The following is a 72089-nucleotide window of genomic DNA, read 5'->3' as shown; positions in this document are numbered from 1 at the left end:
TTACCAGCTATAAACACAAGAATCGATGTGTTAAAAAAAACACTGGGGGAAACGCCGATTCCCTTATCTCTCTGTTCCAAAAACAAACCAACAATTACAAAATGCTGAAAAACGCATAAACCCGTTAGTTTCTGTTCCAATCCAAACCAAAATAGCACTTGTCTTTCTTTCAAATCATTACAACTCCTTCGTTTGCTTTACTACACAAAGGCTGCATCTACCTCCTGTATGTTAGCCCACTGACCCCTCCTTTCTCCCTTTCAATGCAAAGACCACGGCAGTGGGGGATTGTTAACACACACTGACCCCCCTTCTCCTCCACAGAACAAAGACAGCAGCTGCGTCTGTGTGGGCTCCGTTTCCTCTCCCTTTCTGCTGGGCACATGACCCCCCTTCTTCCTTGCTTCCTGCTCTCTTCTGTTCTCAGTGAAAGAATGTAGGCTGCGTAATTCGATCTCCGCTCTGTCTCTGTCTCAAGCAGCCGGTGGGCAATGGCCAACACACACTGACCCCCCTTAATGCTGCCCTCTCAGCTAAAGAATGTTGCTGCGTGAGCGAGTGACCCCCACCTTTTTCTTGCTTTCCTCTTAGTGGAGAAATGCAGGGACGTAGAATTGCAGTCTGTCCCTGCTCAAGTAGCCAGTGGGGGACTGACCCCCCTCCTTTTTGTGTAAGAGACTGCAGGCACGCTGGGCTTCTCTCCACCATCTCTATAGCTAGCAACAGACAATTAACTCTTTGGAAACTAAGTTAGAGCAAAGAATTTACACTTTTACTATGAAGCCAAAACCTCCGTTCACAACTAGCAATAAAAAAAAACAAAACGGTCAGATCGTATGACCCACGGACCCTATGACGCTATGGGGTCTGGGTCCGTCCCTTTGTTCTTAAACTACCGGCGAAAGATTCAGGCCCGCTAAGGGTCAATAGCGTCAACCCCTTCCTCAGTTCAGAGATCATACCTCTCGCCACAGATCGCCGAAATCACAGGTAGTACTCATATACATTATATATGACACTTACCTGCGATTTTGAGTGATCAGCTCCTGTTTTGGCGGCCTGTGGGTACTAGGAAATGATCCCCTGGATCCGAGATAGAAGTTCGGCCAATCTTTCTTACGGTGGATCTCAGCAGTGCCTCCAAGTGTTAAGGATGGGATACAAGTGATCCCTTTCGATCTGACCGTTGTTCCCAATTAAAATGTCGTTTGTGCACAGCGAAAAAGAATAATAATTAATTGGAATCAATTATGACTCTTCCTCTCACGACAGGAGCTGAGGCAAAACTGAAATCTTTATTCTTGGACAGCTAGACCACGAAGTAAAAGGGGTGTAAACAAAAGTTTTAGTCCAATCAAGTATCGCAGGGCAGGGCTTCATGATGTAGAGAGATCTACACATCCTCCTTGAATTGGTCAGTCCAGGCTCCAGGAATTTCTTTTGAATATCACCTCGGGTGTAGACAGGAAATGGCAGCCATCTTCAAGCTGTATACATATATATATATATATATGTATATATATATATATATATATGTATATGTGTATATATATATATATACATATATATATATATACATACACACACACCAGTATATACTGCGTCTTTGTTAGGGCCAGATGGATGGGCAGACCCGGGAGGTGGATCCACTGGACCGAACTCCCCGATGAGGAAAAGGAGTCCGGTAGCCGGAGCACTTTAGGTAGCAGGACAGTCCGTGCACTAGAGAACAATGGAGAAGTCCCTGGGACCACGGGGTCACTGATGGTGGTCCGGGTGACGGAGCTCAGGTTCGGAAGCCGGGATGAAGTCAGGCGGGGTCCGGAACCGTTGGAGCGAGATGACGGGTCACCGCAGGGAACAGAGATGGTACGGACTGTCAGGATGGCAGATAGGCAGCGTTCGGGGTTCGAGATACAGCAGGACCGGATGGCAATGCAGGATCGGCTCTAGAAGAGAGAGAGGTAAGTATCTCACAGGAACACAAGGAGACCTGACTCCTAGCTTGGGAAACACGAAGAACAGGCCCCGCCCCCTTGGACATTAAACCCCTTTATACCCTGTACCTGTGTGCATCATTTCCTGTCAGTGGACACTGGCCCTTTAAGAATGGGTCAGTGACCGCGCGCGCGCCCTAATGCGCATGCGCGCGGCCCGGGTGCCAGAAGCCAGGGCAGGAAGCTGAGAGGAGGAAGCAGCAGAGCCGGGCAGGGGCTGGGAAGCCGACGGGCGCCGGGAGCGGGGACCAGGAGGCCTGGGAAGCGCGCGCAACGGAGGCTGGAGAGCGGGGAGCGTGGCAGGTGAGCCGGGGAGCGGAGCAGAGGACCCGGGGAGCGTGACAGTCTTAAGGAAAAATCACTGAATATGCAATATACATATATACATGTTAGAAACAAAAGCATTCACAAATATGTGTGTTAGTTCACATCTACTGAACTATATAACTGAGTCTATGAAATGGCTGAATTAAGTATTTTTGCATACTCAATTCTTTATCCTCAACATGGGTATATAGCATGATCATGTGAGTATATGAGCAGGATGATGGGGGTATATGAGCAGGATGATGGGGGTATGTAGCAGGATGATGGGGTATATGAGCAGGATAATGAGGGTATATGAGCAGGATGATGGGGGTATATGAGCAGGATAATGGGGGTATATGAGCAGGATAATGGGGGTATATGAGCAGGATAATGGGGGTATGTGAGCAGGATAATGGGGGTATATGAGCAGGATGATGGGGGTATATGAGCAGGATGATAGCGTATATGAGCAGGCTGATGGCGTATATAGTAGGATGATGGCGTATATAGCAGGATGGGAGCACATACCAGGATGGCAGTATATAGCAAGATGGGGCTATACCAGGATAAGGAACATATATATATACACAAGGCAGGAGGATCATTACCAGGATGAGATACCTTAGAAGAGAATTTGGGGACATTACCCCCATAATAGTGTCAACAGCAGATACTCGCCCCATAACAACATGTCAAGACCACATTTTTTGCTTAAAATTTTATTTTCCTATTTTCCTTCTCTAAAACCAGGGTGTGTCTTATAGTCCCGAAAAATACGGTATATAAAAAAAAAAAATATGTAAAAAAATGCAAAGTGAGGTGTGAGGAAAGTTGTGTGTAAAAGACTACATAGAAAAATAGATGAATAAATACATATAAAATTCATATAATATAAAATATAACAATATGGAATGAAGATCATCTCAAGTTTGACATCCAGAGATCCTCGTCCAGGATTACCCGACAATATCAAGATAGCAAAAACGGCCACAACTATACTCCTTGGTTGCCACCGTGTAATTTTATGTATTCTAATGTCCAAAAAAATTTTGTTCAATAAATTTATTATATTTTTGGCCCTATACTTAGCTGAACAATAAATTTGTCATCACTTTTATGGCAATGGCGGAAAAAAAATGTTCTTGAATTGCTGTTTTTTTATGCTTCTGCCTGACAAAAAGTGGATTAAAAAGCGATAATAAAATATTATGTGGCCCAAAATGGTACTAAAAACTGCATCTCATCCTGCAAAAAACAAGCCCTCACATGACTCTTTCGGCAGAAAAATATAAAATCTATAGTCTTAAAAATTCAGTGATGCAAAAAACCTTTTTTTTGTGAAAAAGTCTTGACAGGAGTCAAACCTAAAAAACGAAATAAACCTGGTATCGCTGTAATCATACTAACCAGAGGAAGAAAGCTTCCTAATCATTTATACTGCATGGTAAACAGTGTCAAAATATACGGTATGGCATGGCTCATATTCATCCTGCTCTCTACGTTGAGCACTTATACAAGCGATTACGTGTAAAACTCTGATATTTTCACAAACAAATGCACAAGATATCCTCTTAATTTTAGCACTATCATGAAGTACAATATGTCATGAAAAAACAATGTCAGAATCATCAGGATCCGTTGAAGCGTTCCAGAGTTATAACCTGTCAAAGTGACACTGGTCTTTATTCAAAAGTACAACTCTGCCCCCCAAAAATAAACCCTCATATGGCTATGTTGATTGAAAAATAAAAAAGTTTTGGTTCTTGGAGGAAGGGGAGGAAAAAAATGGAAAATCATGTGGTGTTGAAGGGGTTAAGGACCTAGCCACTTTGTACATTAATGACCAAGGGTAATTTTTAAAATCTGACCAGTGTCACTTTATGAGTTAATTGGATTCGGATGAAGAAATCGGGTTTCTCGCCGCGCTATCACCAAACTAGTCGATGTAGATAAATTATTCCATGTCTTTATTCACTAGACCTGTGCAAATTGAATAAAGACATGGAATAATTTATCGACATCGACTGGTTCGGTGATAGTGCGGCAATACACCTGGTTTCTTCTTCTGAATCCATTTAGCTTCCTCAGGGCTGCAGCTGTTCACCTGTGTACTACGCTATTATAGGAGTTGTGACTTTCACAACCCCTCTAGGTGAGTTCTCTACGTCTCACTTGCCTGTTGTTTGCCTGGTAAGACCCTCTTGCGCTATTCTCCACAGCTCTATTCTCCTTGGACCTTAAGAGATAATAACTCTGGAACGCTTCAACCTATCCCAGTGATTCTTTTTTTTTATAACTGATTATTTTATTACATTTTTCAAAGCAAACATAGAATAATATGTAGACATGTCCCACAAGCATGTGAGCAGTAACTTTAAACCATTAATCAGGGCACATATCTTATTTTCCACTGATAGATTAGAAACAGGGGATGTGACAAGACAAACAATACAATACTAGACGGGGAAACATAGGGAGGGAACAGAGTAGGGAGGGTGAGTATATCAGACTTCCATCCAAGCCATGCCGAGCTATTGTTCATTATTGGCCCAATGAGTGTCCCAGAGTGACCAAACACCCTCAAAGTGATCCACCGTGTTATTTGACATGGCTGACAAATACTCCATCCTCCTCACATCTTGGATTCGCGAATTGAGATCATTAAGTGAGGGCGGATGGGCTAACCTCCAATTACGAGCAATTAGACACCTGGCTGCTGTGGTTATATGTAGCAGTAACTGCTTCACTCTCCTCCCCAACTGGACAGGTGGGACATTTAATAAATAGAACTTGGGATCCAGGGGTATCTGGAGATCAGTTACTCTGTAAATAAGAGATTGCACCAACTTCCAGAAGCTCTGGATATTGGGGCACACCCAGAATATGTGCGGTATGTCCCCTCCCGCAGCCCCACATCTCCAACAATTATCGGGTAAGGCTGGATTTAGCTTATGTAGTAGTGATGGGGTGTGATACCAATACATGAGTAATTTGTACTGATTTTCCTTATAAACATAACATGAGGAAGTTTTTGAGGCCGTATCCCAGATGCGTCTCCACACACATAGGGGAATGGTCTCACCAAGAAAGTCTTCCCATTTGCTAATATATGTATGAATCGGCTTGTCTTCTGGGTAGGGGGTAGTTAAGATGCGATATATGTCCGAGATAAGGCCCTTGGTAGAGACCCCAGCTCTGCATAATCTTTCAAAAAGTGTAGGAGAAGAGACTTCCAGGGAGGAAAAGAGGGAGTGCATCAGGTGTCGAACTTGTAGGTACCGATACTGGGATCTGCCAGGGAGGTTAAATCTAGCAGATATGGTGGCGTAGGGAAGAAGGGTCCTGGAGTGCGCGTCCACTATGTCCGCGAAACAAAAGAGCTTCCTGTCAAACCATGTCTTAGTCGCTGTACCCTGCATACCGTCTGGCATCCTGGGGTTAAAAAGAAAGGAAGTCAATGGAGAGTGTTCAGATTTAAGTGGAAACTTTTTTATACAGCAATCCCAGATCCTCTTGGTGAAAGCTATGGGGCCTAAAGTATGTGGATCAGGCTTGTTAGATGAGGTACCCCATAGGTAAGAGTTGGGGTGTATTGGGGCTAGCCATAACTTCTCTATTTCCATCCATCTAGAGAAGGCACTGCGGTTAGACCATGCAGGGATGTGACGTAGATGTACTGCCCAGTAGTACTTAGTAATATCAGGGACCCCCAAACCTCCTCTCAGTTTACTGTCTAGCAAAGTCATTTTTTTAATTCTATGTCTCTTATGGGCCCAAACGAATTGAAGTATAATGGACTGTATATTGCGTAACTCTCTGTATGGTACACACACCGGAAGGGTCTCAAATAAATAAAGTAGCTTTGGCAAAACAGACATTTTGACCGCAGAGATTCTTCCGAATAAAGACAGTGGGAGCTTGTTCCAATTGAGTAGGAGTCTTTTTAGTTCAGTGAATAAGCTAGGATAGTTATGTTGATATAAGAGCTTATACTGAGATGTTAATTTTATCCCCAGATATGTCAAGGATATATTTTTCCATTTATAATTGTAGTTTTCTTGTAAGGAGGAAACCCGCCCCTGTGGAATATTAAGAGGCAAAGCCTCCGTTTTGCTCTGGTTGACCTTATACCCTGATAACCTTCCAAATTGCAGTAATAGGGTATGCAAGTTCGAGAGAGTGATATGTGGCTGGGACACTATCAATAAGACATCGTCCGCATATAAAGATAGCTTAAACTCTTTGTCTCGCACCATTACTCCATGTATATTAGGGTCAATACGAATAGCAGCAGCCAACGGCTCAATGCACATAACAAAGAGAAGGGGGGACAAAGGGCATCCCTGACGAGTGCCATTATGTATCTGAAAAGGTTGAGATGTGGCATAAGGAAGTTTGACCGAGGCTGAGGGGCATGAATATAGACTTTTCAGGGCAGTAATAAATGCACCCGAAATTCCAAAATGACGTAACGTCTCAAACATGAATGGCCACCCCAGGCGGTCAAACGCCTTCTCCGCATCCAAACTAAGGAGGATTGCCTCCTTCTCCGTCTTATTGACAACCTCCACTAAGTCAATAATCTTCCTGGTATTGTCCCCCCCCTGTCTACATGGAACAAAACCCACCTGATCTTTGTGTATAAGGTGAGGGAGTAGGACCGAGAGGCGTAGAGCCAATAACTTAGTAAAAAATTTTAAGTCAGCATTAAGGAGTGCTATAGGCCTGTAATTGGCACAATCCATTGCATCCTTCCCTGGTTTGGGTATAAGCGTAATATATGAATGTAACATACTCGTAGGTATAGGGGAGCCCGTGAGGAAGCCATTAAATAATTTGACCAGATAGGGATTGAGTTGATCTGCGAATGTCTTGTAATAGAAATATGTCAGCCCGTCTGGACCCGGTGACTTCCCATTAGGAAGTAATTTAAGCACCTCTCCAATCTCTTCGCCTGTGATTTCTTTGTTTAGAGTATTTACAGCACTCTTAGTAAGAGTGGGCAGCTTACATTGCTCAAGAAAAGAGTGAATCAGTTCCCTCTGTTTTCCTGGGTCTGTGGGAAGAGAGCTAGGTAAGGAATACAATCTTGACAGATAATCCTGAAAGATCTTTGCAACTTTAGTAGGGTCATAGAAGATACTCCCCCCTGCATCTTTCAAGGCATAAACAGATGAGTTCCCCCTATCCTCTCTAAGTTGGCCAGCTAATAGAGAATGGGATTTATTTCCTTTGTCATAGTATTTATGCCTGCTATAAAGCAGTAATTTTTCTGTTGTATTAACCGCTAGGTCCTTCAGTTGGGTACGGGTCTTTACTATTTCTCTGAGGGTACGTATTAATGGGTTAAGGGCCATCTTTTTTTTCTAAGTCTCTGAGACTTCGGAGGAGCTGATCCCTCTGATATTGTCTGTCTTTTTTAATGCGGGAACTTAATGCTATACATTGCCCTCTAAAGACGGCCTTATGGGCTTCCCAAATAGTAGAAAAATTAGACACTGACCCCTCGTTATTCTCGAAGTATTCTATCAGCCCCGCTTCCAATTTATCTCTGTAGGGTGCTCTCTTGAGGAGGGACTCATTGAGCCTCCAGTGGCAGACTCTTGTATGCAAAGTTGTCTGATCCAGGGTGAGAGTCATTGGCGCGTGGTCTGACCATGTTATTGCACCAATATCCACATTGCTCGTCAATCTAAGGGCTTGAATGTTGCAAAAAAAAAAATCAATCCTGGTGTGTGTACCATGAGGGGGAGAGTAGAAAGTAAAGTTTTTTTCTAAGGGATGCTTAATACGCCACAAGTCAAATAAAGCAAACCTGCGAATCAGTTTTCGAAAGGAAGCTGTCAATTTATGTTGAGACAGGCCTGACAGTTGATTGTTGCTGGTTAGTCTGTCGAGAGAGTCAGAAAAAATGGTGTTAAAATCTCCTCCCACAATCCACGCTGAGGGGGGGAAGACGTGTTAGTTTGAGGAATACCCGATTTAAGAAGAAGATTTGGGAGGTATTAGGGGCGTAAACATTACACAGAGTGACCGGGATGTCCTTATATGTCCCTTGCAGGATGAGGTATCTACCCTGTGGGTCGGCCAGGGAGGTAGTAATTTGAATGGGGCAAGTCCTTGATATCAAAATCGCCACACCTGCTTTTTTCCTTACTTGGGAGGCTAAAAAAATTGTAGGGTATAGGTGTTTAGCAAAGTTGCAGTTACCATTGAGATTCAGGTGTGTTTCTTGCAAAAAAACCACATCAGCTCGCTGGGTCCGCATCTCAGCAAGCGCCATACGCCTCTTAATGTTTGAGTTTAAACCCTTGACATTTAACGTTAAAATTTTAACCATATTTTAAGTTGAAACAGTATAAAGCGGAAATAGCATTACATACGAAGGTTAACCCAACACCCTCCATCTCGATATTGCTCAAAGGCCCATAATCTGTCTCAGAGTTGCGCAAAGGCCCGTGATGGGTCCAAATGCTTTTCTCACCTCGGCTGGGGCAGACACATGAGGAATGAGGGAAAACAATGACGAAACATATAACATATAAAGCATAACATTTACATGTCTCAAATGGTACCGGAGAGGAGGGAGGGAGGACACCGGCGAAGACCTTCACCCCCGCCGCCCTCCTCTCCGACCAGGGTCAAAGAAGAAAAACGTTACATAATATCAAACTTTATCAATATCTTCACCCTAACCTCCTATACCGACTCTTCCGTAGGAGGAACCAGGGTAACTCTAACCCTAACAAGGGGTTGGCAGCTATAGACACTGTGTGGCCACAGCAAGGGTCGAAAACTAACTGCAAGGTAACAAAGAAAGGGGAGTAGGCAATCCCCACCGCCCTAGTAGCAAACCAATATAATTATTAAGAGGTGACATAAACCAGATATGTTAGTAACGAAAATGCGGACAGCTACGTATAGAGAAGAGGGCAAACCAGAGTCCCTGCGATAAACTGGGGAGGACACAGAATGTGCACCCCATTACCCCAAAGGGGTTTCAGCTCAAAACCAGAGTTTCAGACAGAGGGCCCTGGTGCCCAGAGGATAGATGTCTCAGGTTGAAGTCGGTCGTGCCTTAGACCGGGATGAAGGAGATCCTCCCCTGGAGTCCACTTGATGCCAGACCGGACGGGGTGGATTGGATGGTAGCTCTAAGTCCCAATCTACCAGGGAAGGAGGAGAAAGTCCCATATCGGAGCAGAAGGTCGGGAGATCCCGGGCAGAACGCAGCACAGCAGTACGTCCATCTTTTGAAGCTATGAGGGCAAATGGAAACCCCCAGCGGTACCGAATGCCCCGGTCTTTTAGGGAGGCAAGCAGGGGCTGCAGATGTCTCCTTTTCTGTAGGGTAATCCATGACAGGTCAGGGAATAATTGAATCCGAGTCCCTTGATATTCAACTTTCTCCAATGTGCGGGCTTTAGCCATAATGGATTCTTTCAATTGGAAGTCGTGGACACAGCATATGATATCACGAGGTTTATTTTGAGGTCCCCTAGGGCGTAATGCTCTATGTGCTCTGTCCAATTTTATCTTTTGAGTTGCAGGGCGTTCCAATAAAGTATTGAATATTATTTTAAGCATGGCGTGAACATCTTCATTGCCTGTGGTCTCCGGGACACCTCTCACTCGGATATTATTACGGCGTCCTCTGTTGTCTAGGTCTTCCAGATGTTTATTAGTGTCGCTTAAAGCTTGGGAATAAGAAGACACACTTTTCTGTAGTTTGATAATATATTGTCTGGTGACATCATGATCTCTTTCCACAGAGTCCACTCTATCTGCCAGCAGCTTGACATCCTGGCGAATTGAGTTAATTTCTGCCCTACAGGTTTCTTTCACCTCTGATATCAGTGATTTGAAGTCTTCTTTAGTTGGAAGAAGATCCAGATATTTTTTCAATTTTTTTTGGTTGGAGTAGTGTTCCATATCTCCTGATTCAGCCTCTGATGGGGCGTCACGTGACTCCCCCCCGTCCTCCTGTTGAGACACTAGAGCGGGTATAGAGGGTGTAGAGTCTAAAGGTCCAGTCACACTAAGCAACTTACCAGCGATGCCAACAACGATAGGGATCGCTGGTAAGTTGCTAGGAGGTTGCTGGTGAGCTGTCACACTGCGACGCTCCAGCGATCCCACCAGCAACCTGACCTGGCAGGGATCGCTGGAGCGTGGCTACACGAGTTGCTGGTGAGCTCACCAGCAACCAGTGACCAGCCCCCAGTCTCCTAGTTACAGCACACATCAGGTTAATTAACCCGATGTGTGCTGCAGCTAAATGTGCACAGAGCAGGGAGCAGCGCACACTGAGCGCTGGCTCCTTGCTCTCCTACTTACAGCACACATCAGGTTAATTGCCTGATGTGTGCTGCAGCTAAATGTGCACAGAGCAGGGAGCAGCGCACACTGCTTAGTGCTGGCTCCTTGCTCTCCTAGTTACAGCACACATCGGGTTAATTGCCTGATGTGTGCTGCAGCTACATGTGCACAGAGCAGGAGCCGGCAGCACAGTCAGTGAGAGCGGAGGAGGCTGGTATCAAAGGTAAATATCGGGTAACCAAGGACAGGGCTTCTTGGTTACCCGATGTTTACATTAGTTACCAGCCTCAGCAGAAGCTGGCTCCCTGCTCACTGCACATTAGTTGTTGCTGTCTCGCTGTCACACACAGCGATCTGTGCTTCACAGCAGGACAGCAACAACTAAAATATGGCCCAGGACATTCAGCAACAACCAACGACCTCACAGCAGGGGCCAGGTTGTTGCTGGATGTCACACACAGCAACATCGCTAGCAACGTCACAAAAGTTGTTCGTTACCAGCGATGTTGCTAGCGATGTTGCTTAGTGTGACGGGGCCTTAAGTCCATGTCCGCTGGGTCTGCCCACGCAGATTTATTTCTCGCCTGATTGCCTTTATGGGATGACTGTCTTTGTGACTTTGGTGGCATAGGGTCTCGCACAGCACAGTCCCTTTTAGTAAGAAACTTGTCCAGAGGAGTCACAAGTGGCTGTCCCTTTCTCAATCTGTATGACCAGCCTGGTCCTCTTCTCCTCCTTAGCCCAGCCAGAGCGTCACCCAGTCAGTGCGGCGTATTATGTCTCTCTCCAATATTGCTAGTTTATGCGAGACTATTAAAGTCGTAGCTGTCTACTTTATGCCACCTATATGGGCAGTAAGGTGAGCCTCTCCTCTACGCAGCCATTATACAGGGACGCATATCACCTTCACAGCTCTCTCCTGTGCACCCTTTATAGCAGGCTATTATCACAATAACCACAAGGTGGCAGCAAAGTACTATACAGAGAAAGAGGAGTTTTGTATATAATAATGGCGGGCCCTGAGTAATGCTTCAGATGCTATGCCCCGAGGTTTTCCTCCCTCTCTTCTCCACTCCCGTGGTAGGGGGAAGGGAACCGAAGCACCTCCACCTCCTGCCGCCCAAAACAATGTCTGAGCTTCTGGGCTAGACCCACATGTGACAGCGTTATCACTCCTCTTCGCATCGCTCAGGGCTGCTGCTGCTGCACTCAGGGCACTCGCTCATCCCCCTCCCCAGATGCACTGTACCAGTCTCTGCAGGAGCCCCAATCACCGCAGCCACGCTCCAGTACTGTCTCTCTGCCGCACGTGTGTACTAAGAGACCAGGCCTTCCGGGGGTGAGTGATCTCGGAGTTCTCCCTCTCTCTCCTCAGCAGTTAAAGTTCCCGTTCTGTGTCTCCTGTCAGCAGTAGGTCTTCTAGGTGTTGCTGGTTGCTGTTCTCAGGTCCAGGGATATCGCAGAGGCCACTAAACCGGCGGTATCTGCAGGAGCCGAGCCACCATGCGTCTGCTCCACTTGGCGTCCAGGCCACGCCCCTATCCCAGTGATTCTCATATTCTTTTTCGTGAGAGGGTGTACTTCATGATAGTGGTAAATACTGCTCAATATTATTTGTATATTTTTATGAAAATTTCAAACATTTGGCAAAAAATGTGAAAATCTCACAATTTTCAATCTCTGAATTTTTATGCACTTAAATACTGCACAAAACAGTTAACAAATAACATTTGCCACATGTCTACTTTACATCAGCATGATTATTGAAACATAAACTTTAAACTTCTCTCACTTGCTAACAAAAAAATGAGCAGCAAATTTTCCTTTTTCCAACAAAATTAACAAAAATAATTTCTGGAAAACTACTCTGGCTGCAATAGATAGCAGACGCCATGTTACATTTGAAGAGCCCCTGAAGTGCCTAAAGAGGAATCCCGTGCATGCCCAAAGATAACGGACAATATGAGTGGTGCACACATCCCCTGGCACATGCTGCACATGTGCGCGGGAGCAATTGGATTGTATCCAGCTCTAAGTACTCGCGCATGCGCAGGACTATTGATGCGCACATCCGGGCTGTGCAGCTTGTGGGGTCCGTACAATCCAATCGCTCCCGCGCCCATTCACAGCATGTGTCAGGGGATGTGTGCACCACTCATATTGTCCCTTATCTTTGTGCACGCCCGGAACTCTTCTTTACGGGTACACACTTCCCGGCCGTGCAGTGTTTTGTGGATGCGCTGTGGCATTAAGGCTATACTTTCGGTCGTCGCTGCTTGTGGCCTCTCCAAATTTACCCACATCTGGTATTTATTTCATTATGACTCATTGTATAGACCGCATATAAGAAACATGTTTTGCCAACTATCACACACACACACCACCTCCCCTAAGGAAGCCACTATTTTGCGTGGTGATACACGTGGGGTTTTTTTTTCCACCTCCTAGATGACTGTTTACCCAAGTTAGTCTAAAGGCCGCTTTACACGCTGCGATATCGTTACCGATATCGCTAGCATGCGTACCCGCCCCCATCGGTTGTGCGTCACAGGCAAAACGCTGCCCGCGGTGCACAACATCACTCAGACCTGTCACACTACTTACCTGCCTAGCGACGTCGCTGTGACCGGCAAACCACCTCCTTTCTAAGGGGGCTTTTCGTTCGGCATCACAGCGACGTCAATAAGCGGCCGCCCAGTAGAAGCGAAGGGGCGGAGATGAGCGTGACATAACATCCTGCCCACCTTCTTCCTTCCTCATTGCCGGTGGCCGCAGGTACGGTGAGGTTCCTCGTTCCTGCGGTGTTACACATAGCGATGTGTGCTGCCGCAGGAACGACGAACAACATCGTACCTGCAGCAGCAACGATAATTGGGAATAGGGGAACATGTCAACGAGCAACGATATGGTGAGTATTATCGCTCATTAACAGTTGCTCCTTCGTGTCACACGCAACGACGTCACTAACGAGGCCGGATGTGCGTCACGAATTCCGTGACCCCCAATGACATCTCTTTAGCGATGTCGTTGCGTGTAAAGCAAATTTTTCTACTCATTATTTGCATTTAGTTTATTTTGTTATCTGCACTCTGTGATTTATTGATTGGTCATTGTTGTTTTTTTCTCCTGTGTTTCCCATGATAGTGTATGGAATATATTTTTAGCCTATTTGTATAGGACTACTCTTGTATAGCTATCATTTTCCATCTTTTCTCTGGAGGTTAGAATTCGGGGGACTGCTTTATTGTATGCAACTCCCCTATACTTTTTACACTTGTTATAGTGTTTTTAAATGTTTTAATCTGTGTGTTTGTGTTTTGTTGTCTTTTATTAATAAATAAAATATGTTGTTCTTTGATACTTTATCGGTGATCCCAAAAAATTATTGCACGCCACTTTTCTTTTTGTTTTGTTGAAATTATGTTTCCAATCTTCCACTGTCCACTTTTCGTACATTTTTTGCAAACTTAAGTCAACGCTTCTTATGATGATATTGAATTTAAAGTTATATCACCTGTTTTTAGGCCACCACTCAAGATTTGTGTGACGTGCACCACACAGTGCCTGCATGGACGTCTGTGATCTCACTATTACAAAGCATTTGAACACTTCCACTGTCGTATTTGTCACGCCAGAACTGATAGAGCTTGTGATAAGCCAACTTGTTGACTCCGATATTTTGCCTGGACGTCCAACTCTTAGCTTTTGAACGGATGGATGGACTTTATTTCTTATTCAACCAACTGTCATAGCTCCCACATGATGCAGTTTAGTATATTTCTTGGTTGAGAGACCGCTATCGATGAGCTGGATGATGCTGTTCCTCTTTTCTTGGGAAATCTTCATGGCTGCTCCTTGATTCGAACCAGTGACTTTCGCTTGGGAATCAACCTAATACCACACTGAGCTATTAGGAAATGTGAATAACTAATCATATGCTAAATAGTAGAAGTCAAATTTATGTATGAGATAGCCAAGATGATTGTCTATAAAATGAAGGTTGTCACACGCTCAAAGTTGATGGTGAAATATTGAGGCTGAAAGTCAAAAGTTCAAAACATTATTACCCTTTTGCTCTTCACTCTATAAAAGTTCACGTTGTCATGGTTATTGGGCTCACATGCACTGGTCAATACATAAGCTAAGTATGTCTTTTTTCAAATATTCCTATAGTAGTAAAGCAAAACCAGAGTCCCTGTATTCAATGTTAACATTTTAGAGTGTAAAGGAGTGAAGTGGACCATTTTGGAAGATTGGTCCACTACCACCTATATGACGGAACATCCCGAGGACACTGTGAGAAAGACCATAACAATGTGCTGCCAGGGAGCAAAGGGCACAGGAAGTGTAAGTAACCGACCTGATGGAAGCTGTTTGGGAGTCTTATTTTAAATACACATAGTACATGCAGAAATTCCACAATGTCTTTACGCAGGGATGCGCAACAGTAATGTGAAATGAGAAGAGCAGTCTTCTTCTGCCCAGCCTGGCCATCCAATTTAAACAAGTGACCCCACTTTAAAACTAGCTTCCTGTCGGCTTCTGCAACGAAGGTATTTCTTGATGGAACCCGAGATAAGCTCTCTGGAGCCACAGTAAATATCTTGGTGGGCTCAATTATGTGTTGAGACAGCTCCTCCTGGTTGATTGACAAAAACAACCTTGAAGTGCTTGTCTGCTGGCCGAAAATGGAGTATGAAGTCAAAGTGGGCAAAGAATAGCGACCACCTAGCCTAGTGCGGATTTAATTTCTATGCATACTGTAAGTAGACCAAATTCTTATGGTCAATGACGACAGGATGGACTGCCTATTCAAGTAGATAACGCCACTCCTCCAAAGCTATTCTGGTTCCCAAATCAAGTAGCTGCGCTCTGGGACAGAGAAGGCCTTGGAAAAGATAATAATAATAATCTTTATTTCTATAGCGCCAACATATTCCGCAGCGCTTTACAATTCAGGAGGCTCATATACATAACATATACATAAACATATACAAACAAGTAACAATTATAGAAGATACAATATTTAAAGGGAAAAAGGCAACCCTGCTCGTGAGAGCTTACAATCTACAATGAGATGGGGGGAGGGGCAAGGTACAAGTGCTTATTTACAATAACAATCCAGCCATCTCAAGGAAATGGGGGGATAGATAATCGCTTCCTGGACCAATAGGCCAGAGCCTTGAGATGCATTTGGGATGCCGCAGGTTACCATTTGTTCGGTAAAAGATATCTGTGTTAGAACCGCATTGGCCCCAAAGAAAGAAACATCCACTTCCAAGAAAAACTGTTTATTGATATCAGGTCTATACAGCACCAGAGCTGATGAGAAGGCTTGCTTCTGGGAGACAAAAGTGCTCTCAGCCTCCAGGATCCACATCTTCGGATTTGCCCCCTTGTGAAACATGGCAGTAATGGGAACAGTTCGTGATGAGAAATGTTGAATAAATTGCAGTACTAATAAGTGAATCACAGAAACCACTGGATTGCCTTCACACCATCAAGACAAGGCCTCTTTATAACTGCCAACACCTTCTATGGATTGATCTTCAATGCAATGTCAAACATTATGTAACCCATGAAAGGAAGGAAGATGTGTTCTGAATAAATCCCCTTGTCAGGTTCTTTTTGAAATACTTAGACATCGCTTGGGTTTCTGCCTGTGACGGGGTAATTCAGCCTCGAGGAGGTGAAGAACCCGGTAATTGGTCTATCGGACAGTCATACTGCCTGTGTGGTGGTAACATCTCCGCCTCTTATCGTAGCCATCAGCATACGACCAATAAGCAAAAGGGAGATCCAGAAGAATTGATGGAGTTTCTGGCAGTCGGGCAGGACAGACAGGAACAAGACATGTCTCCTGGCAGGACTGACCCCATCTAAACACATCACCAGATCTGCAGCCCTAGACAGGCTCTTGAATTTGAAGCTACGGCAGACCCAGTAGCAGTGGATGTGACAGACCTGGTAGCACTTAGAAGGCGATCCTCTCTGAGTACATCGTTCCCACCTGAAGCTACATGTTACGGGGGGCTGTCTGATAATAACCTAAAGGAGTATCAGACAGTCAGGGTCCACCGTGCAAAGACTTTGCTGCAGACTATGGCAGAGTGCAATACCTCTGTTAACTCACAGAAGGATATAAGTAAGTAAAGCAATTCCTCCCTTACTTGGAGGGTGTGTGGAATGATCTCTGTTAATAATCACAGAGACAAAGGCAATGTGTGCGAAATGGCACCTACCTAGGTCCGCTCTTCTAGTGGTGCAAAAGAGACGAACAGCAGCGTAAGCCGCACAAAGCTCCTACCTGCGTTCGCTCCACTAGTGTGTGAGGACACGAACCACTAGATATGGCACCTGCCTAGGTCCGCTCTTCTAGTGGTGCAAAAGAGACGAACAGCAGCGTAAGCCGCACAAAGCTCCTACCTCTGTTTGCTCCCCTAGTGTGCGAGGATACGAACAACTGCCAGACGCAGTATAAGGAATGTTACCCTAGCGGCAACGTCCACCTACGAGTCGAATCACAAGGCCCAGCCAGACCATGTGCCTCAGGCACCTGCCTATGTCCGCTCCCCTAAGAGGTAAGGATACGGACAGCAGCCGAAGCTGTAAGGTATAAGAACGCTACCCTGCCGGTAGCGCTCACCTAGTATAGACAGAGGAATGCCTAGAGGAACGCGCACAGAGCGTCTACTCTTATGCGTGAACCAAGAGGACTGAGCGCTATGCGGCGTGTGTCAGGGTCTTATTTAGACTCTGTGCCTCATCCAAGATGGAGGACACCAGAGCTAATCCGCTGCCAGAACGACAGGAGTGACGTCATGCTGGCCTATCACCGAGCAAGGACTCACAAGCACATGACCAGCGACCAATCGGCATAGAAGGTGTCAGAGACATGTGACCTTGTGTCAGCGATGATGTCACCCGCACATGTGCAATGGCTCCAAGATAGGACTTAGTCTCCGGCGCTCGCACATGTGCAGTAGCAAGAAATCTGGACTTAGTCTCCGGCGCTCGCACATGTGCAGTAGCAAGAAATCTGGACATAGTCTCCAGTGCTCGCAGCAACCGTAACACTACATTTGCTCAGTGATGAAAAGGATGGCCTCACACAGGGCTTTTCCATTAGTGGGCAACACCACCAGGGAAGCTTGAAGTCGATGGATGGAAACCGACACTGATCACTACGGGCTGTTGCACAAAGTTACCTGCGGAACCAGAGCCCACATAGACTGACTCAGTGAATCGGGTGTTTCCACAGGATAGGGATGCTGACAGAATCAAAGGAAGAGAATAGTTGCTCTTGCCCAGAGTGGCCTCTCCAGCCCGACCCTAGGCTTGAGAGTTTCCCAGCTTCCCGGAAAACGTCGCCCTCCTGGCGATGTTCAGCCAGCTTCACTTGGTCTACTTGCATTGGTTCAGTTGGAACAGTGAAAGATGAAGACGGTAGAATAATTGGCCTCTGGAGTGACGGAGGCAGACACATCGACCTCTTCTCTCAGCTCACCTCTCTAAAATATTCCTGAAACCTGAGGTCGATTTGGATAGCCAAGGAAGCCAGGTTGCCAAGGAGGTTGTAATATTAAGCTCATCCTTAATTCTCCCGGTCAGACCCTCCCAGAAAGCTGCCACCAACGCCTCATTATTCCAAACAAGTTCTGAAGCCAGGGTGCTGAAACGAACATGCAGAAAGGAGTGGAAAAAACAGCACCTACTCAGGAGATCCAAAAAACCTTCTTTATTGCAAAAACCGTGTATATAAACACATAGTGCAATTTTAAAATGTAGACCACGTATACGCGTTTCAGGCCCCAAAAACTTGGCCCTTAATCATGACAAGATTACATTGAAAACGACAGACATTATATACAAGTAAAATACAATAGGCGGAGTCAGTGAAGAACACACATGTTCAATATCATTAACTCGAAGTTGCTCACAGGCACATCATTAAATCTTCACCACCTGCAATAAAAAAATATAAATAAATAAATAATAGGCACAGATTTCTTTACATTTAATACGTACATTTTTCTTAATATTAGTATGCCAAATCATTCTTATAGTTTAATCCAGCAGGTATGCGACAATTCATCTTAAGTATCCATTTAGCCTTAAGGCCCATTTACACACAACGATATCGCTAACGAGATATCGTCAGGGTCACGGTGTTGGTGATGCACATCCGACTTCGTTAGCGCTGTCGTTGCGTGCGACACCTTTTTGCGATCAGTAACAATCGCAAAAAGGTGTCAAATTGTTCGTCGTGTACACGTCGTTCATTTTTTAAAAATCATTCCTCATTTGGAACGCAGGTTGTTTGTCGTTCCTGCGGCAGAACACAGCGCTATGTGTGACACCGCAGGAACGATGAACAACATCGTACCTGCGGCCGCCGGCAATGAGGGAGGAAAAAGGTGGGAGGGATGTTCCGGCCGCTCATCTCTGCCCCTCCGCTTCTATTGGGTGGCCGCTTAGTGACGCCGCTGTGATGCCGAACGAACCTCCCCCTTAAGCCCGCTGTACACGCTGCAATATATCTTACAATGTGTCGGCGGGGTCACGTCGTAAGTGACGCACATCCGGCATTGTAAGTTACATTGCAGTGTGTGACAGGTATGTGCGATTGCGATTGAACGTTAAAACGTTCATCGCATGCACATCGTTCATTTCTCTAGAATTGAAGGTCAGATTGTTCAACGTTCCCGGGGTAGAGCACATCGCAGTGTGTGACACCCCGGGAACGATGAACAGATCTTACCTGCGTCCTGCGGCTCCCGACCCACAATACGGGAGGAAGGAGGTGGGCGGGATGTTTACGTCCCGCTCAGCTCCGCCCCTCCGCTTCTATTGGCCGGCTGCCGCGTGACGTCGATGTGAGGCCAAATGTCCCTCCCACTCCAGGAAGTGGACTTTCGCCGCCCACATCGAGGTCATATGGAAGGTAAGTACGTGTGACGGGGGTTAATCGTTTGTGCGGAACGTTCAACAAATTGAACGTGCTGCACATACGATGGGGGCATTGCAAATCGCATACGATATCGTATGCGAAATTGCAACGTGTAAAGCAGGCTTTAAAGGAGAGCTTTTTCGGCGGCCATAGTGACATTGGTGAACAGGTAATTGCGTGTGACGCTGGCGTAGCAATATTGTTCGCTACGGCAGCGATCACTCCGTGACGCGCCACCGACATGGGCGGGTGCTATCGTTGGCGACATCGCTAGCAATATCGCAGCATGTAAAGCTCGCTTTACATTTCCTAACCAAATACGTCCAGTCACCCCCTCACAGGGGCAAATTAACCCTCTCAATGCCATGCATAATTAGTGTCTCAACATTACCTCCGTGTACATCATGGAAATATCTAGATAAACCAGACATTGATCTTGATATTGCCTTTATTTTTGGTACCGCATCTCTAATATGTTCCGAAAAACGTACCTTTAACTTAAGGATAGTAGATCCCACATAAATTAGATCCCAAGCTATACATTTAGCAAGATACACTATGTGTGTAGAATTACAATTAATGAGGGTCTTAATCTCATACTTCCTAGATGAATTAGGGATAAAAAAAATCTAATATTCACCATATGTGTACACAAACCACATCGATGGTAGCCACATTTATAACTTCCAACTGTGGCTAGCCAAGTTGAAACATTAGTATCATTCTCTATAAAGAGACTTGGAGAAAGTATGTTACCTATACTAGTAGCTTTCCTAGTGGAGAATCGTACACCCTTAGATAAAATATCTGATACAATATGGTCTTGATGCAATACAGGTAAATGTTTCCGAACAATGTTCCGAATAGTGGGAAAATCACTTCTTAAAGTAGTAACAAAGGTAACAGAATCCTTATTCCTATCATTTCTACACTTAGATCTATTGCTATCCCCATAGACTAATTCATGTCGGTCTCTAGTAGCAACGATATCCCGAGCTCTATTAAGCAGCGCATTATTATAGCCCCGATTTTTTTAGTTTATTTGTAATGTTTACACTCTTCTGACCATAATCCATACATTGTGAGCACCCTCTTTTAGCCCTTATATATTCGCCCACTGGGATTTTTTTATTACATGTGCGGGATGTAAACTCGCTGCATGTAAAAGGGATTTTCCACTCACTGGTTTTTGATACAATTTGGTATTAATTTTACCTGCATTACCATCCCCTCCAAATGAATGTCAAGGAATGGTGTAGCATTTCCATGTGCAACAGAAACAAAATGAATAACAATAACAGTAACAATCTTGAGCGGAACATCCGACTGGGGTTCAAAAGGGGAGTCTACAAGGGCATCAAGAACAAGATTTAAATCCCAGGGAGGCATACGAGGAGAGGGGACAGGGGCAATTCTAGCACAGGACCTAATGAACCTGCTAATCCACATATTCTTTGTAAGGTTCTGATTATATAGTGCACCCAGGGCCGAAACTTGTACTTTCAAAGTGCTAGTGGAGAGGCCCAATTCCAACCCCTTTTGAAGGAATTCTAGGATAGCCGGGAAGGGAGGAGGGCCCCCTATTTGCGCGCTCCTGAATCTTCCTCCAGACCCTGCCATAAATACTGGTGGTTACTGGCTTCCTACTCTTATACAGAATCTCTACTAGGTTCCCCGAGAATCCCTGAGCTAAGAGCAGCTGCCTTTCAAATGCCACGCTGTTAAGTGTAGGGCTGGATCCCTGGGGTGACACACTGGTCCCTGGACTAGGAGATCTGTCTTGTCTGGAAGTATCCAGGGGTCTGATGTTGACAGCTTCTAAAGCCAATAAAACCAGGCCCTCTTCGGCCAGATGGGAGCGATGATGATGATGTGGGTGTTACGCTCACCGAGGAGCGGCGGGCGTCCGGAGGTGGACCCACTGGACCGTGCACCGGACTCCCCTGAGAAGGCGACCAGCAGCGAACCCCTATACAGGGACTGTGAGGCGCCTCCCCAGGAGGCCTAAATGCACGGCAGCCAGGAAACGGTAGTAGGAGTCTCTGTAGGGCCAGGTGTAGCAAGGTTGTGACGTCCACAGCCGGCAGGACACGGAAACCGCACCGGAAATGTTCACAGCAGGTGACGTCCACCGCAGGTACGGCACGGATAATGTCCATGGCAGGTAGGGCATGGTGACGTCCACTGTCGGTATGAGCAGTGACGTCCACAGCAGGTACGGCACAGATAATGTCCACGGTAGGTAGGGCACGGTGACGTCCACTGTCAGTATGAGCGGTGACGTCCCCAGCCGGAATGGTACGGATGGCACTACGCTGAGACAAGGGATTAGAACCAGGTATCAAAGCACAGAAAACAGATAACAGCACAAGGGGTCTGGACACTGGCAAGGCTCTAATGCAAGCGTTGCTCGGGCGCCTGCTGCTGGGGGAGGTGAACCTAAATACCCATTAGGTAACAGGTGACCTCTGAGGTCACTTCCAGAAAACGGGGCATACCGCTTTAAGAAAGGGGGCGTGGCCTCACGCACAGCCTAGAGTCACTTACTGCAGCTCTGTGTAAGGAAGGGAGACAGGAAGAGGCTGCAGCATGCCTGGGAGCAGGAGCAACGTCAGCAGAGCCATGGGACCGGTAAGAGGAAGGCCGTCGCTGCCTGGGGCTATGACTGGGAGTGCTAGTGGGAGCAATGCTGGGACTGGGCACATGTGAGGGAGCGCGCCCCCCACGGGGTCTGGTGGGACCAGGCGCTACAGTGGGCTTTGTCTTCCCGAATCTTACGGAGCACAGCAGAGATGAGGATTAAAGGCGGAAAGGCATACAGAAGACCCTGGGACCAGGGAATCTGCATGGAATCTATTGCCAGGGGACAGTCTCTGGGATTGAGGGAACAGAACTTCTCCACCTTCCTGTTCGCCCTGGTTGCAAACAAGTCCAATACTGGAGTTCCTCATAGTTTCGTGATGAGACGGAACACACGGGGGCTCAGAGCCCATTCCCCTTGATGTAGATGATGTCTGCTGAAGAAATCGTCTTCCTCGTTGTCTTTTCCTCTGATGTGAAGCGCACTCAGGAAGAGAAGATGAGACTCTACTAATTGAAAAATCTCCATTGTGAGAGAGAGAAGTGTTGGGGATCTGGTTCCCCCTTGGTGAGTTAGGTAAGCCACCATTACCTTGTTGTCGGAGAGAATACATGCTGACCAGTCAGATAAGGTAGAAAGCCTCTGAGTGCCATCTTCACTGCTGTCAGCTCCCTGAAACTGGAGGACTGACTTCACAGATGGCCGTCCCATAATCCTTGTAAAAGGTGATGTCGCAGATGACCTCCCCAACCTAAATGACTGGCGTCCGATGTGATGGTATCCGTGAGTCGGGTTTCCCACAATACCCCTGTGGATAAATGAGTCAAGTCCTGCCACCAGGTTAGGGAATGCAACGTGTCTGGGTGTAAATGGATCTTGTGATCCAAAGAGCCGTCCGACTGCCACTGCCAGGCTACGACGTCTATCTGACAGGATCGCACATGTAGTTGTGCCCAGAGAACAGCGGGGATGCAGGCTATAAGAGACCCCACTAGTGACATGGCTTGTCTGAGGGTCATGACCGGTTTTCATATTGCCGAGGTGACCAGATCGTTCTTTTTCTCCTGTGGGAGAGAAGACAATTGTCTGACCGAATCCAGTATCAGGCCTAGGGAGGATTGACACTGCAGGGGTTGAAGTCTGGACTTCTCCTGATTGATGATCCACCACAAGTCTTCCAATATGGACAACACCTTTCTGATATGCTGTCTGCAGTGATCCTCTGACCGACTCACCACCAACAGGTTGTCCAGGTAAGGGAAAATAAGGATCTGATGGACCCTGATATGTGCCTTCATCTCTGCCATAAGTTTCGTAAAGATCCTGGGTGCCATGGAGAGACCGAATGGTAAGGCCCTGAATTGGTAATGCTGCAGGGTGTCTCCCTTCTGAAGAGGGAATCTCAGGAACTCTTGATACGCCTTGTGGATGGGGACATGGTAATAGGCGTCCTTTAAATCGAGTATCGCCGTGAAACACCCTGGATACAACAGTCTCACTGTGGATTTGATTGTCTCCATCTTGAAGGGGCGCTGCGCTAGGTGACGATTGAGACTTTTTAGGTTGATAATCGTCCTGAACGAAAAGTCTGGTTTCCTTTTGAGGAATAGTGGGGATTAGAACCCCTGATCTGCGTCGTCCCCTGGGACCTCCTGTATCATTCTCTTTGAAAGGAGGGAGTCGATCTCTGACTCCAACGCTCTCCTTTTCTCTTCCAGGCACATGGATGTTACAATAAAATACCCCTGAGGGAGCGAGTCCAGATGTAATTTCAGACCGTCCGAGATGATCTGTAAAATCCATGGGCTGGAGGAAATCTTTTCCCAGGAGGGAAGGAAGAGAGAGAGCCTTCCCCCTACCGGGATGATGGCGTTCTTGGGGACCCTTTGGCTTGGTAGAAGAGGATGCCCTAAACATAAACCCTGAAGACTTCCTTCTATCCTTGCATGAATCCTGGTTTTTGGGAGGCTTCTTATGAAAAAATTGTCTTTTCCGAAAATGTCGGTTACGAGGGAATTGAGGTTGGATAGCCAGAAATCCTTGTTTCTTATCTGCTGCATTAGACAGATCATCCAGCTGTGAGCCGAATAAGTAGTTTCCCTCACAAGGCATCCCACACAACATGCTCTTGGATTACACATCTCCCTTCCAGGTCTTCAGCCAGAGGACTCTTTTAGCTGAATTAGAAAGAGCTGCTGACCATGCCGACATTTTCAATGTATCTATGGACAGGGCTGTATTTTGCCATCGTGCTACCCTAGGCACTTTAAGTGGTCGCGCCCCTTAGTGACAACGTAACACTATGAGTTTTCGCACACGACATCTGTTTAAGGCAGATCTACTCTCTAATACACTTGAAAAAGTATCCATGAGAAATGAAGGGCACTAACCCCCCCCCAATGGGGATCACCACGGGCACATCAAAACATAGCATGAGTGTAAAATATTCCCACCGTCCCCACTTATATACTGTGACTGTGACACTGCCCCTAATAAACTACACACTGCCCTCCCTTATAAATTATACCCACCACACCTTCCTCAATTATGAAATATGATCTGCACATTGACCTCACATCATGCTGCCCCCTCCTCACAGTGTCCCATGCATGCTGTTCCCTCCTCACAATGTCCCATGCATGCTGCCCCCCTCCTCACAATGTCCCATGCTTGCTGCCCCCTCCTCACAATGTCCCATGCATACTTCCCCCTCCTCACAATGTCCCATGCATGCTGCTCCCTCCTCACAATGTCCCATGCATGCTGCCCCCTCCTCACAATGTCCCATGCATGCTGCCCCCTCCTCACAATGTCCCATGCATGCTTCCCCCTCCTCAGTGTCCCATGCATGCTTCCTCCTCCTCACAATGTCCCATGCATGCTGCCCCCTCCTCACAATGTCCCATGTATGCTGCCCCCTCCTCACAATGTCCCATGCATGCTGCCCCGTCCTCACAATGTCCCATGCATGCTTCCCACTCCTCACAATGTCCCATGCATGCTTCCCCCTCCTCAGTGTCCCATGCATGCTGCCCCCTCCTCAGTGTCCTATGCATGCTTCCCCCTCCTCACAATGTCCCATGCATGCTGCCCCGTCCTCACAATGTCCCATGCATGCTTCCCCCTCCTCAGTGTCCCATGCATGCTGCCCCCTCCTCACAATGTCCCATGCATACTGCCCCCTCCTCACAATGTCCCATGCATGCTGCCCCCTCCTCACAATGTCCCATGCATGCTGCCCCCTCCTCACAATGTCCCATGCATGCTTCCCCCTCCTCACAATGTCCCATGCATGCTTCCCCTCCTCAGTGTCCCATGCATGCTGCCCCCTCCTCAGTGTCCCATGCATGCTGCCCCGTCCTCACAATGTCCCATGCATGCTTCCCACTCCTCAGTGTCCCATGCATGCTGCCCCCTCCTCACAATGTCCCATGCATGCTGCCCCCTCCTCACAATGTCCCATGCATGCTGCCCCCTCCTCACAATGTCCCATGGATGCTGCCCCCTCCTCACAGTGTCCCATGCATGCTGCCCCCTCCTCACAGTGTCCCATGCATGCTGCCCCCTCCTCACAATGTCCCATGCATGCTGCCCCCTCCTCACAATGTCCCATGCATGCTTCCCCCTCCTCAGTGTCCCATGCATGCTTCCCCCTCCTCACAATATCCCATGCATGCTGCCCTGTCCTCACAATGTCCCATGCATGCTTCCCCCTCCTCAGTGTCCCATGCATGCTGCCCCCTCCTCACAATGTCCCATGCATGCTTCCCCCTCCTCAGTGTCCCATGCATGCTTCCCCCTCTTCAGTGTCCCATGCATGCTGCCCCCTCCTCACAATGTCCCATGCATGCTGCCCCCTCCTCACAATGTCCCATGCATGCTGCCCCCTCCTCACAATGTTCCATGCATGCTGCCCCCTCCTCACAATGTCCCATGCATGCTGCCCCCTCCTCACAATGTCCCATGCATGCTGCCCCCTCCTCACAATGTCCCATGCATGCTGCCCCCTCCTCACAATGTCCCATGCATGCTGCCCCCTCCTCACAGTGTCCCATGCATGCTGCCCCCTCCTCACAGTGTCCCATGCATGCTGCCCCCTCCTCACAATGTCCCATGCATGCTGCCCCCTCCTCACAATGTCCCATGCATGCTGCCCCTCTCCATGAGCTCCTAATGCTGCCTTCCTCTTTTCCATAATGACACCTCCATGCTGCCCCACTCATCATACTAAGACCACCACACTAGCGCTTATGCTGAGACCCACACACACACACACACACACACACACACACACTACCCCACTCTTGATATTGACTCCCCTACATTGTTCCACTCCATACTGAGCCCACACATGCTGCCCCTTCTCCATAATGAGCTCCCAATGCTGCCCCCCTCTTATTCTGAGTCCTTACACTCCCCCCCCCCCATCGATATTGTCATTGCTCTATCCCTCAACCCTTGTCCTCTGTCTCTAGCATTGGCACCTCTCTTCCATTCCCCCAGCAGCAGCCTCTCTCCCCCCGCCTCCAGCAGCAGCCTCTCCCCCAGCATCAGCCTTTCTCCCCCCAGCCTCCCCCAGCATCAGCCTCTCTCCCCCCAGCCTCCCTCAGCATCAGCCTCCCTGCTCCCAGCTTACCCCAGCATCAGCCTCTCTCCTCCCATCCTCCCCCAGCATGAGCCTCCTCCAGCATCAGCCTTCTCCCAGCCTCCCCCAGCATGAGCCTCCTCCAGCATCAGCCTCTCTCCTCCCAGCCTCCCCCAGCATCAGCCTCCCTGCTCCCAGCTTCCCCCCAGCATCAGCCTCCCTCTTCCCAGCCTCCCCCAGCATCAGCCTCCCTCCTCCCAGCCTCCCCCAGCATCAGCCTCCCTCCTCCCAGCCTCCCCCAGCATCAGCCTCCCTCCTCCCAGCCCCCCTCCTCCAAGCCTCCCCCAGCATCAGCCTCCCAGAGCATCAGCCTCCCTCCTCCCCCTCCCAGCCTCGCCCAGCATCAGCCTCTCTCCTCCCAGCCTCCCCCAGCATCAGCCTCCCTCAGCATCAGCCTCCCACAGCATCAGCCTCCCTCCTCCCAGCCTCCCTCAGCATCAGCCTCCCTCCTCCCAGCCTCCCCCAGCATCAGCCTCCCTCCTCCCAGCATCAGCCGCCCTCCTCCCTCAGCCTCCCTCCTCCCTCAGCCTCCCTCAGCATCAGCCTCTGTCCCCCCAGCCTCCCTCAGCATCAGCGTCCCTGCTCCCAGCTTACCCTAGCATCAGCCTCTCTCCTCCCATCTTCCCCCAGCATGAGCCTCCTCCAGCATCAGCCTCTCTCCTCCCAGCCTCCCCCAGCATGAGCCTCCTCCAGCATCAGCCTCCCTCTTCCCAGCCTCCCCCAGCATCAGCCTCCCTCTTCCCAGCCTCCCCCAGCATCAGCCTCCCTCCTCCCAGGCTCCCCCAGCATCAGCCTCCCTCCTCCCAGCCTCCCCCAGCATCAGCCTCCCTCAGCATCAGCCTCCCTCAGCATCAGCCTCCCTCCTCCCAGCCTCCCCCAGCATCAACCTCCCTCCTCCCAGCATCAGCCTCCCTCCTCCTAGCCTCCCCCAGCATCAGCCTCCCTCTTCCCAGCCTCCCCCAGCATCAGCCTCCCTCCTCCCAGGCTCCCCCAGCATCAGCCTCCCTCCTCCCAGCCTCCCCCAGCATCAGCCTCCCTCAGCATCAGCCTCCCTCAGCATCAGCCTCCCTCCTCCCAGCCTCCCCCAGCATCAACCTCCCTCCTCCCAGCATCAGCCTCCCTCCTCCTAGCCTCCCCCAGCATCAGCCTCCCTCCTCCCAGCATCAGCCTCCCTCCTCCTAGCCTCCCCCAGCATCAGCCTCCCTCCTCCCAGCCTCCCCCAGCATCAGCCTCCCCCAGCCTCAGCCTCCCTCCTCCCAGCCTCCCCCAGCCTCAGCCTCCCTCCTCCCAGCCTCCCCCAGCATGAGCCTCCTCCAGCATCAGCCTCTCTCCTCCCAGCCTCCCCCAGCACCAGCCTCCCTGCTCCCAGCTTCCCCCCAGCATCAGCCTCCCTCTTCCCAGCCTCCCGCAGCATCAGCCTCCCTCCTCCCAGCCTCCCCCAGCATCAGCCTCCCTCCTCCCAGCCCCCCTCCTCCAAGCCTCCCCCAGCATCAGCCTCCCAGAGCATCTGCCTCCCTCCTCCCCCTCCCAGCCTCCCCCAGCATCAGCCTCTCTCCTCCCAGCCTCCCCCAGCATCAGGCTCCCTCAGCATCAGCCTCCCACAGCATCAGCCTCCCTCCTCCCAGCCTCCCTCAGCATCAGCCTCCCTCCTCCCAGCCCCCCCAGCATCAGCCTCCCCCCTCCCAGCATCAGCCGCCCTCCTCCCTCAGCCTCCCTCCTCCCTCAGCCTCCCTCAGCATCAGCCATTGTCCCCCCAGCCTCCCTCAGCATCAGCCTCCCTGCTCCCAGCTTACCCCAGCATCAGCCTCTCTCCTCCCATCTTCCCCCAGCATGAGCCTCCTACAGCATCAGCCTCTCTCCTCCCAGCCTCCCCCAGCATGAGCCTCCCCCAGCATGAGCCTCCTCCAGCATCAGCCTCCCTCTTCCCAGCTCCCCCAGCATCAGCCTCCCTCTTCCCAGCCTCCCCCAGCATCAGCCTCCCTCCTCCCAGCCTCCCCCAGCATCAGCCTCCCTCCTCCCAGCCTCCCCCAGCATCAGCCTCCCTCAGCATCAGCCTCCCTCAGCATCAGCCTCCCTCCTCCCAGCCTCCCCCAGCATCAACCTCCCTCCTCCCAGCATCAGCCTCCCTCCTCCTAGCCTCCCCCAGCATCAGCCTCCCTCCTCCCAGCATCAGCCTCCCTCCTCCTAGCCTCCCCCAGCATCAGCCTCCCTCCTCCCAGCATCAGCCTCCCTCCTCCTAGCCTCCCCCAGCATCAACCTCCCTCCTCCAAGCCTCCCCCCCCCTCCCAGCCTCCCCCAGCATCAGCCTCCCTCCTCCCAGCCTCCCCCAGCATCAACCTCCCCCAGCCTGTCTCCCTCCTCCCAGCCTCCCCCAGCATCAGCCTCCCTCCTCCCAGCCTCCCTCAGCATCAGCCTCCCTCCTCCCAGCATCAGCCTCCCTCCTCCTAGCCTCCCCCAGCATCAGCCCCCCGCCTCCAAGCCTCCCCCCTCCCCCTCCCAGCCTCCCCCAGCATCAGCCTCCCTCCTCCCAGCCTCCCCCAGCATCAGCCTCCCCCTGCCTCAGCCTCCCTCCTCCCAGCCTCCCCCAGCCTCAGCCTCCCTCCTCCCAGCCTCCCTCAGCATCAAACTCCCTCCTCCCAACCTCCCCCAGCATCAGCCTCCCTCCTCCTAGCCTCCCCCAGCATTAGCCTCCCTCCTCCTAGCCTCCCCCAGCATCAGCCTCCCTCCTCCCAGCATCAGCCTCCCTCCTCCTAGCCTCCCCCAGCATCAGCCTCCCTCCTCCCAGCATCAGCCTCCCTCCTCCTAGCCTCCCCAAGCATCAGCCTCCCTCCTCCAAGCCTCCCCCTCCCAGCCTCCCCCAGCATCAGCCTCCCTCCTCCCAGCCTCCCCCAGCCTCAGCCTCCCTCCTCCCAGCCTCCCCCAGCATCAGCCTCCCTCCTCCCAGCCTCCCCCAGCATCAGCCTCCCTCCTCCCAGCCTCCCCCAGCATCAGCCTCCCCCTGCCTCAGCCTCCCTCCTCCCAGCCTCCCCCAGCCTCAGCCTCCCTCCTCCCAGCCTCCCTCAGCATCAGCCTCCCTCCTCCCAACCTCCCCCAGCATCAGCCTCCCTCCTCCCAGCCTCCCCCAGCATCAGCCTCCCTCCTCCCAGCCTCCCCCAGCATCAGCCTCCCTCCTCCTAGCCTCCCCCAGCATTAGCCTCCCTCCTCCTAGCCTCCCTCAGCATCAGCCTCCCTCCTCCCAGCATCAGCCTCCCTCCTCCTAGCCTCCCCCAGCATCAGCCTCCCTCCTCCCAGCATCAGCCTCCCTCCTCCTAGCCTCCCCCAGCATCAGCCTCCCTCCTCCAAGCCTCCCCCTCCCCCTCCCAGCCTCCCCCAGCATCAGCCTCCCTCCTCCCAGCCTCCCCCAGCATCAGCCTCCCCCAGCCTCAGCCTCCCTCCTCCCAGCCTCCCCCAGCATCAGCCTCCCTCCTCCCAGCCTCCCTCAGCATCAGCCTCCCTCCTCCCAGCATCAGCCTCCCTCCTCCTAGCCTCCCCCAGCATCAGCCCCCCTCCTCCAAGCCTCCCCCTCCCCCTCCCAGCCTCCCCCAGCATCAGCCTCCCTCCTCCCAGCCTCCCCCAGCATCAGCCTCCCCCTGCCTCAGCCTCCCTCTCCCAGCCTCCCCCAGCCTCAGTCTCCCTCCTCCCAGCCTCCCTCAGCATCAGCCTCCCTCCTCCCAACCTCCCCCAGCATCAGCCTCCCTCCTCCCAGCCTCACCCAGCATCAGCCTCCCTCCTCCCAGCCTCCCCCAGCATCAGCCTCCCTCCTCCTAGCCTCCCCCAGCATTAGCCTCCCTCCTCCCAGCCTCCCCCAGCATCAGCCTCCCTCCTCCAAGTCTCCCTCAGCATCAGCTTTCCTCCTCCAACCCTCCCCCTCCCCCTCCCAGCCTCCCCCAGCATCAGCCTCCCTCAGCATCAGCCTCCCTCAGCATCAGCCTCCCCAGAATCAGTCTCTCTCCTCCCAGCCTCCCCCAGCATCTGCCTCTCTCCTCCCCAGCCTCAGCCTCTCTCTCTCTCCCCAGCCTCCCCCCCAGCCTCAGCCTCTCTCTCCCCCCAGCCTCCCCCCAGCCTCAGCCTCTCTCTCCCCCCAGCCTCAGCCTCTCTCTCCCCCAGCCTCCCCCCCAGCCTCAGCCTCTCTCTCCCCCCAGCCTCCCCCCCAGCCTCCCTCTTCCCCCAGCCTCCCCCAGCATCAGCCTCTCTCCTCTCAGCCTCTCTCTCCCCCCAGCCTCTCCCCCAGCTTCAACCTCTCTCTCCCCTCAGCCTCAGCCTCTCTCCCCCCAGCCTCTCTCTCCCCCCAGCCTCCCCCCCAGCCTTAGCCTCTCTCTCCCCCCAGCCTCCCCCCCAGCCTCAGCCTCTCTCCCCCCAGCCTCAGCCTCTCTCTCCCCCCAGCCTCCCTCTCCCCCAGCCTCAGCCTCTCTCCCCCCAGCCTCAGCCTCTCTTCCCAGCCTCCCCCCAGCTTCAGCCTCTCTCTCCCCTCAGCCTCAGCCTCTCTCCCCCCAGCCTCAGCCTCTCTCCCCCCAGCCTCAGCCTCTCTTTCCCCCCAGCCTCCCTCTCCCCCAGCCTCAGCCTCTCTCCCCCCAGCCTCAGCCTCTCTTCCCAGCCTAAGCCTCTCTCTCTTCCAGCCTCCCCCCAGCCTAAGCCTCTCTCTCTTCCCAGCCTCAGCCTCTCTCTCTCTTCCCAGCCTCCCCCCCAGCCTCAGCCTCTTTCTCTGCCCAGCCTCTCTCTCTTCCCAGCCTCCCCCAGCCTCAGCCTCTTTCCCCCCAGCCTCCCCTTGCATGATTATAGTGGACAAAAAGAGGCATCGCAACGATCATCAACTAACCTGTAAGGAGCCCATACATTCTAGGCTCTGCCTCTGCCTTACCTGCTCCGGTGCCCGCCGCCCTGCTCTGGCTGGCTCCTCTTCTGGCTGGCTCCAGCTTCAGACGCGTCCTCCTCCGCGGCGTGTGTCGTCTGCAGCATTGGACGCTGCAGCACGGGGCAGTGAGCTGATTGTCGCGCCCGCGCGCCTCTGACCCCGGAAGTGCAGGCGATGGAACTTCTGGGGTTAATCAGCTCACCATGCCTGGCGCCCGCCATGTTTTTAAATAGACAGAAGTGCGCCTCTCCTCCCTCTCAACCCCCCCCCCCCCCCCCGAACACAGCCGAGTGTAACGGAGGGAGGGACGGGGGGCGGGGATGTAAAAAAAAAAAAAAAAAAATGTATATATATATTTTTTTTTTGCTGCCAGAAAGTGCCGCCCCCCGCAACGTGCCGCCCTAGGCACGGGACCACGGGTGCCTAGTGGCAAATACGGCCCTGTCTATGGATGCATCCGCAGTATCTCTCTGACTTTTTAATACAGCAGGCCTGGGAAAATGTTTCATTTTCTAGCACATCCAAGCCTAAAATATTTTTTCCTATGTTGGACAATTCTTTCAAGATTGTACTAAAATGTTGCCATGCATTTTTATGCAGAATTTAGTTTTTAAACCCTCATCTACATGTATTGCAGTTTAGGCCTGGGCCACACTTTTTATATTGCTGATAGAGTTGAGCGGGATGCCAATAATCCGGGGCCGGCGGATCATTAACAGACTTAAAAATATGTCCAATCCGCTCCGGAATCCGGTGCCCATATAAGTCAATGGGGACCGGAATCCGGAGGTTAAAAACATTTGTGGAAGGGCTAGGGGGCTAGGAGCGAGCGCGGCATACTCATCAAGGCGCTGTCATGGCGGCACACTCCTTCCGGGTCACGCTGTTACCTTCCGGAGCCGACAATTCAATATTCATTGTTTTCCCCGCCCACCGGCGCATGTTGATTGCAGCTAGACACGCCCACATCCTGAGTGTCAGCGTGTCAGCTAACTGCAACTAATCACAGGCGCCAGGACGGCCGGTGGGCGGGGAAAGCAGTGCACTGTCGGTCAGTTCAGTTCACGGTGGTAAACACTCAGCAGCACAGTTATAGCGCGTGGCTGCAGCCCCAGCCGTCGCGCTGTATCTGTGCTGTGTATACAGTGCCCAGAGTCACACGTGCGAAGCTTTGCCGGGTGCTGCCATGGCAGACTCGCGTGAGGCCCTCGCATGCGTGATTCCGGTGAAAGTAAAAAAAAAAACAAAAAATAAAACGACGTGCGGCCCCCCCCTAATCTTCATCTCCAGCTGAGATAACGCCAGCTGAGGGCTGGTATATCCTCAGCCCGCAGCCGCCCGGTACTGCCGCATCTGTTAGATGTGACCATACTGGTGTGCGCTACTGGCTCTTCCCGCTGGCGTGATACGGTGCCAGTTGGGGTAATAGCAGGATTAGCAGCGGCGCATGGCTGCTGCTAAACCCACGGTTAGTGTGATGGTACAGCCGTCTATCAGATACCTGCATCACATAAACCTGTAAGTGACAGTAAATAAACACAGACACAGAGAACAATCCTTTATTTTGAATAAAGTACAAAACACGCCCTGCTTCACCTCTTTATTAACCCCAAACACCCTGCAGCTCCGACGTCATTTTTCCGAGGTTTCTTGCCAGGAGGTGCACATTTGGTGCTGAAATCGCCTGCACCAGCTTTCAGCACCAAATTTCCACCTGTGGCAGAATTTTTTTTTTATTTTTGGGGGCCAAGGGATGCAAATTTTATGCTGTGATTTTTACACCATATTCCTGCATCCAATCTACACCTCCTGGCAAAAAAACGCATTTTTTATGCAGCGGTTTTTGCCGCGGTTTTTACCGTGGTTATTTTTCCGCGATTTTTGCCGTGGTTTCTTGCCAGGAGGTGCACATTTGGTGCTGAAATCGCCTGCACCAGCTTTCAACAACAATTTTCCACCTGTGGCAGTATTTTTTTAATTTTTTTTTACTTTTGGGGGCCAAGGGATGCAATTTTCGTGCGGGTCTGACATCACCCGGCACAGCCTGCTGCTGTCTGAACATGAGCGTGCATGTACCTAGAAACACATGCACGCTCCTGTCAGAAATGTGCAGCAGTGCCGGTGATGCGCTGTTAGACTCGTTCGGGTCTCACATCACCCGGCACAGCCTGCTGCTGTCTGAACACGAGCGTGCATGTACCTAGAAACACATGCACGCTCTTGTCTGAAGTGTGCAGCAGTGCCGTCGAAGCGCTGTCAGACTCGTGCGGGTCTGACATCACCCGGCACAGCCTGCTGCTGTCTGAACATGAGCGTGCATGTACCTAGAAACACATGCACGCTCCTGTCAGAAGTTTGCAGCTGTTCTGCGATGTCAGACTCGTGGGAGTTCCTCACAAGTGTGACTGCGGCGTAGAAAAAAGCTTGCTTTTTTTTTTAAATAAATAATAAAAAAAAAACGACATGCGGTCCCCCCTAATTTTCATCCCCAGCCATGATAACGCCGGCTGAGGGCTGGTATATCCTCAGCCCGCAGCCGCCCGGTATTGCCGCATCTATTAGATGTGACCATGCCGGTGTGCGATACCGGCTCTTCCCGCTGGTGTGATGCGGTGCCAGTCGGGGTAATAGCAGGGGTTAATCGCGGCGCACGGCTGCTGCTAAACCTTAGCTTTGTGTGATGGCACAGGCGTCTATCAGATACCTGCATCACACAAACCTGTAAATGACAGTAAATAAACACAGACACAGAACAATCCTTTATTTGGAATAAAGTACAAAACACACCCTGCTTCACCTCTTTATTAAGCCCAAACACCCTGCAGCTCTGACGTAATCCACAGGAGAAGTCCCACGGTGACACATACATCACTGCTACATGTCAGAGCGAGCAGCTATAGAGAAGACTGTCCGCTCTGAGTGCAGCCTATTACTGAGCCGCGATAAGCGATGACTGCGGCAGAGACTGTCACAGGCTGGGGGGCGCGTCAGCCTGCAACCAATCACCGCTGAGAGGACGGCCGGTTGGCGGGGAAAACACGAAAGCTGTGTGATTGCGTGCATAGCACAGGATGTGAAAGCGCAACCCGGAAGCAGTGTGCCGCCATGACAGAGTCTCGGTAAGTATGAAACGCTAATTTATTTATTGTTTTTTTTTCATTTTTGTTAATTGCCGATTCCGTATTGTGCAGCCGGAATCCCGCGCCCGGGTCGGGCCCGGAAATAGTGCTGAAACCGCATGAATCCGGACATTTACAGTCCGGGCCCACTCAGCACTAATTGCTAACTGATTTTAACTAAATGGCAGCTGTATTGCAACCAAATGCATACAACTCAATGTATTACTTTGGATGGCAGCCATAGCTAAAGTCGAACCAGTAGGATTACAAAAGTCACTGTAGCTCAGGCCTCATTATTGTCAAAAAACAAACATGATTAGCTATACCAATTCAAGGCCAGGCTACATGCAACATTATTTGCCAAGATGCATGTCAAAACCCTATTTGTTATCCCCTTTCAACATTAATATGTAAATTACCATCCTGGTAAGGGGTCTGCATGTGTGGAGGGCACCCAGGTTCTGAGCTCTGTGTGTGACTGATGCAGGCTATTAGTCAACCCCTAAACCTTGATGCGATCATGGGAACCAATGGGTTATGACAGTTTGACGTCTACTGTTGAACCCTGACACTTATCTCAGTACTCTTTGGAGCTCATCTGTAGTCTGAGCTCCATGGGAGACAGATTTTCACTTTATACTGCAACAGTGGTATTGCAGTATCTATATATATAAGTGCAAACGAACAAGGAAAAAATTACCCCTGCACCACTTGTATGCTTCTATTACCGTTTGGAAACACACTTGTATGCACATATATCACCAGCAGAGTATATAATCTGGGAGCAACGTGCTGGTCACAAAAGTAAGTGTCCCATTCAATATGTAGCAGTAGAAATTGACCGCAATTACCGTTGTTGTGTCCGAAGTTCTTTATTTCAAAATTTCAGTGCAGGATAAAATCATTAGCGAGAGGAGACCTGCATGCCGACTCCTCACAGGGGACGACGGCCGTTTCGCCTGTAATTAGGCTTCCACGGGTCCACATGTGAGTGCAGTGTAGCTCTCCTTAAATAGGAGCCAGCATCCATATAACATCACCGCACAAACAGAAATATGGAATGTTTTACAAAAACAATTAAAAACAACACAATGTGTATGTGCGGCACACAATATAATACTAAAATCCAAATGGATAAACCAGAGATAACATTTCAGAGGTAAGAGGAACAATTAATGTAATATAAACTGTTATACAGTAAAAAATACAGTAAAAAATACAGTGAGAAGTACGGTTATTTTACAATCATATGATGCAAGATGTTTGGTCAAATCCTTATATATAATCTAATATTTTTATAACCCCTATAAATGGGCATTCTTACTGTTACTGCAAAAAAAAAAATCATACAGGCAATACTATTTTCATTCATAAAAAGACTGTCATGTCGTTGCGGTCATTCAGACCCAAGTTGCCCTGCGCTCCATATTTAATTATTAATTTCGCTTCAGCCTGCAATAACAATTTATGGAGATCTCCTCCTTGTGATGGTAATGAGGAGTCGTCGGATCAATATTTGCGGCAGGATGGAGTTCATCTCACTGATATTGGTTTGGATCTGTGGATGCTCGGTTTGCGGGAAGGTTTGGAGCACGCAGTGGGGGTGTGGAGGGCCCGGGCCATGTAAGGGGTCACGTGGCCGGTCGGTGGCGGGGAAATAGGTCCGTTGTCAGAGGCTGGGAGTACCGATACTCGGTTGGTGGTAGGAAGTCACTCAGGGGTAGTGGCTTCGTAAGAAATTGGGAACTTGTGGGCGTAGGTCCTGCAGGTTCGGGGGAGGGGTATTTAACGATGGAACGTTAATACCTCTCACACCTCGGGTCGGTTTTGGTCACGGCCGAGGTGGTCCCTTGGGCTGGTTTTAGGATACGGCCAGGGGATAGGAAGAATTGGTTGCTTCTGGGACGGACCTATCGGTGTTTGGTTTGTGGTGTTTGGAATGTATATATATATATCAGTTATGGTTTTAATTAAAGGGGCGGCATGTTGAGCCGTGGGAAAGATATATATATATACTTGTTAAATAAAGCTGTGGCCATTCGTCCAATGGAAGTTGTCTTGTCATTATTTATAGATATAGTAATTAAGTGGGTATAATTTATGAAGACAGAAGTACCCTTCATAGAGATGTCATGTGTATATGAAATTGGTATTAACTCATTACCATTATCCGTCAGACATGTACAGCACAAGTCGGTAGCGGGTGTATGGAGAGTGCTCATGGTGAGCTTGCCCCATACCCGGCAGATGATGGCTATGAGTTACAGCCAAGTCCTGCCTCTAACAAGTGAGGGTGGAGCAAAATGCTGCCTACGATTGTTAACCTGTTAAATGCTGCTGTCAAAATCTGATTGCAGCATTAACAGCACATAGACACAGTGGTGCATCATTCCACACGCCCATCGACGTGTCCCTGTGGAAAGGCTTCAAAGGAGGCAGTGATTCTTACTATACAGCTCTGACAAAAATTAAGAGACCACTTCCAAATTGTCAGTTTTTCTGATTTTTCTCTTTATAGGTATATTTTTGAGTAACATGTAAATTGTTCTTTTATTCTATAAACTACTGACAACATGTCTCCGAATTTCCAAGCAAAAAATTTTGTATTTATTTTCTGAAAATGTGAAATGGTCAAAATAACAAAAAAATGCATTGCTTTCAGACCTCAAATAATGCAAAGAAAACAAGTTCATAATCATTTAGAAACAACAATACTAATGTTTTAACTCAGGAAGAGATCAGAAATCAATATTTTGTGGAATAACCATGATTTTTTAATCACAGCTTTCATGTGTCTTGGCATGCTTTCTACCAGTCTTTCACACTGCTTTTGGGTGACCTTATGCCACTCCTGGTGCAAAAATGTAAGCAGTTCTTCTTTGTTTGATGGCTTGTGACTATTCATCTTCCTCTTGATTTCATTTCAGAGGTTTTCAATGGGGTTGAAGTCTGGAGATTGGGCTGGCCATGACAGGGTTTTGATGTGGTGGTCCTTCATCCACACATTGCTTGACCTAGCTGTTTGGCATGGCGCATTGTCCTGCTGGAAAAAACAGTCCTCAGAGTTGGGGAACATTGCCTGAGCAGAAGCAAGCACCTGTTTTTCCGGGATAACCTTGTATGCAGCTTGATTCATACATCCTTCGCAAAGTTTAAGCTGCCCAATTCCAGCCTTGCTGAAGCATTCCCAGATCTTCACTGATCCTCCACCACATTTCACAGTGGGTGCAAAACACTGTGGCTTGTACGCATATCCAGGTCTCCGTTTAACCATTAGATGACCAGGTGTTGGGCAAAGCTGAAAATTAGGTAAAGAAAATTCAACAAACATTTTTGCGAAGGACGTATGAATCAAGCTGCATACAAGGTTATCTTGAAACAGTTACTTCCTTCTGGTCAGGCAATGTTCCCCAACTCTGAGGACTGTTTTTTCCAGCAGGACAATGCGCCATGCCACACAGCTAGGTCAATGTGTGGCTGAAGGACCACCACATCCAAACCCTGTCATGGCCAGCCCAATCTTCAGACCTCAATGCCATTGAAAACCTCTGGAATGTAATCAAGCGGAAGATGGATAGTCACAAGCCACCAAACAAAGAAAAACTGCTTACATTTTTGCGCAAGGAGTGGCATAAGGTCACCCAAAAGTAATGTGAAAGACTGGTGGAAAGTATGCCAAGAAAGCTGTGATTAAAAATCATGGTTATTCCACAAAATATTGACTTCTGAACTCTTCCTGAGTTAAAACATTTTTAGTATTGTTGTTTCTAAATGATTATGAACTTGTTTTCATTGCATTATTTGAGGTCTGAAAGCAATGCATTTTTTGTTATTTTGACCATTTCTCATTTTCAGAAAATAAATAGAAATTTGTTTGCTTGAAAATTTGGAGACATGTTGTAAATTGTTCTTTTATTCTATAAACTACTGACATTTTACTCAAATGTATACCTATAGAGAGAAAAATCATAAAAACTGAAAATTTGGAAGTGGTCTCTTAATTTTTGCCAGAGCTGTATATAGCAATGCTATGGCATTGCTGTATATAGCACATGCGAACACACGATTGCAAATTATAGTCCCCTAAGAGGGATCTACAGTTACATTTAAAAAAAAAAAAGGTATATGAAAAGGAAATCATCAAGCTCTAATCACCTACTTTCCCTTCCCCCATTAACAAAACAAAAATGAAAATTAAAAATTAGAAAAATAAAATAATTCTATATAGATATATATATATATATATATATATATATATATATTATAATAGATTTGGTATCGCCATGTTCGGAAAAGTCCGATGAACATGTAAAAAAATTCTAGAACACCAAGATTCTATTGTTTTTTTAGGGTCGCTGCAATACCACAAAAAACATTGCTTCAGGTGATCAAAATGTCAGATCTATCCCAAAATGGTATGAATAAAAACTGTGTCTCACAAAAAATAAACCCTCACACAAACAAAAAATGTTACTGGTCTCGGAAAATGGCTTTTTTTTCCTCAGCTTCCCAAAGCCATAATGGGTCTCCAGCAGCTTCTTCCTGCCCACTGACAGTGACTGAAAAGTCAATGCCTATATGCTGTCAGTCACTGTCAGCGGGTGGGGAGAAGCCGCCGGCGACCCGCCTGTAAGTTTAGACAATAGGGCGGCTCGATTCCAGGCAGCTATTCAAAGTATGTTTTTCTCTGAAACGACGCAGTGTTTAAGAGTTAAACATACATGGCTGTGATCATATAGCCAGTGGCTGATCCATGCTGTGCAAGCTTTGGGCAGCATTTTTCAGCTGACAGGTTTCCTTTTTTAAAAAAAAAAAAGGGGGGGGGGGGAGAAGGGATTTAAGGAAATGTTAGTTCGCCGGGCAAAACACAAGACCTCACTTTGACCCATCAAAAAAAAAATATGCTATGGGTCACAGAAAATGCTAAGAAAATAAATTGCCAATATTGAATTTTTGTTGAAGTTACTGCATGTTTACTCAGTATTACATCCCAATCGTAATTACCTGTAGTTTATCCTCTTTTTGTTGCTATTTTTATATTTAGTGTAGGGACCTACAAGCATGAGGTCCCGTGACGAGGGTTGTAGGCTTACGTTATATGCACATAAATACCAACAAAAACCTCATATTTTTTTGTTTGTACGGGATACAGCCAGGTCCCTTTCTGTTGGGCCTTGCATTGTAGAGTGTCTGTCCGTTCGTGATACACAGGTGGGGTACGGCTTGCCAGCCCGCCTGATCTAATAGTATGGGCATCACCTAATAGGCTGCGGGTTTGTGACTGTGTTATCTGCATGTGTGTACAGCGCTCTATGCAAGCCACTAGTGTGCAGTTTTATCGTCTAGCATTCTCCCCCCTCCATTTCATGAAGGTGTGTGTGTGATTTGCTTCTCCTGCACCTGTGATGCTTCCACTTTAGTGGGGGTTTAGCTGTATCCTGGTAGAGCACTAGTTTTTGGCCTGGGCGATGTACACACTACAGCCCAACTTGCTGTGAGTAATAGTAACTTTTGGAGGATATTATCCTCTTTTTGTTACTATTTTTATATTTACAGAAAAAAAAGGGGCGGCACCTCTCCCCGCATCAGTTGATTACCGAGCATGACAGGACCTCCGAAAAAAGGAACATCATTACGACATACCCCGCCACCGTAACTGCCCAGTGGAGAGGAGCGAAAAAGGAAGTAAACTATCAACACCTAAGTGCAGGGAGGGAATGTAAGGGTGCCATCATGGGTTCAGAAAAAACACATTACCGGTAAGTAATTACTTATTTTTCCAGTACCCATGACGGCACCACGAGAGAATTACATAGAGGAAGACTTAGGGAGGGACAACAGTCTGCAGAACGCGTCTCCCAAAGGTGATGTCGGTGAATGGCAAATCAAGGCAATAGGCAATAGTGATTAAAAAAGGAGAAGACCAGGTTGCCGCCTTACATATTTGCTCGATGGAGACCTTTGATCTCTCAGCCCAGGAAGATGCCATCGCTCGTGTGGAGTGCGCATTCAGACCAGGAGGTACGGCTTCACCCCTGACTATGTAAGCAATGGAGATGGCATCCCTGATCCACCTGGCCAAGGTGGACTTGGAAGCCTTAAGCCCCTTCCTACAACCCTGGAAGACCACAAACAGAGACTTATTCTTCCTCCATTCTGAAGTGACCAACAGATAATGCTGAAGACAACGCCTAACATCCAGGCAGTGCCATCCTATCTCCTCCGGAGTAGAAGGGTTGTCATAAAAATAAGGGAGCATTATCTCTTGGGACCTATGGAAGTGAGAATGCACCTTCGGCAAATAGGCGGGGTCAGTTCTTAAAACCACTCTGTCGTCAAAAAACTGGGTATACGGAGGAGAAATGGATAAGGCCTGAAGGTCACTAACCCTACGGGCTGAAGTGAGGGCGACCAGGAGAATCGTTTTTTGGGACATATGTTTGAGGGAGATGAAATCTAAGGTCTCAAACGGGGGCTGTGTTAAGGCCGAGAGGACTAAGTTAAGGTATCAGGATGGTAGGGGCATGCTGCACCGAGGTTTAGACCTAGCACAGGCTCCAATGAACCTAGACACCCAGGGATCTCCAGCCAGGGCATGGTTATACAAGGCACTCAACGCAGAAACTTGCACTTTAAGGCCCCTTTCACTCGTCAGTGATTCTGGGACGTTTGTGCTTTTTTTAAAACGTACCAGAATCACTGACATACGCAGACCCATTATAATGAATGGGTCTGCTCACGCGTCAGTGATTTATCACTGCACGTGTCTCCGTGCAGCGTACCCGCGTGTGCGTGATTGCCGCACGGAGACATGTCCATTTTTTTCTGGCATCACTGATGTCCCACGGACCATGCAGTGGTGTGGTCCGTGAAACACGTGCCAGAAAAAAACGTGCTTTTAAAATAAAAAACATTTTAACTCACCCGGCATCCAGCGATGTCCTCTGCAGCCCGTTCTCCCTGCTGCTTCTGAGCCGGCTCATTATTGTCGCGCATATTCATTATGCGCGACACAGCCGACCCGGAAGCAGCTGCTGCGGGGGTCAGCGCCGGCCGGATGCTGCACCGCGGGAGCAATCAGCACCATGGACAGCGGGAGCGCGCACAGGTGAGTTGTTTTCTAAGTGCAATCACGGGCCACGGAGAACAGAGCACGGATTGCACTTAGACAACCCACGTGTGCCGTGAATCACGGCACACGCAGGGACATGTGCGTGTTTTACACGCCAGTGAAAAACATCACTGTTTTTCACTGACGTGTGAAACGGGCCTTAGGGTACTAATCGACAGACCCAGTTCCCACCCTTTTTGGAGGAGTTCTAAGATAACTGAGACAGGGGCCAGCTTAGCAGGATCTGCACCCGTGGAGGCCAAGAATCTGTTCCAAATGTGCCCATAGATATATGGGCACATTTGGCACATGACAGGCTTCCGACACTGCATCAAGGTGATTAAACCCGGAGAAAACACCTTGCTGCCTAACAATGACCTCTCAAGCACCACGCCGTCAGATATAATCTGGTGTTCTGTGGGTGGAAGGCTGGACCCTGGGACAGGAGATCCGGTAGGTCCGGAAGAACCCATGGATCGGTTATGGACAGGTTGGTCAGCCAATAAAACCAAGGTCTCTTTGGCCAAAAGGGGGCTATGAGAATCACTGCTGCTTGATCCTCCCGTATCTTCCTGAGTACCGCAGGAAGGAGGGCGATCGGAGGGAAGGCATATGCGAGGTGGAAGTCCCATCTGAGCAATAGGGCATCTACTGAGTGGGGACGATCCCTCACATCCAGGGAACAGAATTTGGGAACCTTCCTGTTGGTTCTGGTCCCAAATAGATCTATCTCGGGTACCCCCCACATCTCCGGGGCGTCACATTATCCTGGTGAAAGCGGACTGATTTAAAGATTATTCGCCTTGGTGAAACCGGTTGTGACTGAGAAAATCCGCCATAATGTTCTCCTTCCCTCGGATATGCACTGCCGATAGGGAGTCTAGGTGAGCCTCTGCCAGAGACATGATTCTGCTTGTGATGGACATAAGATGCCTGGAGCGAGTACCCCCCTGGTGGTTGAGATACGCCACTGTCGCCTGGTTGTCTATCAAGATTTTCACAGGGCGACCCATCAATGATGGGAGGAAACGACCTAACACCTTTTCCACCGCCAGCAATTCCCTTGTATTCAAGGAACTTTGAGCTTCTCCTCCAGACCATCGCCCCTGAATGAACTGAGTGTCCAAATGTGCACCCCAACCGTAGAGGCTGGCATCGGTGGTCACCACACCACTGGCTCTCGTACCAGCCAAGGCACCCCCCTTTCCAAGTTGACAGGATCCAGCCACCAATAGAGGGACTGGAGCGTGTGAAGCCGAGAACTATGAGACTGTCCAGATGATCCCCATGAGTGGTCTGATGCTGCAAGACGTTCCACTGCCGGACCCGGGTGTGTGACTGAGCCCAGCCGAAGTGAGGGAGCCCAGAAGGGACATCGCACCCCTGAGAGACATGCACTTGCACCGCAGAGTCCGGTCTATCTGGGACTGGAGGGCTTCCACCTTGGAGTGTGGTAGATGACACATCTGAGTGTTTGAGTCTCAAGTGAGTCCCAGAAACAGCTGAACCTTGGATGGGATTACCCTGGACTTTTCTGTGTTGATCAACCAGCCCAACTCCCGCAGGGAGGCTTGCACCTGCCGCAGAAGAGCTGCACAATGGCGGGCTGAGGTGCCCACAATCAAGAAGTCGTCCAGATAAGGAATTAGAAGGACTTCCCTCTGACGCAGATATGCGGATACTTCCGATATTAGCTTTGTAAATATTCTTGGGGCGATGGCCAGACCGAAGGGGAGAGCTTTGTATTGAAAATGGCAGACCCGACTGCCCATGTGTATGGCTACTCTGAGGAAGCATTGGAAGAGAGAGTGGATCGGGACATGATAGTATGCATCGCTTAAGTCTATGACTGCCATGTGACATTGGGGATACAGATATTTCACAATGGACCTCACGGACTCCATCTTGAAGCTGTCGATGTGAAGGAACTGGTTGAGGGTTTTCAGGTTTATGATGGTGCGATAGGACCCGTCAGGCTTTCTCACCAGAAAGAGGGTGGAGTGGAATCCGTCCCCTTGTTCTTGTGTGGGAACTTGCATCAGAACCTCCTTGAAGAGGAGGTGTTGGATCTCTGCTTCCAAAGCCAGCTGTTCCACAGGAGAACGACGTAGAGGAGTAACCAGGAATCGTTGAGGAGGAGGGTGATGGAAGGTGAGCCGGAGGCCTGATTTTATTAGGCCCAGGATCCATGAACGGGATGAAATCCTTTCCCAAGCCGAAAGGAACTGAGAGAGTCTCCCTCCGACCTGGAAAAGCGAGTCACTTGGATGACTTATGCTGATCTTTTGAGGGCCCCTTGAACATGAACCCCTTTCCCGGTTTCTTTCTATCGGACCAGGTATTCCGATCCCTTGGCTGGGTATTCCGGCGAACTGGCTTCTTCCGAAAGGACCGCCTTGATGACGGAAAGGGAAAGCCATTTTTCTTGTCGCTAACCTTCTCCAGGATGTCATCCAGGACCGGCCCAAACAGATACTCCCCCTCACAAGGGATATTGCAAAGTTTAGACTTAGGGCGGCTTTGCACACTACGACATCGCAGGTGCGATGTCGGTGGGGTCAAATTGAAAGTGACGCACATCCGGCATCGCATGCGATATCGTAGTGTGTAAAGCCTGGATGATACGATTAACGAACGCAAAATCGTCGTAATCGTATCATCGCTGCAGCCTCCGACATTTCCATAATGCCGGTGCAGCGACAGGTGCGATGTTGTTCCTCGCTCCTGCGGCAGCACACATCGCTGTGTGTGAAGCCGCAGGAGCGAGGAACATCTCCTACCGGCGTCACTGCGGCTTCCGTAGGATATGCGGAAGGAAGGAGCTGGGCAGGATGTTTACATCCTGCTCATCTCCGCCCCTCCGCTCCTATTGGCCGCCTGCCGTGTGACGTCGCTGTGACGCCGCACGACCCGCCCCCTTAGGAATGAGGCGGGTCGCCGGCCAGAGCGACGGTCGCAGGGCAGGTGAGCGCGTGTGAAGCTGGCGTAGCGATAGTTTTCGCTACGCCAGCTATCACACGATATCGTACCTGCGACGGGGGCGGGCATTATCGCGTGCGACATCGCAGCATCGGCCTGCGATGTCGCAACGTGCAAAGCCCGCCTTAGTTTGCATATCCCCCGGCCAGCATTTCAACCAAAAAGCTCTTCTAGCCGCATTGGAGAGGGACGCCGACTTAGTGGAGGCCGCCGAGACGTCCGCAAGGAAGGCCGCCGCTCCTCGTAATTTGGAGAGGGAGGAAGCAATCTCTTCCTTAGGTGCCCTTGATCTAAACTGGTCTTCCAGTTCATCTATCCATATAGTCAGGGATCTAGCCGTACACGTAGCAGCAATGGCGGGTCTCAGTCCTCCAGCAAAAGCTTCCCAGGTATTCTTCAGGAAGTGATCCGCCTTTTTATCCAAAGGGTCTTTCAATGAACCCATGTCCTCAAATGGTAAGGCAAATTTTCTAGACGCCTTAGCGACCGCAACATCCAATTTTGGAGCCTTATCCCAGGTGGAGCAGGAGGCCTCCTCAAACGGATATTTCCTTTTAAAGGCGCCTGGAAGGGAACGCTTATCAGGCTTCTTCCATTCCCTGGTAATTAAAGCTTGTACTCTATCCACCACTGGGAAGGAGCGCCGTTTTTTCTGCTCCATGCCCCCGAACATCCGATCCTGTATAGATTTTTCAGGTTTCTCATCTGGGATGCCCATAGTGGTTCGTACCTCCTTTACCAATTTCTTCATATTTTCGATCGGGAAGCACTGTTGACCTCCTGTGTCGCTATCTGAAGAGGAGCGGGAAGTAGAGCCAGGGGAATCACATTCCCCATCAGAGTCCTCGTGGGTAAGCGAAGGGGGTTTAGAAGCCCCAGCGCTCTGCGCCCCAGACAGGGATTTGAGGGAATCCCTGACCTCTTCCCGTATGATGGAACGGAGATCGGAGGTAAATCCCGGCTGTTCCTCTGACAGTCTGCTGAATGCAGCCCCTGCACAGCCTCTTAGTCCAGGAACCGGATAATTCCTTACTGCACAAGGCACATTCATTATGCCTAGACTTGGATTGACATTTCTTAGGTCTATCAGGATCCTAGGAAAAACACAGAGAAGACAACTGTCGTTTAGAAGCGGTAATCAGGAGCCATCACTCACCCACAGATGCTATACTGGGTCAGCAGGAACATCATCTGACTTACCTCCTTTAGAGGGTCTTTTTCTGTCAGGGGTGCCAGGGTCCTTCCGCTTGCAGGACCGATCCTCAGTCATCCCACACTTGGCTCCAGAGCCGGTGACACTGCCATCCCGGCTCCCTATCTACTGCCGCTTCTGGGAGGCAGTATCTGGATCAGAGGTAGGCTTTGGAGAGGAGGGAGGCAAAGGAGACACAGCCGACCGCTTGTCAGTATGGTACTGAGCATAGACACCATTGAGAAAGATTGCCGCTCTTTTTTTAATAATAATAAAAAAAACTGGCAACCCCTCCCTTCTATTTCCGGGAGATGACGTTCTACCTCGCGTCCAACGCACTACATATGCGCACTGCCTGGACACCCCCGCCTGCCACACACAACATGGCGCTCTGAAAGCCGGAAGCGCCAGCAGCCGTGAGGATGCCACCGCAGGGAAGCGCAGCAGCAGCCACCTCCATCCTGACCCCTGGCGCTACATGGTAAGGAGGGAGTGTGAGAGACGACGGACCCCCGTGCAGACAGAACCCCCGTGGGTTTGCTGCGGCGGGAGAGCACTGCGGCCGACTGGCCCTTACCTGGTCCTCGCAGGCTCCACACCATGTCCCCACACCTGGAATCCGTCCTGGCGTCACCGGAGTATGGTATGCCGCACGCAGGCCTGACCCCCGTGGGTTCACTGCGGCAGCTCCACAGAACCTCGGCCGATCACCGCAGGACATGTGCCGCTGCCAGAGACGGCCGGGCGCCGGACTTCAATCTTCGGTCCATCAAGACCATCCTGGATCTAGTAAATCCCTGTTCAAGGACAGGAAACCAACTGATGCGAGGAGAGGTGCCGCCCCTTTTTATTCTGGAAGTTTCTTGTCCTTGAAGGGTGGATCCCCTCTCTCGTGGTGCCATCATGGGTGCTGGAAAAATAAAATCTTTAGAAATCCTATGCTAATGAGCAAGGGCACTAGTCCCCTGGAAGTTAGTTCCCATGGCTTATCTGCTCCATTAGCATGTTAGTTCGACCCTGAATGTCCAGTGTCACAGCATGATCTCACTCACCTCTCTGCCGCTGAATGTCAGCTCAATGCGCATGAGCCCGGAGTTCCAGTCATGCGCACTATGAAGCCAGGTGTACGTGTCCTGGCTTCAAACTGAAGTAATGCGCATGACCCAAACTCCAGGGTCCAGTGACAATGGCAACAGAGGTGAGTGAAATCATCCTCTGACACTGCACATTCATTAGCATTATGCTTATGGGTGCATATTGCACCCGACAGGTTCTCTTTAAATTTAAGAGATGCAGTATATGAAAGGACTGCACAATTCACTTTTGGTAAAGTATTAATATTTATGAAAAGATATTTACACTTATGGCTTTGCATGCAAGCTAGGATGTCATTTGGAAGACATGCTATAAACTTACTCTCTACGAGTATGGACAAAGGGGAGATCTTCCCTTATAACCAGGCAAATGTTAAAAGGGAACATCATTTTGTTACCTGATCTGAGATCAGCATAATGTAGGGGCAGCGATCCTGATTCCAGTGGTTTAGGACTTACTGGACTGCTGAGTAGTTTGGATAACATTGATCAGCAGTATAGCATTAGATTACTATTTGGCATGCTGCCTTGTATTCCAGTATATTTATGAGCTCTGTACAACTGCAGCAGAGAAAACAGATTTTAATCAAAATAAACAGCTCAGTAAGTGACATGTTAGTATTTGGGTCTCTATTATGCTGCTCTCAGATGAGGTAGCAAACACCCACTGACAGATTCCCTTTAAGTGAACAATGACAGTTCATCACCTGTTATGCTTGCTGAGTATCAGTGGAGTCTGTCCTTATACACCTATCACCAGTGGTGAAACAGCAGGTTACAGGCTCAATGCAGAGTCTTTACAGATCCAGAGAAGGACCTGTAGACTTGAGCCTGCTGAGCTCTGCTTGCACAGCCCATGCTGGAGCTACAGACTTCTGAGTAGTATCATGCATGCCATGTGTGGGGGTTGGGTCTCAGGAACCAAGCCTCCCTCAGTCATTAAAACTATAGCTACAATCTCACTGGCTAAAGTAGCATGTCATGAGTAACATTACACACTGCTAATTCAAATAAAGACATTGTATTTCTAAGTCTCTTGCAAGTGTAAAGGGTGCAAAGTTTATTTTTTTTGGTATTTTACAAAATTTGATCCCCTGGTTGCTTCAGATGTAAGCTTTTAGAGTCTGAAATGGAGATCTCCAAGCTCCTGTATGAAGATTTCCCATTCCTCCCACCATGTTTAGATCTCTAGTCATTCGCTAGGTTTTATTACCCACAGATTGCTATAGGAGCACCATTTTAGGGAGTCAAGTCACAATGAGTGCAAGTTAAAACCAGATCTTACATTTGAGCAACTAATGTTTGTACACGACAGACAAGTCAATGCAGCATTTTATTAATACAAAAGTAGACAATATAAAGTTAGTGTACATAGTGTAACATTGATACCATATTTGTGAAGATACAAAAAACATCCAAGAGTAAGACAAAAGTCCAATGTTAGAGACAACTCCTTTCACATTTGACAATCTGAGGACCAGTAACTGGCATAGACCAAGGTGGAAGATGCAAACTAAGGCAAGTAATTTAGTGGTATTTGCCCATTAGGCACTTCATTTTTAGTCCTCTTTAACTGAATCTCCCCCATCTTCTTGCTCCCCATGTTGGCTACTTGCCAGTTTGGGATAAAATGGACCTACCAGCCAATTTAGTGGAGTGTTGTTTATGAAGTAGTCCATAACATCATCCATGCCATCCTTTATTTTAGTGAACATGTCCTTAGTGGCGGTTAAGAGGCTGTCCGATATTTCTCGGAAGGAAGAAGCAGAGTGGAAGTTTTGATAGATATCTGCAGCCATGGCACTAATACTCTGAGCCTTGCTCTGAATATTTTGTGGAAGTCCTTGGACACTGGAGACCAGAGACAGACATGTGCTTTGCAGGTGATGAGTGAGACTACGGGCAATAGTCAGTGTGCGGGATTCCATTTGCTGTAATGAGAAGACGACATGTTATATTTCCAGTATACAGATGATGCCTAGCATAAGACTCGAGTGTCATTACCTCTGCACCCTCAGTTTCCCCACCAGCATCTTCTCCAGTTCCTTTCGTCCACTCCACCCACTTGCTGAACATCTTCTCTTGAGCATCATGGATCTTCTGATTTGCACCATTCATGTTTTTTCTTGCATATTCAATCTGAAAAGAAAGTTATTTATGTTCATGGAAGACAGGTGTGATTATATGCACTACATCTGGTTTTACACCAGTATGCATTTTCCCCCTCAGGAAGTACATGTGGGTGTAAAGCCCTATTAGTACTTCATGTCAACAATAAGGGAGCTTTGCCTATGACAGGCTTTTTGTACATGCCTACAGAAAGTAGGAGAGTCCCAATTTGATGCTTTATACCTGGAGATAAGGTTAAAGCATTGTAGGCTTTACAGTCCTTTATTTCTAGAACCCGCTACTCCTGTACATGGTGGTGGCCTCTAAAATTCAAATTAGGGGCTGATCTGCAATACAACCTGTAGAAATGGTGTCTTCTGGTGGCAGGGAAAAGATTTTCTGAACATATGAATGAGTGAATCTAGGCTTGTATTGCAATGCTTCGTCCTAAATACTGCAAGATATCTAATCTGCAATGTATAGCTTTTTGGCTCAATTAAAGTTTGTCACTCCACGAAAGTTAGTGACGATGTTTACAAGTACATGTACTAACCAGGTCAAGTGTGTTCTGGAGCTGAGCAATGGCTTCCTGACTCCTGCATTTGGCATCCTTCATCCTAGTCAGGGCCTGTTGGTAGACACGCTTGCGGGCCTTTGTAGAGAGGGATCCCAAGCGCACATAGTAGCCAGGCTTATCTTGGGACACAAAGCCTTCTGTTTCAGTTGCTTCCTTGGCTATAATAAGAGAACTTTGTTATGCTCATATTTAACAGCTTGGATACACTTTGTGGAGTCAGCAATATAAACCTTGTGGTTTACTACTTGTCAGGACACCCTTAGCTTCTTCAGCAGAGTTGAACTATAATGCAGTTGCTTAAAGTAAGCCAGGTGAGCTAGTATTTTGGCTACGCCAGCAAATGCGGCTTATTCTGTGCATACAAGTTAAGCAGTTTGGCTTACCAAGTTCTTCATCTGTTGGTGGCAGGAATTGTTCCAGAAGACATTCAGACCTAGTTAGTGCAGAGTCCACACGGTCGCTCATGATCTTCACTACACAGCTTCCAAGAACAGTATTAATGCTGCCATTTACAACAGCCTTAGTCATCTCCACACTGTCCTGCACAGCTCCCTTGGTTTTATCCACTACTCCTGTGATACTATGGATAACAGCATCTCTGGCACCAACAACTGCTTCTGAGGCATTAGCCACAACCTAAAAATATACAAGATGGGACCTCTGTAATCTGACAGTAGGTGAAGGGAAATTTAAGGCTCTGCATGATTTTATCTGCTTACCTTTTCAGGAGGCTGATACAGAATAGGCAACCTTTCCTCAATCTTGTCCAGTCCAATACAGCCAATGTTGTTTGCCAGAGCAACTGAGGAAATTAGATTTAATACAACAGTCATTGTATATAAAAGCTAGCAAAGCTCTTGTGGGAAATACTAGGTATATGGTGATATTTGGCCTACTTGCCACACTAGGAGAAAATCTTAATTACTCACCGGTAATGGGATTTTCAATAGCCCATGACAGCACCACATGAGAGATAGGTTCCGCCCACATCAGGACAGGAAACCCACTGATAAAAAGGCGGTACCTCTCCTCCACATCAGTAGGTTTTCAGAGCCAGAGAGGACCAACAAAACACAAGAAACAGATTAATCATACCACCACCCAAGGAAAAACACCCATAACTAACACTCCCCGAAGGGTGCCCACAACCAGTGAATAGGGGGGGGGAACTAAGGGTGCTGTCATGGGCTATTGAAAATCCCATTACCGGTGAGTAATTAAGATTTTTCCCTGCCGCCCATGACAGCACCACATGAGAGATTTAAATAGACCATCCACCTTAGGGAGGGACCACCGCCTGCAAGACCCATCTCCCAAAGGAAAGGTCAGTTGTGGAGGACAAGTCCAGCCTATAGTGCCGAAAGAAAGTCCCAGGAGACGACCAAGTAGCCGCCCGACAGATCTGGTCAAGAGAGGCATCCGCCCTCTCCGCCCAAGACGTAGACACCGCTCTAGTGGAGTGCGCCCTTATGCCCGGAGGAGGAGTGGCGTCTTTAGCCGAGTACGCCAAACCGATGGCATCCCTGACCCATCTGGCCAAGGTAGCCTTAGAAGCCCCATGCCCCCTGGACTGCCCCTGAAAAGTGACAAACAGGACCTGAGACTTCCTCCATTCCCTAGTCCTATCTAGGTACGTGACTAAGGCCCTCCGGACATCCAACGTGTGTCACCTAGCCTCCTCCTCGTTCCGAGGGGGGGTCACAGAGGGAAGGGAGCACGATCTCTTGGGACCTATGAAAAGGTGTAGAAACCTTGGGCAAGTAGAAGGGATCAGTCCGCAACACTACCCTATCATCCAGAATCTGGGTATAAGGGTGAACCACAGACAAGGCTTGGAGATCCCCCACCCGCCTGGCCGAGGTGAGTGCGACGAGGAGAAAAACCTTAAGGGACAGCAGTTTGAGAGGGACTTCCCCTAAGGGCTCAAACGGAGGTCCTGTGAGGGCATCCAACACTAAATTAAGGTCCCATGGGGGAACCCTGGGAGCCTGAACAGGTACAGACCTGGACTTAGATTTAATGAACCAGCAAATCCATTCATTCTGCGCCAGACTACAATGAAACAGCGCCCCTAAGGCAGATACCTGCACCTTGAGCGTACTGGTGGAGAGCCCCAATTCCAACCCCCTCTGGAGGAATTCTAGAATAGCCGAGATAGGAGGGGGGCCCTCCGCCCGAGCCCCCGACTGAAGGAGAAAACGCTTCCAGACCCTACCGTAAATGGCCGTGGTGACCGCTTTCCTACTGCGAAGAAGAGTATCGACTAGGCAAGAGGAAAACCCCCGTCGAGCTAGCAGCCGCTGCTCAAACGCCAAGCCGTCAAATGGAGAGCCGGGTCGGGGGGGGGTGACGGACTGGGCCCTGGGACAGGAGAGGAGGGGCGTCCGGGAGAACCCAAGGATCCACCAGAGACAGTGTCCGCAGCCAGTAAAACCACGCCCGTTTCGGCCAGAAGGGGGGCGATGAGAATAACCTCTGCTCTGTCGGTCCGGATTTTCCGGAGAACCGAAGGCAACAGGATCAGGGGAGGAAACGCGTACAGGAGGCCGTGAGACCAAGACATCTGGAAGGCATCGAGGGCAACAGGATCGTCTCGGGGGTTGAGAGAGCAGAACCTGTCCACTTTCCGATTCGCCTTGGTAGCGAACAGGTCTAGAACAGGGACACCCCATAGAAGCGTGATCTTGCGAAAGACCTCCGGGTCCAAGGACCACTCCCCCTGACGGAGACAGTGCCGGCTGAGGAAGTCTGCCTCCTCGTTGTCCGTCCCCTTGATATGAAGAGCTGTCAAGGAGGAGAGATGTTGTTCGGCCAGCTGGAAGATGTGCATAGTCAGAGTCAGAAGAGAAGGGGATCTGGTGCCGCCCTGATGGTTGACGTACGCCACCGTCACCCTGTTGTCCGAAAGGATCCGAACATGGCGACCTCTCAAGAAGGGGAGGAACCCCTCTAGTGCCTTGAGAACCGCCATGAGCTCCCTGTAGTTGGAGGACTGTCTGACCAACCGAGCGTCCCAGGGACCCTGGAGCACCCGTTGGCGTAGATGGGCACCCCACCCCCAATGGCTGGCATCTGTGACTATTGTGTCCGTGACCGGGGAAAGCCAAGGAACCCCCATCCTGAGGTGAGAGGGGTCCTGCCACCAACCCAGGGAGTGCAAGGTGTCCGCAGACAGGGTCAATTGTTTCTCCAAACAGCCTCCAAACAGTCTCTGAAACTGAAGGACCTCCATCTGGAGGATTCTGGAACGCAGTTGGGCCCACCACACTCCTGGGATGCAAGAGTCCCGACCAGCGACATAGCCTGCCGTAAGGACATGCTTGGGCAACTCCTTACGGAAGATAGAAAGGACAAGATCCTGGCGACCTTGTCCTCTGGCAGGTGGCACAACTGTCTGGTAGAGTCCAAGACGAGACCCAGGAAGACTTGACACTGGAGAGGCTGGAGTCTGGACTTCTGCTGATTCACCACCCACCCCAGGCCTTCCAGGATGGTGATGACCCTGGTCACGTGAGCCGCACATAGAGACTCCGACTGACTCACTATCAGGAGGTCGTCCAGATACGGAATGATCAATATGTCCTGTTCCCTGACATGTGCCATGACCTCCGCGAGGACTTTGGTGAAGATCCGTGGGGCCATGGAAAGCCCGAATGGCAGCGCTGCGAATTGGAAGTGTCTCAGCCTCCCGGAGACGTGTAGTGCGAACCTGAGAAACCGCCGGTGAGACGGAAAAATAGGGATGTGATAATAGGCGTCCTTTAAGTCGAGGACCGCCATGAAACACTCTGGATACAACAGCCTGACAGTTGACTTCATGGTCTCCATTTTGAAGGCTCGCTGCACCAGATGCAAATTCAAGTTCCTCAGGTTGAAGATGGTGCGGAAGGTGGAGTCCGGCTTCCGAACCAGAAAGAGAGTGGAGTAAAAGCCGTCCCCTTCTTGTTCTATGGGGACCTCCTGAACGACTTTCCTCGAGAGGAGAGTTAGCACTTCCACTTCCAAGGCCATCTGCCGCTCTGGGGACCGCAAGGAGGTTATCATGAGAGACCCCCGAGGGGGTGAACGGAAGTCCAATTTTAACCCTTCCTCCACAATCTGAAGGAGCCACCTGTTGGAGGAGATTGCCTGCCATGCATGGAGGAAGAGGGACAGCCGACCCCCTACCTGATGACAGGCGTCATTGAGAGGGCTTGGGCTTATTATCGGAGTGCTTGCCAAAGAGAAAGCCCGAGGTAGTCTTTCTACGGTCCTTCCACTGATCTTGCGGTTTTTGAGACTTCTTTGCGAAAAATTGACGTCTCCGAAAGGGCCGGCTGCGAGAGGACGCCACCGGAAAAACTGGAAACCCCTGTTTCTTATCGGATGCCTTAGTGAGGAGGTCGTCCAGGCCAGAGCCAAAAAGATAGGCACCTTCACAAGGCATGCTGCATAGTCGCCCCTTGGATTGGACATCACCCTTCCAAGTTTTCAGCCAGAGGGCCCGACGCGCGGAATTGGAAAGCGCCGCCGACCTGGCAAATAGTCTTAAAGAATCAACCGAGGCATCAGCCATAAAGGCAGCAGCACCCTGTATTAAGGGCAAGGACGAGATAATATCTTTCCTAGGAGTGTCATTGCGCAACTGGTCTTCTAACTGCTGAAGCCACACCATTAAAGACCGGGCAACACAGGCGCTGGTCACGGCCGGGCGCAAGCCACCTGCCGTAGACTCCCATGTCCCTCTCAGAAAACCATCAGCCTTCCTATCCAGCTGATCCTTAAGGGACCCCAAGTCCTCAAACGGCAAGGTAGTGGAACGAGACGCCTTGGCAATAGCGACATCAATTTTAGGGGTTCTATCCCAAGAGGTAGATGCTTCCTCATCCACGGGGTACTTCCTTTTAAGGGAAGAGCCAAGATTCAACCTTTTGTCCACTTTTTTCCACTGGTCAGTAATGAGACTTTGAACCTTCTGGGGAATGGGAAACCCCTTACGCTTCCTGGAATCCAAGCCCCCAAACATGACATCCTGGGTAGATTCGGGCCCCCTGGGGTCCACTATACCCATGGTCGAACGTACTGCCTTCACCAAAGGTCCGAAGTCTGCGGTAGGGAAACAAGGGCGACCACCTTCATCGGAAGAGGAAGAGGAGCCAGAATCGGAGGGGGAGGATCCCGACGACCGAGAGCCCTGAGCCGAACCCGCCGAGGTATCGGGAGTAGACAGCTTATGATGACGGGACTTCTTGCGCCTCTTGCCCCCCTTAAGGGATTTAAGGGACTCCTGTACTTCCGCTCTGATAATGGAACGTAATTCAGATGAGAACCCCGGCCCCTCTTTGAGTAGGGTCTGTTGGATACAGCCTGCACACAGGGCCTTGGTGTAATCCGAAGACAGGGAGGATTGGCATATGGCACATTCCTTGTGACGCTGCTTGGAGGCACATTTTTTCGGTACCTAACAAGAGAGGGGACACGGAAACGGGGACTTAGAAACATGGAAGACCACGAAGTCCACTCACCCCCACGACTCCAGGCAATACCGGATCAGGAGGCGGATTCTTATCTCCCTTGGACCTCTTGGGACCCACCGGCCGAACGCTGCCCGGACTGGATACAGCCTTCCGGGAACGATCCGCAGAGCCGCGTTCCGAGCCCCGCTGTGGCGACTCCTTGCGCTGCTCCTTGCTGCGGGGTGAATCTCCTGCCATAATGGTAACAATGGAGGAGAAAAAAACTCACCAGTCCCAAGCGCCGGTCACATTTGTCTCGTTACATGGGCGCCGCCATCTTGGAACCTAGTGCGCATGCGCACACCAGTCACTTCCTGGTCGCATTGCGCACGTCACCCTGGAATCGCGTCACTTCCGGTCGGAGCTCCAGCTTCACTCCAGCGTGCTGCACAGCAGGGACAAGCCTTCCAGCGGCCGCCGTGAGTGCGCACATCCCTGGAGCGACGCCGGGCCGAGCTCCCGCTCCAGGCCCGCGCCTCACCGCCGCAGAGGTCTGAGACCGAGGGGGGGTGCATCCAGGCCCGAGCACCGGCTTCAGGTAAGTACCAGGCTTCCACACCGGGTCGGACCTGGGACAGCAATGGGTTGTCCATACCAGGACAGGAAACCAAACTGATGTGGAGGAGAGGTACCGCCTTTTTATCAGTGGGTTTCCTGTCCTGATGTGGGCGGAACCTATCTCTCATGTGGTGCTTTCATGGGCGGCAGGGAAAAATTACTGACATGTCTAGAATGGCACACGTCTATGCACTAATGCCACCTAGTTATACACATCTCCTGATATTACTACAAAATACCTGGGATTGTATTGTCCCATGTCATCCCTCTGAAACTCAACCACAACTCCCATGATTGCCGTTTTGGCAGGGGGGTGGTGGTCTATATTGCAACCATCCTTACTATATTTCCAATCATGTTTACCTGCATCTTAAACATTAATAAATCCATATGGTATAGATTTTAGTCCCAAATACTGTATATACATTAGGGGTTTACCCAATCCCACCAAGTAAAAAACCACCATCAAAACGCTAAACCTACTTTGAGGCTCAAGTTTCTGCAGGATTGGCATGGCGCTGGTGATGGCCACCGAAGTGATGCTCTTCACACTTTTCTCTGCGATGTCACATACAGATTTCAGGTAGTGATGGTTGTCTTTAGTGGTCACATAGGTGGAGGACACCATGTCATATGTAGAGCTCACAAATGGGAGGTTTATCAGCCTTACCACCACATTCTAGGGATGGAACATGGGAGAATAAAAGAAAAACACAAAGAGACTGGTCATGTAAAACAAACATTTACTAGCAATTGTACTTTGAGAAATTCAGAATTGCTCATTTTCAACCTTTGCCACAACACAAAATGGTTCATGGCAGAAAAGAATATAAAAAAAAATGTTCCTGTGCTGAGAGCCTTACAAATGTATGCCTGCCATGTACTGTGTAAGACCCTGTGCGCACTAGAAAATGGACCTTCATCCTCTGAAAGATTACTGCACCTGTGGCAAAAAACTGCAGCAAGCCGCACCCGAAAACCGCATGTGGTTTTACCCGGAATGTCCCTGCGTTATTTTGATAGCACGGGGAGATGCTCACCTGACCCTGCTCTGTCCGTGGTGCTGAAGTCTCCAGCGATGCTTGTCCCATGTGGCTGTCTTTGGCGCTCTGCTACTTATGACCCGACCCAGCTGAGCATAACTGTATAGACATGAGCCAGTCTGGAAGCAGGAGACCAGCATCCAGAGGCAGCCTCGCTTGAGAAGGAGAGTACAAGATCAGCAGTGACTTCAGTCAGCTGATGTGCAGTGACAGCTGGAGTCCTGCACCTGTCAGCGCAAAGCGCATGAGTGAAGCGACAGCTGATCTCATGCGGCTCACTTCACTTGCAGCCTGACCCTCACAGTGAGCAGTCACGGTCTATGGCGCTCTGTGAGTGTCAGGTGTAGCAGAGCTGGAGGAGTCATGGGACCTTGTGTGGATTACGTTGGACCCGGAGGGCTGTTATTGGTGGGGTTAATAAAGAGGTCAAAGAGGGGGCTTTATTGTCTTTTCAAATAAAGCATTTTTCCATGCAGAGCACTGACATCAGCACCATGCTCATACCCACCCATGTCCTGCCTGGACAGCACTATATGAGTGTACACCACATGGATAAGTATTGTAGTTTACAAGGACATTCAGGGATGGCTGCAACCTGCACAAGTGTAAGGAGTGCACAATGTAACTACAGTCTTCACTTATGCAGTAAGAAAAACCCATGGACACTGGCTTTGTAAAATAGGGTCTCCATCCCAGTGGGATGTACTTCTAGTGCTGGGCAGTCCACCTGATCTGGTAGTATGGGCACCAACAATAGGCTGTAAGCCAGACACTGCACCCGTGTGTGGCAGGCCCAATTCTAATACCCAGCAGCAATGCCCTCCAAGATCTGCTAGGTTGTGAGGGGCCTGTCATCTGTATGTTGCACCAGAGTTGACTATGCCCTTTATCATGGGGGTCTGCAGCACCCTACAGTGGTTTAGCTTACTGATCTGTATTTACAGTTACAGCTGCCTTTTCCCTCTGCTAGTTTTGAGATATGGTCAGTGAGTTTCCATTAGCTGCATAGATGTATAATGGACAATTTATATACACACACTTCTGTAGAGCCCATTACATCTCCAAAACCAGCCATAAAGTCAGTCACTGAAAGCAAACCGCACTGAAAGCTACATATCTGCAACATCCCCTGCCAGAAGTGGCCACTCCAACAGATCCTGTGCACCCGGGACAAGCACCAGCAGATGGCAGATACCAGAGAGCCAGTGCCTCGCACAGTGCATATACCAGGGAGACTGAGGAGCCACCTACTGCTGCACTAATAGTGAGGGGCTCAGACCCCACAGTAAGGGGCAGAGTATAAGCTCCACTACATCTGCCCCCTCCATGCCCAATATATACCAGGGTGGAAACATTACCTGCTGCTGCTGCTGCTGTTCCACTGTCTCAGCCATGTTGCTAGGAAAATACCTACAAAAAGTAAAGCACACGGTCATCGCCGAGAAAGAGCAAACACCACCAGAGATCTCTCCTCTAATCCCAGCACGGGCTGAAGCCGCCACCCACCTGCTCACTACAGCCACTGCCTGCCAGAGAGGAATGAGTCAATGAGCGCTCCTCGGGCGTCTGCGCTCTTATAGGCGGATAACCACGCCCACCTGACTATGCGCGGTCTCCGGAGGCTCCCTGCAGTCAGCTGACTGGTGACGTCACAGTCTGCTCTCCTGACTGAGGGCGGCTGTGCGCGGCGTGCAGGGGTCACGGTGTGACTGACAGTTGTGTGGTGAGGCCGGTAACGGGGGCGTGTTATGTGCTGGAGGAGCCTGTACACACGGCAGTTATTGTGGGGATAGTGGGAGTGGGGTCTGGTGTAATGTATGTATCACTTCTCCTGCACACAGGGCATTAGAGCCCATACACAGGGCAGTTATTGTGGGGATAGTGGGAGTGGGGTCTGGTGTAATGTATGTATCACTTCTCCCTGCACACAGGGCATTAGAGCCCATACACAGGGCAGTTATTGTGGAGATAATGGGAGTGGGGTCTGGTGTAATGTATGTATCACTTCTCCCTGCACACAGGGCATTAGAGCCCATACACAGGGCAGTTATTGTGGGGAAAATGGGAGTGGGCTCTGGTGTAATGTATGTATCACTTCTCCCTGCACACAGGGCATTAGAGCCCATACACAGGGCAGTTATTGTGGGGATAATGGGAGTGGGGTCTGGTGTAATGTATGTATCACTTCTCCCTGCACACAGGGCATTAGAGCCCATACACAGGGCAGTTATTGTGGGGATAGTGGGAGTGGGGTCTGGTGTAATGTATGTATCACTTCTCCCTGCACACAGGGCATTAGAGCCCATACACAGGGCAGTTATTGTGGAGATAATGGGAGTGGGCTCTGGTGTAATGTATGTATCACTTCTCCCTGCACACAGGGCATTAGAGCCCATACACAGGGCAGTTATTGTGGGGAAAATGGGAGTGGGCTCTGGTGTAATGTATGTATCACTTCTCCCTGCACACAGGGCATTAGAGCCCCATACACAGGGCAGTTATTGTGGGGAGAATGGGAGTGGGGTCTGGTGTAATGTATGTATCACTTCTCCCTGCACACAGGGCATTAGAGCCCCATACACAGGGCAGTTATTGTGGGGAGAATGGGAGTGGGGTCTGGTGTAATGTATGTATCACTTCTCCCTGCACACAGGGCATTAGAGCCCCATACACAGGGCAGTTATTGTGGGGAGAATGGGAGTGGGGTCTGGTGTAATGTATGTATCACTTCTCCCTGCACACAGGGCATTAGAGCTCCATACACAGGGCAGTTATTGTTCCCACAGTGGGGATAATGGTGGGCTCTGGTGTAATGTATATGTCACTTCTCCCTGCACACAGGGCATTAGAGCCCATACACATGGCAGTTATTGTTCCCACAGTGGGGATAATTGGAGTGGGGTCTGGTGTAATGTATGTATCACTTCTCCCTGCACACAGGGCATTAGGCTACTTTCACACATCCGGTTTCAGCCGTGCGGCTCAATCCGGCTGTGAAACCTATGTAACGGATGCGGCGAAAACACCGCATCCTTTGCATAAGTTTTTTACATGCGGGCGGTCCGGTTTTTGCCGCTTACGGCATGCTACTGAGCATGCGCAGTGGCAAAAACCGCATGCGGCGGCCGGATGCGGTTTTTGCCGCATCGCGCCGCATCCGGCATCCATAGGGATGCATTGGGAAAAGCGCCGCATCGGCCAAATGCGGCGCGATGCGTTTTTTTTTTGCCGGAGCAAAAAACGTGGCAGGGAACGTTCCATCCGGCCGCCGCATCGGCTAAATCTGCCGCATGCGGCAAAAACCGGACCGAACGCAAGCCCATGCGGCACAATGCGGCACTAATTAAAGTCTATGCAGGAAAAACGCAACCGGCAGCAAAAAAAAACGGTTGCGGTTTTCCTGCAAAGTGCCGGATTGTGCCGCATTGCAAAATCTGGATGTGTGAAAGTAGCCTAAGAGCCCCATACACACGGCAGTTATTGTTCCCACAGTGGGGATAATGGGAGTGGGGTCTGGTGTAATGTATGTATCTCTTCTCCCTGCACACAGGGCTTTACAGTCCCATACACATAAGATAGCTGTAGCGAGGGGTGAGCGTGCTTGATCGCTTATTAGGGTGCTCAGGCACGTTTGTTACTCGTCTGAGTATCGCAGATGCTTGAGCACCCTACTCCAGTCTCTGCCCAGCATGTTTCTCGGCTGCTAGACCGCTAATAAATATGCAGGGATTGTCTGCCATAATCAGTAATGCCGTAGCCATGTTAGCTACTGGCATTACTGTGATTGTCCGGCTGCATTGCGTCATCTCGTTGTATTTGACACCTGGGGGCTTGATGCTTGGCACACTCTCCTTTGGAAGTAGTTCAAGGAGAGATTGTCTACGAGAGAGGTCAGATTAGAGCAGGGTGTGTAAGCTTGTACCCTTTAGTCCCCTTTCATGTGGCAAAATGGGTGTTTTTAGCCTTGGTTAACCTAAGAAATGATGTGGAGGCCCTCTCTATTTCTGGTAAGTAGCAAAGGTAAAGCAGACAGCTGGGGGTTGGTATTATCCGGCTGGGAGGGTCCATGGTTATTGGGCCCTTCCCAGCCTAATAATATTAGCCCACAGCTGCACCAGAATTGGTGCATCACATTAGATGCAGCAGTTCTGGCGCTTTACCTCAGCTCTTCCCGAGTGCCCTGTTACCGTGGCAATCTCAGTAATGGTTTATGGGGCTGATGACAGCTGTTTAGTGCCATTTGTCATCAAGCCCTGGTGTTAATAATGGAGACGTGTCTTTCAGACACCCCCATTACAAACCCAGTAAGTAAAAGGAGCAAAAAACACAGAAATATTTTTTTTTAAAAAAACATTCCTGACTCTTGCCCTGGTTCACCAAATTATTAACATAAAAAAAGCCATGCAGCGCCGAAGCTGTCCACCGAATCCAACGTAGTCCACAAATTGGAGCAGAGAGCAAGTTTTTATTTTTTACATCAAGTTTTGAAATTTTTTTCAACAATTAAATAAAAGTAAAACTATACATACAGTGCCTACAAGTAGTATTCAACCCCCTGCAGATTTAGCAGGTTTGATAAGATGCAAATAAGTTAGAGCCTGCAAACTTCAAACAAGAGCAGGATTTATTAACAGATGCATAAATCTTACAAACTAACAAGTTATGTTGCTCAGTTAAATTTTAATAAATTTTCAACATAAAAGCGTGGGTCAATTATTATTCAACCCCTAGGTTTAATATTTTGTGGAATAACCCTTGTTTGCAATTAGAGGATCAGGCCGGCACAGGTCTCTTGAGTTATCTTGGCTCACTCCTCCATGCAGATCTTCTCCAAGTTATCTAGGTTCTTTGGGTGTCTCATGTGGACTTTAATCTTGAGCTCCTTCCACAAGTTTTCAATTGGGTTAAGGTCAGGAAATCAACACCTTGATTTTTTCCCTCTTGAACCAGGCCTTGGTTTTCTTGGCTGTGTGCTTTGGGTCGTTGTCTTGTTGGAAGATGAAATGACGACCCATCTTAATATCCTTGATGGAGGAGCGGAGGTTCTTGGCCAAAATCTCCAGGTAGGCCATGCTATCCATCTTCCCATGGATGCGGACCAGATGGCCAGGCCCCTTGGCTGAGAAACAGCCCCACATCATGATGCTGCCACCACCATGCTTGACTGTAGGGATGGTATTCTTGGGGTCGTATGCAGTGCCATCCAGTCTCCAAACGTCACGTGTGTGGTTGGCACCAAAGATCTCGATTTTAGTCTCATCAGACCAGAGAACCTTGAACCAGTCTGTCTCAGAGTCCTCCAAGTGATCATGAGCAAACTGTAGACGAGCCTTGACATGACGCTTTGAAAGTAAAGGTACCTTACGGGCTCGTCTGGAACGGAGACCATTGCGGTGGAGTACGCTACTTATGGTATTGACTGAAACCAATGTCCCCACTGCCATGAGATCTTCCCGGAGCTCCTTCCTTGTTGTCCTTGGGTTAGCCTTGACTCTTCGGACAAGCCTGGCCTCGGCACGGGTGGAAACGTTCAAAGGCTGTCCAGGCCATGGAAGGCTAACAGTAGTTCCATAAGCCTTCCACTTCCGGATGATGCTCCCAACAGTGGAGACAGGTAGGCCCAACTCCTTGGAAAGGGTTTTGTACCCCTTGCCAGCCTTGTGACCCTCCACGATCTTGTCTCTGATGGCCTTGGAATGCTCCTTTGTCTTTCCCATGTTGACCAAGTATGAGTGCTGTTCACAAGTTTGGGGAGGGTCTTAATTAGTCAGAAAAGGCTGGAAAAAGAGATAATTAATCCAAACATGTGAAGCTCATTGTTCTTTGTGCCTGAAATACTTCTTAATACTTTAGGGGAACCAAACAGAATTCTTGTGGTTTGAGGGGTTGAATAATAAATGACCCTCTGAATAAACTTTTCACAATTTAAAAAAAAAAAAAATAAAAAAAGAAATAACATTCTTTTTTGCTGCAGTGCATTTCACACTTCCAGGCTGATCTACAGTCCAAATGTCACAATGCCAAGTTAATTCCGAATGTGTAAACCTGCTAAATCTGCAGGGGGTTGAATACTACTTGTAGGCACTGTATTTGGTACCTATGTACTCGTACTGACCTTGAGAATCATACTGCCTGGTCAGTTTTACCACATAGTGAACATGGTAAATAAAAAAAAAAACGCAAAAAACAATTGTGAAATTGAACTTTTTTGCAATTTTACCGCACTTGAATTTTTTTTTCACATTTTCTAGTACACTATATGGAAAAATTAACCCATTACTGACATACAATGTACTGAGTATGTCATGATTGTCAGTGCCTTAATGACACATGACGTACCCAGTATATCATAGCAATTGCGGGGGTTCTGGTGCTGTACCCTCTTGATCGCCCTCGAGTCTGCGGCTTATCTTGTAGCTGAGAACCAGCTCTCCCTGCACCACTCCTGCATTTTAACTTCTTAAGTGCTGCAATCAATCATGATTACAGCATTCATGAGGCAGGAAGAGAATTACACTCTTCTCCCAAGCGATCGGGTCCCTGTAACATAATTCCAATAAATAAGTAAATTTATGTAAAAAAGTAAATAAACAAAAAGTACACATACAGTAGAACCTTGCTTAACGAGAACATTCCGTTCTGGGACTGTGCTTGTTAACCAAGTTACTCGTTCAGCAGAGCAAGATTTCCCATAGGAAATCATTGCAATGCAGACGATTCGTTCCACAACGTGTTAAAAGTCCCATCCTGGTCCCCTATTCTGTCATTCCATACACGTTCAAACACACACAAACATGTACAAACACACACAAACACACATAAACACACACGGTCGCATGCACACGCACATATTACATGCTCACCTTACCTTCCGTTCCATCGCTGGTCTGCTGGGACTTGCTGTTCTCTGGTACAGGACCAGGCTGTGTATCGCGTTACCATAACAATGAGGCAGGAACTTCCTGGCCAGAGCGCTGACGTCAAAGGCAGAGCCGCTTGTCTCTGATTGGCCAGCGCGCTGCCTTTCATTAGCGGTGACAGGAAGTTCCTCCCTCGTCGCTATGGATGCCGATACACAGCCTGGAGTGGAGCGGAGCGGCGAACTACAGGACCCAGGAGGCCGGCGATGAAACGGAAGATACACATATTATGTTATATTATATGCTCACCTTACCTTCCAATCCACCGCCGGCCTCCTGTGTCTTGTAGTTCGCCGCGAGGATGTCGCGATGTACCCGGGAACTACAAGAACCATGAGCCCGGCGGTAGAACGGAAGGTAAGGTGAGCATAATACTGTATGTGTGTGCGTGCATGCGTGTGTGTTTGTGCGTGCTTGTGTGTGTTTGTGTTGACTGCAAGTGCGGGTCAGAGTGCGGTGGATGGACGAAACCGGAAGTGTGTGCGGTGAGAATTTCGCTCATACAGCAAAGCTTTCTCGTAAAGCGGGTTACAAATTTACAGAAAGCGTTGCTTGTTAAGCGAAATTCTCTTTAAGTAGGTTACTCGTTAAGCGAGGTACCACTGTATTTCGTATTACTGCTTCCGTAAGAACCCAATCTATAGAACTGCCACACTAGTTAACCCCTTCAGTGAGTTAGGAAAAAAAATAATAGCAAAAACTCTTTTCATCATGAAAAATTGCAGAAACTATTTTTCTTTCTATAAAATAGTTTTTATGGTGTAAAAGCGGCAAAACATAAAAAAACAAACTATATAAATGTGTTATCGCTGTAATCCTATTGACCTGAACAATAAATTTGTCATCACTTTTATGGCAGCGGCGGAAAAAAAAAGCTGTTCTTGAATTGCTGTTTTTTTGTGCTTCTGCTTCACAAAAAGTGGATTAAAAAGCGATAATAAAATATTATGTGGCCCAAAATGGTACTAATAAAAACTCCATCTCATCCTGCAAAAAACAAGCCCTTACATGACTCTTTCGGCAGAAAAATATAAAATCTATAGTCTTAAAAATTTAGTGATGCAAAAAAACTTTTTTTGTGAAAAAGTCTTTTTTAGCGTGACAGCAGCCAAACCTAAAAAACTATATAAACCTGGTATCGCTGTAATCATACTAAGCAGAGGAAGAAAGCTTCCTAATCATTTATACTGCATGGTGAACAGCGTAAAAATTCTTGAACTGCTGTTGATTTGTTTATTCTGTCTCTTAAAGCAGTATGGCACGGATCATATTCATCCTGCTCTCTACGTTGAGCACTTATACAAGCGATTACGGGTAAACCTCTGAGAAACGTTATTCAAACATAATTCCCAACAGAAAATTCACTGTAAAGAGGCAGATGGAGTCGATTTAAACTCACATCTGGCCTTTGGTGCGGGGTGTCCATCTTTTTATGTGTTTTTCTTTGTCGCTCCATTGGGAGACCCAGACAATTGGGTGTATAGCTACTGCCTCCGGAGGCCACACAAAGTATTACACTTTAAAAAGTGTAACCCCTCCCCTCTGCCTATACACCCTCCCGTGCATCACGGGCCCATCAGTTTTTATGCTTTGTGTTGAAGGAGGCACACATGCACACAAGCTCCACATTTTAGTCAGCAGCAGCTGCTGATTATATCGGATGGAAGAAAGAGGGCCCCCCACAGGGCCCCCGGCATGCTCCCTTCTCACCCCACTAAGTCGGCGGTGTTGTTAAGGTTGAGGTACCCATTGCGGGTACAGAGGCTGGAGCCCACATGCCGTTTTCCTTCCCCATCCCTTAGAGGCTCTGGGAGAAGTGGGATCCTAACCGGTCACCATTCACTGGGACCGAGCTCCATCCGCAGCCCCTGGGGGAATCTGATGGACAGGAGCCTGGATATCATCAGGGACAGGGCCCTGCATCCATAAGGTACTCTGTGTCCCCTTAGGGACGGTGCATGCAGCGCCTGTGTTACAGATGCCGCAGCGGCTCCTGTGTGGTTTGTGAGACTGGGACTACCGCGCCGACCGCGCCTGTTTGCCGGCCGCGTTTTTAACTTTAGTCCCCGGCTTTTGCGGCCTAGTACCATATACTCCCGCCCCCGGGCCTGCCAGTCAGGGGTAAGGGCGGGACGGCCGACTGGACGTCGGCAGTGAGGGCTGGAGCATACTTTGGTATCCTCCTCCCCCCTCACTGAGCACTGTGGGGCACCAGTTTCCCGCACTTTATTAGGCACGCCCACGGCTCCATCCTCCCCTCAGAACGCTGGCAGCCATTGATATAATCACTTCTGCCGGTGGGGGATTTCAGAACGAGCTCCGCAGTTCTGGGAGAAGTGGGATCCTAACCGGTCGCCGTTCACTGGGACCGGGCTCCCTCCGCAGCCCCTGGGGGAATCTGACGGACAGGAGGCTGGATATCATCAGGGACAGGGCCCTGCATCCATGAGGTACTCTGTGTCCCCTTAGGGACGGTGCATGCAGCGCCTGTGTTACAGACGCCGCAGCGGCTGCTGTGTGGTTTGTGAGCCGGGACTACCGCGCCGACCGCGCCTGTTGGCCGGCCGCGCTTTTAACTTTAGTCCCCGGCTTTTGCGGCCTAGTACCATGTACTCCCGCCCCCGGGCCTGCCAGTCAGGGGTAAGAGCGGGACGGCCGACTGGACGTCGGCAGTGAGGGCTGGAGCATGCTTTGGTATCCTCCTCCCCCCTCACTGAGCACTGTGGGGCACCAGATGCCCGCACTTTATTAGGCACTTTCACGGCTCCCTCCTCCCCTCAGAACGCTGGCAGCCATTGTTATAATCACTTCTGCCGGTGGAGGATTTCAGAATGAGCTCTGCAGCTCTGGGAGTCCCAGGCAGGGAATCTGGTGGACACACCACCGCTTGGGGCGGTTGGTAAGCCACACCAGTTGTCAGGTGCTGGCCCCCCTTGGGTGCCGAAGTGTATATATATATATATATATATATATATTGTATACATTTTCTCTATTCGGCAGCATTATTTGCTTTTGGCTATATCTCTAAGAGGAGACAACAGCATGTCGTCCGCAGAAAGCAAGGGGGCCAAGGCACAGGCTTATTTTGCAACCTGTACCTCTTGTGCGGCTATGTTACCTGCAGGTTCCACCTACCCTCATTGTGACAATGCTCGGCCCCTGTGGCACTCACTCAGCCGGAGCCTCCGGCACTGGTGGGACCCTCGGCTCAGGTGGTACCGCCGGTTTCCACTGCACAGATGGAAGGGACAGAGTTTACAATTTTGACTGAGAAACTCTCTGAGTCGCTTCACATTCCATGGCTCAGTCTATGGACAGATGGTCTGCTAAGATACTAGAAGCTTGGCAGTCCAGACCGGTAACACACGGCCAGGGCACTGTGAGTTCATCGCCCCCAGGCCCCTCTCGGTCGGTACAGCAAAGGGCTCCTGGGGTGGCACCCAGATCCCACGGTGAGAACTCCGACACGGACCGCAGCCTCAGACAGGCTAAGCGGGCTTGCTGGGAACCTTCCCCGACTTCATCACGCGGTTCGGGGTCTCAGCATGAGGACTCTCTGGAGGATGAAGCAGAGGTCGCAGCTCAGGGCTCTGATCCTGACGTTGCTCTCAATCTGGATACACCTGAAGGGGACGCCATAGTAAATGACCTTATAACGTCCATCTACCAGGTGCTAGTCCTTCTCCCCCAACTCCACCTATAGAGGAGTCGGCTTCACAGTAGGAGAAACACCAGTTTAGGTTTCCCAAACGTACCCGGAGTGCATTTTTCGATCACTCTAACTTCAGAGATGCTGTCCAGAAGCACAGAGCATTTCCGGACAAGCGCTTTACTAAGCGCCTTAATGACACACGTTACCCTTTCCCCCCTGACGTAGTCAAGGGTTGGGCTCAGTGTCCCAAGGTGGATCCTCCAGTCTCCAGACTGGCGGCTAGATCCGTAGTATTAGTGGCAGATGGTTCATCGCTCAAGGATGCCACTGACAGGCAAATAGAGCTCATGATGAAATCCATCTATGAAGCCATAGGCGCGTCTTTGCTCCGGCCTTCGCAGTCATGTGGGCACTCCAAGCTATCTCAGCTTGTCTGTCTGAGACTAATGCGGTCGCACGTACCTCTGCCCCGCAGGTTGTGTCTTTGACTTCTCAGGCGTCGGCTTTTTCGTCCTACGCCATGAACGCCGTCCTGGACTCTGCGAGCCGTACAGCGGTAGCATCCGCCAATTCGGTGGCAGTCCGCAGGACCATGTGGCTACGCGAATGGAAGGCAGACTCTGCTTCCAAGAAGTTCTTAACCGGTTTGCCATTTTCTGGCGACCGTCTGTTTGGCGAGCAATTGGATGAAAAACCGATGGGTGAGAGACATTCCGTCTCACGGTTACAGGATAGAGCTCAGCTCTCGTCCTCCGACTCGTTTCTGCAGATGGAGTTGTGATCCCCGTTCCGCTTCAAGAACGTGGTCGCGGTCTTTACTCCAACTTGTTCGGGGTACCAAAAAAGGACGGATCATTCCGGTCCGTTCCGGGCCTCATTCTGCTCAACAGACACGTGAGAACCAGACGGTCTCGGATGGAATCTCTCCGCTCAGTCATCGCTTCGATGTCCCAGGGAGTCTTCCTAGCATCAATCGACATCAGGGATGCTTATCTCCATGTGCCGATTACACCAGAGCATCAACGCTTCCGGTGTTTCGCCTCCGGGTCGAACACTTTCAGCTCGTGACTCTGCCTTTCGGCCTGGCGACAGTCCCACGGGTCTTCACCAAGGTCATGGCATCAGTGACGATGGGCCTACACTCTCAGGGACACTCGGTGATCGCTTACTTAGACGATCTCCTAAGTCAAGGCACCCTCCCGGGTGGCATGTCAACACAGCCTGAACATTGCTCTGGAGACTCTCCAGAGGTTCGGGTGGATCATCAATTTCCCAAAGTAAAAATTGACACCGACCCAATCACTGACTTACCTCGGGATGGAGTTTCATTCTCCCTCAGAGATAGTGAAGCTACCGCTGGACAAACAGCGTTCGCTGCAGACAGGGGTGCACTTTCTCCTTCGGGCCCAGTCTCACCCCTTGAGGCGCCTCACGCGCTTCCTAGGGAAGATGGTGGCAGCAATGGAGGCAGTTCCCTTTGCGCAGTTTCATCTGCGTCCACTCCAAGGGCACATTCTCCGCAAATGGGACAGGAGGTCGACGTCCCTAGACAGGAACGTCTCTCTTTCACTGGCAGACAAAGCCTCTCTTCAGGGGTGGCTTCTTCCCACTTCTTGGTCGAAAGAAAAATCCTTCCTGCTCCCATCCTGGGCTATGGTCACGACGGACGAGAGTCTGTCAGGGTGGACAGCGGTCTTCCTCCACCACAGGGCTCAGGGAACCTGGACTCTGACAGAGTCCTCCCTTCAGATCAATGTTCTGGAGATAAGGGCAGTGTAGCTAGCCCTAAAGTCGTTCCAGCGGTGGCTGGACGGCAGGCAGATCCGGATACAGTCGGACGACGCCACGGCGGTCGCGTACATCAACCACCAGCACAGAGCGCTGGCGGCGGACGCATCAGTTCAGGACTGGTCGCAATTTCGACTGCCTTATGTATTTCCTCCTCTGGCGCTGCTGCCCAGAGTGTTACTCAAGATCGGGTCCGACTGCCGCCGCGCCATCCTCGTCTCTCCAGACTGGCCAAGGAGGTTGTGATACCTGGATCTGTGGCACCTCACGGTGGGTCGACCGTGGGCACTCCCGGACCGACCAGACTTGCTGTCCCAAGGGCCATTTTCCATCTGAATTCTGCGGTCTTCAACCTGACTGGGTGGCCATTGAGTCCTGGCTCTTAGCGTTCTCAGAGTTATCTCTATCACGCCTTTCGCAGAAGGTGGTCTTCCTAGTGGCAGGCACATCACTTCGGAGAGTGTCTGAGCTAGCAGCGCTGTCATGCAAAGCCCCCTTCCTGGTGTTTCGCCAGGATGAGGTGGTTCTGCGTCCGGTCCCGGAATGCCTACTTAAGGTGGTATCCCCCTTTTCTTCTCAATCAGGATATCTCTTTACCTTCTTTTGGCTCTCATCCAGTTCACAATTGTGAAAAGGATTGCACTCGTTAGATCTCGGGAGAGCACTCCGGCTCTTCTTTTCGCACACTGTGCCCCCGCGCTGTTCTGATGCGCTCTTTGTCCTTGTCACTGGCCAGCGTAAGGGGTCGCAGGCTTCCAAGTCAACCTTGGCTTGGTGGATCAAGGAACTGATCCTTGAAGCCTACCGTTCTTCTGGGCTTCCGATTCCTTTAGAGCTGAAAGCCCATTCTACCAGAGCCGCAGGGGCATCCTGGGCATTGCGTCACCAGGCTACGGCTCAGCAGGTGTGTCAGCACTACCTGGTCGAGTCTGCACACTTTCACGAAACACTATCAGGTTCATGCCTATGCTGTGGCAGATGCCAGCCTAGGTAGGCGAGTCCTTCAGGAGGCGGTTGCTCACCTGTAAGAGAGGGCCGTTTTTTCGGCTCTGTTTATCGAGGTATTCTTTTACCCACCCAGGGACTGCTTTTGGACATCCCAATTGTCTGGGTCTCCCAATGGAGCGACAAAGAAGAAGGGAATTTTGTTTACTTACCGTAAATTCCTTTTCTTCTAGCTCCTATTGGGAGACCCAGCACCCGCCCCTGTTCCCTTCGGGCTGTTGTTCTTTTGTGTACACATGTTGTTCATGTTGAAGGGTTCTTTTGGTTCATGGTTTCAGTTCTCCGAACATCCTTCGGATTGAATTTACCTTAGACCAATTTATAAGTTCCTCCTTCCTGCTTTGGCACCAAAACTGATGGGCCCGTGATGCACGGGAGGGTGTATAGGCAGAGGGGAGGGGTTACACTTTTTAAAGTGTAATACTTTGTGTGGCCTCTGGAGGCAGTAGCTATACACTCAATTGTCTGGGTCTCCCAATAGGAGCTAGAAGAAAAGGAATTTACGGTAAGTAAACAAAATTCCCTTCTTTTATGTGTGCACATAAGTGTAGTCATCAACAGTTTTCTTCACCTTTGAAAAGATTGACTCCGCTAAACATTGTCCGGAGTAAAGGGTGCTTTACACGCTGCGACATCGCTAGCGATTGCTAGCAATGTCGAACGCGATATCACCCGCCCCCGTCGTTGGTGCGATATGTGGTGATCGCTGCCGTAGCGAACATTTTCGGTACGGCAGCGTCACACGCACATACCTTTTCTGCGAAGCGCTGTTGATGCCGAACAATCCTTCCTTCGAGGGGGAGGTGCGTTCAGCGTCACAGCGACGTCACAAAACGGCTGTCCAATAGCAGAGGAGGGGCAGAGTTGAGCGGACGGAAGATCCCGCCCACCTCCTTCCTTCCTTCTTTTCCGGTGGACGCAGGTTCGTCATTCCTGCGGTGTTACACACAGCGATGTGTGCTGCCGCAGGAACGACGAACAACATCGTACCTGCAGCGGAAATGATATTAAGGAAATGAACGACGTGTCAACGAGCAACGATTTTTTACGTTTTCGCGCTCGTTGATCGTCGCTCATTTGTGTCATACACTGCGATGTCGCTAATGGCGCCGGGTGTGCGTCACTAACAACGTGACCCCGACGATATAAAGTTAGCGATGTCGCAGCGTGTAAAGCACCCTTAAGTCTGTTGCCTCATTAGTGAATGGATCCATTGTGGGTTCCACCTGAATAACATATTTCGGAGATGTAGATGGAAACCCCGATATAAGTGCTAAGCGTAAATCACATGATAAATGTGAACTGATCCAAAATCTTCTGTACCCAAACTGTCAGGCTGCCACTAGGAGGAGCTGGAGTCCTGCAGAACAGAAGCTAAACAGTGCCAGGTCAGTGAGGAGGTGGACACACCGTGTGTGCTTTATGCAGTAACTCTCTGCACGAGCCGGAAAGCAGATGCCGCGAGGCATGCGGTGGGTGGTCGGGCAGGCCGGGTCATACACAGAGCTGAGAAGACAATAACCGAAGAAATGAGCAGAAGCGAGGTCATGGTTAGGCCGAGGTCAATGCCGGAGGAACAACCGAGATGGGGAGGTAGGAAGGGGAAAAACAACTGGAGCTAAAGGGAGTAACGGAGGTGGGAGCAAGGAGCGGACACAGACAGAGGGCTCGGGCTCAGGAGGAACGGGTCAGGATCAACACTTACAGGGACCAGCAATCACAGGCAGAGCAGCTCTAAGCTTGTAGCCCGCGCTG

The 72089-nt window shown here is 49.7% G+C and overlaps 1 protein-coding gene across 1 annotated transcript; it reads right to left on the bottom strand.

The window, feature by feature from the left end:
• Window positions 1-48507: 48507 nt before the first annotated feature.
• Window positions 48508-58434, bottom strand: LOC142295941 (perilipin-2-like). Its single transcript, XM_075339075.1, has 7 exons — window positions 58328-58434; window positions 56410-56605; window positions 50593-50675; window positions 50257-50509; window positions 49850-50031; window positions 49192-49326; window positions 48508-49118 (listed from the first exon to the last, which is right to left on the bottom strand). Exons 1-7 carry the CDS (start codon window positions 58403-58405, stop codon window positions 48747-48749), a joined length of 1299 nt encoding a protein of 432 aa, XP_075195190.1. The 5' UTR covers window positions 58406-58434; the 3' UTR covers window positions 48508-48746.
• Window positions 58435-72089: the final 13655 nt, after the last annotated feature.

Source organism: Anomaloglossus baeobatrachus, chromosome 1 (genome assembly GCF_048569485.1).
Source record: "Anomaloglossus baeobatrachus isolate aAnoBae1 chromosome 1, aAnoBae1.hap1, whole genome shotgun sequence".
Lineage (NCBI taxonomy): Eukaryota > Metazoa > Chordata > Amphibia > Anura > Aromobatidae > Anomaloglossus > Anomaloglossus baeobatrachus.
Note: the sequence above shows the minus strand (reverse complement) of the source record. Positions and strands in the feature narration are given on the sequence as shown.

Excerpts from the sequence above, each read along its gene's own strand:
- LOC142295941 (XM_075339075.1), bottom strand. The coding sequence starts at position 58,405 with ATGACCGTGTGCTTTACTTTTTGTAGGTATTTTCCTAGCAACATGGCT. Across the intron at positions 56,606-58,327 it reads AACAGCAGCAGCAGCAGCAG|AATGTGGTGGTAAGGCTGAT; the intron begins GTAATGTTTCCA and ends TTCCATCCCTAG. Across the intron at positions 50,510-50,592 it reads TGTATCAGCCTCCTGAAAAG|GTTGTGGCTAATGCCTCAGA; the intron begins GTAAGCAGATAA and ends GTATATTTTTAG.